Source organism: Amblyomma maculatum, chromosome 10 (genome assembly GCF_055883805.1).
Source record: "Amblyomma maculatum isolate TAMU_Amacu chromosome 10, ASM5588380v1, whole genome shotgun sequence".
Taxonomy (NCBI): Eukaryota; Metazoa; Arthropoda; class Arachnida; order Ixodida; family Ixodidae; genus Amblyomma; species Amblyomma maculatum.
This window is the reverse complement of record NC_139353.1, coordinates 124,069,121-124,141,209: the sequence shown is the minus strand read 5'-3', so window position 1 is coordinate 124,141,209 and position 72,089 is coordinate 124,069,121. Positions and strand designations below refer to the sequence as shown.

Below are 72,089 nucleotides of genomic sequence, written 5' to 3'. Positions count from 1 at the left end.
CGCATATTCAGGCTGCGAAGACTAGCAAGAGCCGCCTACAAGCCGAGCCGACTTTCTGCTCACCACCTTGTCTTAGCCGACGGCCCTCTGCCGACTTCAGCATGCGAAAAAGGAGCAAGGCATTAACATTTTGTCGTCATGCTTACTTTGGACTGTGAAAACGGTAGGAGCGTGGTATTGTTTGGCTACCGAAAAGAAAAAAGCGCTCTGGGCTTCTGCCAAACACATAGGCTCTGCTTGGTTTTTAATGGAGATGTTAGCGTTTATTTACCCTAACAAATCGTACATACTCGCGTTCTACACACACGTTCAAGAGGTAGCGTTGTCAGCTCTCTTCATATTTCGTGTTGTGTCATAGGGGAGAAACGCAAGATAAAGAAGGAAATGCAACCGGACGAGAATGTCAATGAGAAATGGTACTGCACACAGCTACCATTAAATAATTATAAATAGGTAAGAAAGAAAGGAATTAGGCGAAAGTGAGGACATTGTCCAGAGGTGAAAACACGGGAAGACAAATCTCTAATCCGTACGAAGGTGTGCAGTAATAACGGCCATGGATAAAACGCTAATCATTTTTGCTGCGACGGCATGTCGAAGAAAGCTGCGAACTAAAAGCATATTCAACACAGTGCTCAAGCACTCTATTTAGTGACGGCGAACAGGCGCTTCGTCAGGCCGAGAACCACGGTCAGACGGGGAGAGATGCTTTAATTGCTTCCCGTTATAATGTATACATGGCCATACAAGACAAACATCTGTGCACATTTTCAGGGATATGATGGCTAGTCTAAAATGTTTGCTAACAGTACTTGAATAGAACCGACTTCGATGCACTGGGTACCACGCTGAGCCTATCAGTACCTTTGCGAATGATGCGGGGTTTATACCCGGTTTTCGCAACCAACATGTTAAGCAGCGCGCTGCAGCATGAGCTAGCTGGCAGATTTATCGTACCGTGCTGGACTCGTGAAGGTAAATCTTGTAAAATCGGATAAAGAAAAATCACAGAATTGCACTTAGCTTCGTTTATTGTGTTTGTTCTTGTGCCCTCAGAAAATGACGAAAGCCTTTCCTCCTTCTTCTCTTCGACTCAGGTTTGCTTGTTTGAGTACTTTTCCTAATTTTAGTTTTTCTTTTCATTGGTTTCGTTGTTCGCGAAATCAGCATCTGACGACCCGTTTCATTGACGTGCGAGACTGAACTGACTTATGCATGGCCGTACGGGGCTTTTTATAGGGACTAGGCCTAACTAGCCGAACTGTGAAGTTATGTCGACGTCAGAACCTATTGCTATGTCTCGCGGATTTCTCTACTGCGAAGCGAAGTCCTCGCTGACCAACAAAGAGCCGTCTGCCTGGCGGCTGAGGCCGCGAATAACCAATGTATATTCGCCAGTCCTTAGTCACGAAGATTTCAGCCCTCGTTCCTCAGGCCTCCGTGCCAGGAGCGGGGAGTAGGGGCCCTCCTAAATCGGTGGAAAATAAAGTTTAAACATCATCCATGTCTCGCGGACGCGTGATTCCGTTCTCTCAACGGTAGGGTCATCTGAGCAGCGTCATCTGATGACAGATAGCGTGAATGTAAAAATGAATGGAACTTCATTTAAAGGCTACCGTACTTGTTGCTTCGTGGCGCATTCTGTGCAAAAGTCTGCGAAGAATGCGCCAATGAAGCACCGAGTACGGCAGGCGTCTAGATATTGTGGCAGTTCAAGAGACAAAGATAGAGAGCGAGGAGGAGACCGAGAGGGTGCTACAGCACTTTTTTTAGAGACAGTAGCAGGCCCGTGCATCTTCTTTTTTTCTTCCTTCAGTCGCAGCAACAACAACAGTCGTTACCGCCGTGGTCCGGTTCGCTTCCGTCTTTCCGTCTTTCTCTCCCTTGAGGTCACAAATCGACACCCAGCTCAGCGCGGACATCCCGATCATGTTAATATAGGTCGACATGGAGCAGGGCTCCCAGCCTCAATCCGTCCTCTAGCGCCAGCCTCCAAGTAGCTGGATGACAAGGACACGCCACAACGGGTGGCTGCTCCCGGCCATACGGGGGTGGGACTGGTATACGTCCCGGGACTGGCTAAGTCGTGCTATACAAATGCCTTAAACAAATCATGCCTTCATTCCGTAAAAGAAAGTTTCAACCGTCAAACCGATCGCCTTGTGAAGGCACGATATCCCAAGCAACTGCTCGTGTCCGTTTCTGAAGCGATGCTTGCGTGTTTAAGCAAAACCAAAAAGAAGGAAACGGCCGAATCCGCCAAAGAAAAACAAAAGACGACAGTCGTTCTCTACATCCACAAATTTTCCCACAGGCTAAAGAAGATAGGCCACCGAGCTAATGTCAGAGTTGTTTTCTCGGCTCCCGAAAAACTTAGGAAATTGTGCAAGCTTGTTAACGCTGAATCTATATGAGAAAGGTGCACTATAAAACATGAGAATCAATTTATTGCTTGTAAAGATGCGGTTATCTACTCCATCCCACTATCTTGCGGCAAACAGTACGTCGGCCAGACGGGCAGATGCCTTAACGAGCGCCCAAGAGAACACAATAATAATGTTTTTAACTCCGTTAAAGGGCATCTCGGCATCCATTGCAGAGATTGTAAAAGTAACGACTGCCAGCCTTATTTCCAGAAAACAAAAGTGTTAAATAGGCATCGGGACAAGATAACCCGTGAAATTATTGAGGCCGCACAAATCGCATGGTCAAATGACACCGGTGTCAGCAGCCCGTCCTTGGCGTTGTCAGCAAAGGAACTTAGATATCTAGCTACAGGAAAGTGACGTAGTGGCAATCACACGTGTTTTCAAGTGTATAATCAAATGTGTATCGCTTCTGTGTTTTCTTTTGTTGTTTGGAGCCTGATATATATATTACCACGTTCCGAGCAATAAACATCAGTTGCAAGTCAGCGCCTGTCCGTGTTTTCTTCCTTCCGTCCTTGTCCAAGTCGCGCTGTTCTTCAGAAAATGGCATACCAACTCGCCCATGCATCAGTTCTAACAACAAACCTCTTATCTTGTTTAACAGCACATTTAGACGCTACAGTTTTATTAGGATTGCGGGACTTATTTTCTAGCACTGAACAAATTTTATTGAGCTTATTAGCGGCCGAAATTAGGGCCTCCTGAGTGACTGTGAGGTTGCATATCTGGATATCACATAGTAACACGTGCGTTCTGGTTTTGGTGTTTTATTGTTTGTTTCCTTATATAGGCGTGTTTCCTGTGATTAAACTTTAGTTGAGAGTCAGCGCTTGTTCCTGTGGTTTCTTGGAGAGAGTTGTGGAGAGCCGAAGCGGGCGGACGCGCTTCTCATGGGCTCCGCGAATTTTGGCTTTTTCGGCAGCCTGTCGATCTTGCTTTCCTGACTTTTGTGCTCAATCGACGGCAGAAGGGAAGAGGACCACGAGGATACCATTTTTTCGGCAAGTGGGACTTTATTTTGCCATTTTTTGACTTTGTTTGTTCGGCGCAGCACGTAGCTGAGTTGAGCTTAACGGCGCAAAGCCTCGACCGGGCCCATGGCGTCCCTACCGGGGGATCGTTTGCCGCTCGTGGTCGTGCGAAAGCTGTGAATCATGGATATTGTGGAAGGAACCACGATTACACCGGATGAATTTTCGGAACCAGGACAATGGTTCACGAGCGAAGGAGGAAGGTACGTGCCGCTAGAGAAGAGCGGGCAGAAAACTGCGAAACAGCGAGCCCAGGAAAAGCAAGCACGCAGGAAAATGGCGGCCAAGTCGATCGAGCGTGAGCAGACGCGCATTCCAGATGGCGCCGAGAAAATTGTTCTCCGACCTCGTGGAGGCCTACTTAAAGGGCTTACCAAATATGGAACAGCACATCTCACTGACATCATCAAAGTGTTGGCGGGGATCAATCCACGCGAAGAGAAGGAAGATATAATAATTCCAAATATGAAGCAGCACTCCGTTCTGGTCATCACTACAAGTGCGGAGAGGAAGCTGAAGTACGTGAGCGTGAAACACCTCATGTTCGACGGTGAAAAAGTGGACGCTTCTACCTACGTAGCCACCCCCGAGCACTGCGGCAAGGGAGTCATCCACGGGGTTCCGCTCGGATATTCTGTCGAAAAAATTCTATACCGCCTAGATCGCAAGGACAACCCCGAGATTTGAGGCGTCCGCAGGCTGGGCAAAAATTCCAAGTCGATCTTCATTCTGTTCAAGAAGAAAGAAGTGCCAAGATGGATTTATCTCAACGGGACGCCGCACAGGTGCCAGCTGTACCGCAAAAAATACGAAGTATGCGTCGCCTGTGGCCGACTCGGTCATCGCGAGGACGTGTGCCCGGATCCAACGAACGTCAAGTGCCGTGGCTGCGGCCTCGAGAACCCGTCAAGAGAACACAAATGTGAACCAACATGCCAGCTCTGCGGCAAAGGCCATGCACTAGGAGACCCCAAGTATCGAGAACTTTTCCGCACTCCCTACGAAGTGAAAAAGCGACATTGGGAGAAGATGGAACATGCAGCGACGACTGGTGGGGGACATCAGAGTCGGAAAAGCGAACCGAAAGTAAAAGAAGACTTCGAATTCCGCGAGGGCTCTTTCCCGATTCTGGAAACGAAACAAGGCAGACCACCGCCGCCGCCCAGAGACCGCTCCGATTCTTGTGCCAGGAGCCAGTCCAGGGGACGCTCAAGCTCAAGGGATAGGTAGGAGCAAGGAACGTAAGGGTGTGAGTTTTGCGGGCAAGGTCTCCCAGGAAAATAATCACAGGGGTAAACGAGACGGGGAAATTGAGAAATTAAAGCAAATGATCGAAAACTTAACGGGGATAGTCGAATCGCAGCGGTCCGAGATCCAAAACTTAAAGAAATCACAGAGGCAGGCAACACCTCCTCCGCAACAACCCATTAGACAAACGACCTCCCAAGCGGTACGTCAACAGCCGCAGGGAGAGGATAAGATGGTCACAGAGCCGTCCCTCCCACCACCGGTGAAACGCAAAATTCAAGCCACCGACCCTATTCAGGCTATGGAGAAAAGGATGGAAAATTTGGAAAGGTTAGATGCCAAGATGAGTGAATTTATGAATCATATCAACATCCAAATTCAAGCTGTCCTCGGGGCAGTTCAGAAACAGGCCGAGGAATGCCAAAGGTTAAGGAATGAGATGGCCGCCATAAACGGGTGGCAACAAAATATAGAACAGGTCGTCTCGCAACTGCAAAATGGCCAGGCGCGCAAATGAAAATCAAATCTGGCAGTGGAACTGTCGCGGCTTCCGGCGCAATAGCGGCCGATTCTGCAACAGTACCTTTTGCTATTAGATGAGACTCCATTGGCAATTGCTCTCCAAGAAACCGGGGGGCCCGCAAAATTGTCAGGATATCAGGCATTTCATAGTGGCAGGGGAGAGAAATCCTCGGTCACAACACTCGTGAAAAGAAACATTGCAGCCATTGAACACGATCTAGAGTCGAGAGAGATCGAGAACGTGTTTGTAGAAGTTTTAACCGGAAAACAGAAAGACCCTAGTCTATTCATTCTAAATTTATACAGCTCACCCAGGAAAAGGAAGGTGAGGTTCAGAGCTCTGCTTCGCAAGGCCCTCAAATTTTCAAACAACCAGCCACTGTTGATAGTGGGGGACTTTAATGCACATCACCAGGAATGGGGGTACCCGCACCAGTGCCCAAAAGGTAGACAGCTGTGGGAGGATACGCATGACCTATGGCTCACTTTGCACACGGACCCCGAGAGCCCAACGAGGGTGGGCAATAGCGTCAGTAAGGATACATCCCCAGACCTAACATTCTCGAAAAACGTAAAAGTTCTAGAATGGCATAATTCGGATCAAAATTTTGGCAGCGACCACTACATAACTGTCTCCACACTGAGGAAAGGCGTTAAAACACGCCGGGCTCGCGCGCCGGCCGTCGTTGAGTGGGATGAATTTAGAGATGGCTGTGGCTAAAGGTACGTCCGACGGACCCGGTGCGTTTTTCTTCGGGATACGACGGACGGATCCGGGAAATATTTTTCAGAGGTACGGCGGACGGACCCGATCGGTAGGGTTCTTCCGACGGACCCAACGCATTTTTCTCCGATATGGGCCTTGGGATCCGTCGGGAAAGCCGGACGGATCCGAGATCCCCAGATGTGGTTGTAACAACAACATGGTAGCCATATGTAGCCAAATCGAAGTTGGTATGAGGTGTACATACGTGCGAGGTGCAGGAAGTATGCACTACTGCATGCGTGAAATGTGAAATTACAAAGAATAGTACAGTGGCAAGAATAGTGCCTAGAATGGGTGATATACTACGTGATGGCATGATGATAGGTTTACGTGAGTTGGACCGCGGCAGGGTCGCAAGCGCATGTAATCGCGGTGTTGACGGCCAGCCCGCGGCCCGCACGCCCGCTCATTTGGTCCTCGTTATCATGTGCATTAACGTCTACGACGGTCGTTATGTAGTTATGTAGTTTTGATTCTTCAAAGTTTCGTCACTTCCATCTGTGATGAGATGCGTCACGTAACGCATCGCTTTCTGCTCGCATTGAGGTTTGGTGCTGCAAGTTCTACGTAGTCGCTGAAAAAGCTGGGTGCCGCCGGCGTGTCTCTAGCCCAAGCATCGCGTCATTCGTGTTTGTTGGAGGTGTGGTTTGTGCTTACCATGAGATGCTGTGATGTACGGATTACGTCCTACTAGAGTGCTGTGTGAGACTACGAAGAGTGCTGTGATGAGTGCGCCGATGTCCGGACGGACATCAGTGTGTCCGTTTATGATCGGCGATGTTGCACGTGCATATCAGTGTTTATTAGGTGCAGTGGTAATTTATTTACACGCGCTGTGCAACAATCAGACGAAAATAAGTCATCGACAATTTGTTAGCCTGCACTACAGAGCTCAAAACTCGGAAAATGGGAATACACATGATGCAGTTTTCGCATGTTGGAGCTAGTGGACCGAAAAATAAGTGCCCAGCCCACACCGCCGGGATGCGCATTACTACAGGTGAAATGGGTCAGGTTTCTGTAAAATAGCTGCCTGGCACAGCACCTTCCTAAATGTTCAGGCTTTGTACTATTGTTGAAGGCCACTTTATCATTAATAAAGGAACGAATATGCTTTATGTGTTAATGACTATAGTGCTTTTTCAACATATGTTCATTTTTTTTTTCGTTTTTCCTTAGTTTTCTTTGTTTTTCATGCTAGAAAAACACAAATAGTACACTTAAACTTGTCAGTCCAAAGCTGAACATGAATATCTGCCATGCATGTGACAGCTTTAATGCTGGAAAGGTTGACGTGTATAGCATGTACGTAGACGCTGCGACATCTTAGTGGCACGTTCGGCTACTTGCCCTAAGGTGGCGATGTTTAATGCCAGTGATGGCAGTCGCACTTTGGTGCAGGTGAAATGCAAATGCTTCTGTTTCCTGCAAGATGTCAACGCAAAGTACAAAGCCCGGGCAGTCAAATTAGTCTGGGGCTCTCCACTACGGTATTTTTCATAGCTACATATGTTACTTTAGGATGTGAAACCCTACATGCCACAGGTAGGCTGCATTGTTTTTTAGATTTTGTAACCTCTCATCTATGTTTTGCAACATTTGGCTAATTTTAGTTCTCAAACAGTTGTTAAAGATAAAACCAAAGCAGTTCTTGGCATGGTTTCCTGCTTGGATTAATTTGCTAATTGCAGTTCTTTGAAACTTGCATCAATGCTGGACAGTTCAAATAGCAGGCAGTTGAATTACAGAAATGATATAGATCGTGCATATCAGTTCGGACAAATGGAAAGTAACGGTCCCCTCCTTGCATGCATAGGTGCCCTTAGACAAATACATACTCGGGTGTGTGATTGTGACGCATATCAAGGGTCAACAGAAGGCCATGTGGAGCCAGTGTGATATTCTTCATGAAGGCTAAAGTAGTATTGTACAACAGCTGCTGTACCATGCAGAAAAAAATTGATCGTTTAGTGTATGATTAACTGACCATGAATAGCATCTTACTCAGAGTATGATGTGATATATATCTGGTTTAGCATCCCAAAATAACTACAGCTATGAGGAACACGATAGTTGAGGGCTCCGGTATAATTTCGACCACCTGGGGTTCTTTTACATGCACTGACACCGCACGGTGCATGACGGCCTATTGTTTTGCCTCTATTGAAATGCTCCTGCTCTGGCTGGAACCAAATCTGCATCTTTGGGTTCAGCAGCCAAGCACTAACTACTGAGCCAGCACAATGGGGCCAAGTATCAAAATGCATGCCATTACATTTCCTTCTAGCCTGTGGTTTTCTTCACAGAACTAATGTATACAAGGAAAAGTAAATAGCAAAAAAACACTAGTTTTATTGCACATTATATTCACATTTCAGCACATTCTCTAGGAAAAAAATTCTCATAATGTTTGCATGGAAACCATGAACATCTTACAAAAAAACAATGCACTTACTCCACTCCAATTATTAATGGGCAAGGTTGCATCTATGCTACTACACTGCACTTATCACAAAACCACAAGCCCCATCTGCTTTGGCCAATCACTTGATTCACTTGATGAAACTAACGGAGACAGATGTCGCACACCACAGACTGGTCGTCTCGCAACATATCTCTGCATATGTTGCATTTCAATTTCATGCCTTTCCATTTAGCTTCAACTGTTGCCAGCATTACTAGTCACCCATTTTTTCTGAAATTCCTTTATACGCTGTTGGGATCAGCATGCTTGTTAACGATGGTCTCTGGAATTTTCGATGCTATCATTTTCACATCTTCCTCATCTGGAAGAATGAAGGAAATGACAAGCTTTGAGCAGAAAAAAAAATTAGGGAGACTCCTAATCTCCACCTGTAAGGGTATGGTGTGCCAGCGTTAATGGTTCTTGTCTGCAGATCCCACTGTGGATTCCCGTTAATTTACATGCCCTTTGCTACAAACATAATTACTAATTCCTTAATTCATGTCTCTGTTATCTCAGATATACTCATTAGCATACGGTCGTTGGCTGCCCTGTTAGGTGATAGACAACCTGGCATAGACCTCTGTAAGCCTCAACCTTTCTTAATTGGAGCTGAAACGTCCCAGAACATATTTCAAATATAACTTTGTAAGCTTGACTTAACACCTCCTGCCATGTCGTGTGGCCTCGTGACATTTGGCTCGTGGCACTTTTGGCTTGTGCACAGGGGTCATCTGTTAAATACTGGTTAACATGCATGAAAAATTCATTTTCACACAAACTGGTGGCAAATGGTCAAGTGGTGCACTGCAGATTCTGAAATGTATACCTATATGCATGCAAGGATTGCATCATCACATAACATGATCAAGAGTTATATCAGTACCTGTAGTTACATAGCATTTCAATGCCCATTAAAGGACCACCTCAGACAATGGTTGTTGTTACCACAAGACCTGTTCTAACAGCGTACTGACACCATTCCACTGAGCGATGGACATGTATATGCATACCCTAGACAGCTCATGATTGTGGATCTCATTTATTTCTATGACTTCCAAGGAATTCCTGTCGTCAGAAACCCTACACTTTATGAAATCGGGACAGTTGTCTTGAAAGGTGATGAAAAGAAATAACCAGGTTACCTTGACGCAATGCTAAATTACAGAGGGTGAATATGCTGCATGAAGATACCAAGAAGCTTGTACAAAGAAATGTGAGTGAAATGGCAGGATTTTTGAAACATTGAAATAAACTACAAACTATACTTGTCAAACCTGTCATTAAGGAATGGAAATCATGCAGTAATCAAAAACACAACATGGAGGCCATTTTAGGTCATCTTCACAAAACACATACCCACACCTCACACGCAGCTTCATACTTATGAAAGAGGAAAAACCAATATGCAAGGAGTGTGGAGATGAACTAACAATAAACCATATTTTACACGTGCGCCAGAGTCGAGAAAATAAGAGGAAACATTTTGTACAATTTTGCAACAGATCCCTTTCCATCCCAGCATGATCCTAGGAAATAAATAAGAGAATAAGTGTCCTGTTTAAGTTGTTGCGCATTTCTCATATACTATGCAGAACCAACTAGCCCGACAACACGCTCTTCTCGACTGTAATCCTAGGAGAGACGTGCAAATTTCCTGCACTTTTGGTTTCTTAAAATGTTCCTAAACAAGCTACATCCTAAAGAACATTTTAGTCTTTACACACAAATAAATACATTAAACCTTGTTCTTGGTGCATGGCAGCATTAGTCGCTTATGCACTTATGCTGCACTTAGTCGCTTAAGCTGTAAGGTATACCTTGGTTAGCTGTGTTATATGAGACAAGCTTTCGGTCTGGTGTGGTCCTTATTCACCTGAAAGCGCTGTCATGAGGGTCTATGTCCCAGCGATCGGAAAGTGACCTATTCGAATAATTTTACAAACTGAAGGCGATTCTACAGATTTCTAAAGACTGGAGTGCTCAACTGTTTTATCAACGTCCGCCTGCTTTGACAGCCTGCTTTGACAGCCTGGAGTGAAACTGTTGAAGAGAATACATTTTTGAACATTTAACGCGTTTCTGAAGGCGTTGCTTTCAATTACGGGGCCCACAAAAAGCAGCTGAATGTCAAACGCCACCTAGGTAGGCTTTCTAGCAAGACAGCGGTGTAGCGTGGAAAATAGCTCCGCCGGTCCATCGCTGGCGCCGCTGACTTGACAGGCGAACTGTTCAAACTTACAGCTACTGACCACACCTGAAACACTGAATTGCGCATGATCAAGGCAGAATTTATCTAACACTGAGCACTGGTAGCTATCGATTTCGCGCCCAATATTGTGAAAATCTGTCCTCTCTTCGATCATTGATACGTCCACGGTTGAACATTTATGCGCCTCGGGGTAGGCCAGCCGTTGGAACATGGATGTGTGGTTGTAGCAACGATCACTTGCATGGCGCACTCTGCAAAATTCCAAGAGTCAGCTTCTGCAACGAAATGTGCAGCGCACATTTTCTACCGCGTACCCAAGTCCGGCGATGCATGCATATCAATCCCGATCGTTTCAAAGCTGCGCGGCCGTTCAGTCGGGTCATGCTAACCTCGAGCATGCGGGGGTTTAAACTACATGTACGCAAAATTCGACAAGAAAAAGATGCAAGCTAAGCACTTTAGTCTAGTCTTCCCCTAAATACCAAAGAACATTGCTGTTCACAGGGAATTCGGATCATTCGCGCTTCCGGCTTTCCGGTTGTGCACTCTTGCGGTGCGGTGCAGTAGGTCTTCGCCTCGACGAGTCGATGTGCAGTTCGCCGCAGTAGCAGCGCAGGCCTCTAGTAAATTCGGCATGTCTTCTGCCACGGCTCTGAGGTAGAATTTAAACGAAGAATTTAGCTAGAAACATCCTGTTTCTTCGGTCTGCATGTGAGGAACGAGCATAATGCCATTTCACATACATACTTTGGACTGCCGAATGTTCTGCACGGCGAGGTGTGTGTGTGTTGTGCCGGCGCTAGATCTTCGGAGGTCGATGCAGGACCTAAGACAGCGTAAATGCTAGGAGTAGCTCGCTTACATTACGGGCAGATCGAGGTAATAGTTTAGTGCGAAGCGAAAGCTGCTCGTGAATGTGCGTATCTCGATGCCAGCTGGTGGAGCGGGTGCAGTACGTAGCATCGCCTGCAGCTATGTGCGTGACAGCGATGCTTGCCGTACACAACCCTAAGTGAAGACCGTGATCTATGTTAGAACGGATGCACTCTTCGTAGCACCTCATCGAGAGTCGCGGCTAGCTGATATCATAGAGGATAAGATTCATTCACGCGTAGCAAGCGGAATGTGGCCGCGTTCGACGTGCGTATAGCCGGGCCTGTATATCGACGTCCGCCGTATCTTTACGAGAATCGAATCGATACGTCGGACGTACCTTTAGACACTTCGTTTTTTATGGTGCATAAGCGACTAATGCTGCCATGCACCAAGAACAAGGTTTAATGTATTTATTTTGTGTGTAATGACTAAAATGTTCTTTAGGATGTAGCTTGTTCAGGAACATTTTAGGAAACCAAAAATGCAGGAAATTTGTACGTCTCTCCTAGGATCATGCTGGGATGGAAAGGGATCTGTTGCAAAAGTGTACAAAATGTTTCCTCTTATTTTCTCGACTCTGGCGCAAGTGTAAGATATGGTTCATTGTTAGTTCATCTCCACACTCCTTGCATATTGGTTTGTCCTATTTCATGAGTATGAAGCTGTGTATGAGGTGTGGGTATGTGTTTTGTGAAGATGACCTAAAATGGCCTCCATGTTGTGTTTTTGATTACTGCATGGTTTCCATTCCTTAATGACAGGTTTGACAAGAATAGTTTGTAGTTTATTTTAATGTTTCAAAAATCCTGCCATTTCACTCTCACTTTTCTTTGTACAAGCTTCTTGGTATCTTCATGCAGCATATTCACCCTCTGTAATTTAGCATTGCGTCAAGGTAACCTGGTTATTTCTTTTCATCACCTTTCAAGACAACTGTCCCGATTTCATAAAGTGTAGGGTTTCTGACGACAGGAACTCCTTGGAAGTCATAGAAATAAATGAGATCCACAATCATGAGCTATCTAGGGTATGCATATACATGTCCATCACTCAGTGGAATGGTGTCAGTACGCTGTTAGAACAGGTCTTGTGGTAACAACAACCATTGTCTGAGGTGGTCCTTTAATGGGCATTGAAATGCTATGTAACTACAGGTACTGATAGAACTCTTGATCATGTTATGTGATGATGCAATCCTTGCATGCATATAGGTATACATTTCAGAATCTGCAGTGCACCACTTGACCATTTACCACCAGTTTCTGTGAAAATGTATTTTTCATGCATGTTAACCAGTATTTAACAGATGACCCCTGTGCACAAGCCAAAAGTGCCACGAGCCAAATGTCACGAGGCCACACGACATGGCAGGAGCTGTTAAGTCAAGCTTACAAAGTTGTATTTGAAATATGTTCTGGGACGTTTCAGCTCCAATTAAGAAAGGTTGAGGCTTACAGAGGTCTATGCCAGGTTGTCTATCACCTAACAGGGCAGCCTACGACCGTATGCTAATGAGTATATCTGAGATAACAGAGACATGAATTAAGGAATTAGTAATTATGTTTGTAGCAAAGGGCATGTAAATTAACAGGAATCCACAGTGGGATCTGCAGACAAGAACCATTAACGCTGGCACACCATACCCTTTACAGGTGGAGATTAGGAGTCTCCCTAATTTTTTTTTCTGCTCAAAGCTTGTCTTTCCTTCATTCTTCCAGATGAGGAAGATGTGAAAATGATAGCATCGAAAATTCCAGAGACCATCGCTAACAAGGATGCTGATCCCAACAGCGTAAAAAGGAATTTCAGAAAAGATGGGTGACTAGTAATGCTGGCAACAGTTGAAGCTAAGTGGAAAGGCATGAAATTGAAATGCAACATATGCAGAGATATGTTGCGAGACGACCAGTCTGTGGTGTGCGACATCTGTCTCCGTTAGTTTCATCAAGTGATTGGCCAAAGCAGATGGGGCTTGTGGTTTTGTGATAAGTGCAGTGTAGTAGCATAGATGCAACCTTGCCCATTAATAATTGGAGTGGAGTAAGTGCATTGTTTTGTTTTTGTAAGATGTTCATGGTTTTCATGCAAACATTATGAGAATTTTTTTCCTCCAGAGTGTTTGCTGAAATGTGAATATAATGTGCAATAAAACTAGTGTTTTCTTGCTATTTACTTTTCCTTGTATACATTAGTTCTGTGAAGAAAACCACAGGCTAGAAGGAAATGTAATGGCATGCATTTTGATACTTGGCCCCGTTGTGCTGGCTCAGTAGTTAGTGCTTGGCTGCTGAACCCAAAGATGCAGATTTGGTTCCAGCCAGAGCAGGAGCATTTCAATAGAGGCGAAACAATAGGCCGTCATGCACCGTGCGGTGTCACTGCATGTAAATGAACCCCAGGTGGTCGAAATTATACCGGAGCCCTCAACTATCGTGTTCCTCATAGCCGTAGTTATTTTGGGATGCTAAACCAGATATATATCACATCATACTCTGAGTAAGATGCTATTCATGGTCAGTTAATCATACACTAAACGATCAATTTTTTTCTGCATGGTACAGCAGCTGTTGTACAATTCTACTTTAGCCTTCATGAAGAATATCACACTGGCTCCACATGGCCTTCTGTTGACCCTTGATATGCGTCACAATCACACACCCGAGTATGTATTTGTCTAAGGGCACCTATGCATGCAAGGAGGGGACCATTACTTTCCATTTGTCCGAACTGATATGCACGATCCACATCATTTCTGTAATTCAACTGCCTGCTATTTGAACTGTCCAGCATTGATGCAAGTTTCAAAGAACTGCAATTAGCAAATTAATCCAAGCAGGGAACCATGCCAAGAACTGCTTTGGTTTCATCTTTAACAACTGTTTGAGAACTAAAATTAGCCAAATGTTGCAAAACATAGATGAGAGGTTACAAAATCTAAAAAACAATGCAGCCTACCTGTGGCATGTAGGGTTTCACATTATAAAGTGACCTATGTAGCTATGAAAAATACAGTAGTGGAGAGCTCCAGACTAATTTGACTGCCCGGGCTTTGTACTTTGCGTTGACATCTTGCAGAAAACAGAAGCATTTGCATTTCGCCTGCACCAAAGTGCGACATCCATCACTGGCATTAAACATCACGACCTTGGGGCAAGTAGCCGAACGTGCCACTGAGATGTCGCAGCGTCTACGTACATGCTATACACGTCAACCTTTCTAGCATTAAAGCTGTCACATGCATGGCAGATATTCATGTTCAGCTTTGGACTGACAAGTTCAAAAGTGTACTATTTGTGTTTTTCTAGCATGAAAAACAAAGGAAACTAAGAAAAAACGAAAAAAAAATGAACATATGTTGAAAAAGCACTAGCTATTAACACATAAAGCATATTCGTTCTTTTATTAATGGTAAAGTGGCCTTCAACAATAGTACAAAGCCTGAACATTTAGGAAGGTGCTGTGCCAGGCAGCTATTTTACAGAAACCTGAACCATTTCACCTGTAGTAATGCGCATCCCGGCGGTATGGGCTGGGCACTTATTTTTGGGTCCACTCCAAAATGCGAAAACTGCATCATGTGCATTCCTATTTTCCGAGTTTTGAGCTCTGTAGTGCAGGCTAACAAACTGTCGATGACTTATTTTCGTCTGATTGTTGCACAGCGCGTGTAAATAAATTACCACTGCACCTAACAAACACTGACATGCACGTGCAACATCGCCTATCATAAACGGACACACTGATGTCCGTCCGGACATCGGCGCACTCATCACAGCACTCTTCGTAGTCTCACACAGCACTCTAGTAGGACGCAATCCGTACATCACAGCATCTCACGGTAAGCACAAACCACACCTCCAACAAACACGAATGACGCGACGCTTGGGCTAGAGACACGCCGGCGGCATCCAGCTTTTTTAGCGACTACGTAGAACTTGCAGCACCAAACCTCAATGCGAGCAGAAAGCGATGCGTTACGTGACGCATCTCATCACAGACAGAAGTGAGGAAACTTTGAAGAATCAAAACTACATAACTACATAACGACCGTCGTAGACGTTAATCCACATGATAACGAGGACCAAATGAGCGGACGTGCGGGCCGCGGGCTGGCTGTCAACACCGCGATTACATGCGCTTGCGCTGGTCGTGCTTGCGACCCTGCCGCGGTCCAACTCACGTAAACCTATCATCATGCCATCAAGTAGTATATCACCCATTCTAGGCACTATTCTTTCCACTGTACTATTCTTTGTAATTTCACATTTCTCGCATGCAGTAGTACATACTTCCTGCACCTCGCACGTACACCTCATACCAACTTCGATTTGGCTACATATGGCTACCGTGTTGTTGCTACAACCACATCTGGGGATCTCGGATCCGTCCGGCTTTCCCGACGGATCCCAAGGCCCATATCGGAGAAAAATCCGTTGGGTCCGTCGGAAGAACCCTACCGATCGGGTCCGTCCGCCGTACCTCTGAAAAATATTTCCCGGATCCGTCCGTCGTATCCCGAAGTAAAACGCACCGGGTCCGTCGGACGTACCTTTAAGACCATTGATCGGGTCCGTCGGACGTACCTTTAGCCACAGCCTTGTTTATATACAATCCGAAGCACTTAAGGTGCAAGGCACCGTCGGAGATCAAAATTAAAGTGGCGGGTAACGAGGTACCAATAGTCGAGCAAATCAGAATCTTGGGCTTGATTCTCCAGTCACACGGACATAATGCCGAGACCATCAGGAGGCTGGAGAATCAGGCGATGCAGACCCTGAGCCTAATTAGGCGGGTGGCCAACAGAGGCCGAGGGTTAAAGGAAAAAATTTTGATGAAACTGATACAGGCCTACATCTTCAGCCGAGTGAGCTACTCAACGCCGTATCTAGATTTGAAAGCGGTGGAAAAAGAAAAAATTGAGTCACTGATGAGAAAATGCGTAAAAAGAGCGCTGGGACTGCCCATATGCACATTCACAGAGAGAGTGATGGCTCTAGGGGTACACAACACATGGGCAGAACTTGCGGAAGCGGTGCGAACCTCTCAAATTGAGAGACTTAGCACCACGAAGACAGGAAGAGTCATTTTGACGAAAGTTGGAATAAATGATAGGGGTCCCACGGTCAAGGTGGAGGTAGCTAAAGAAGTCAGACAAAATTTGGTGATTCCCCCGCTGCCAAAAAACATGCACCCGGAATATAACAAAGACAGAAGGAAAAAACGAGCCGAAGCATTAGAAATTAGATTCGGCGAAATTTCGGAACATGAAGTGGCCTATGTAGACGCGGCGGGAGGTGGTGGCAATTTCACGGTAGCAACTGTCGTCAGCGGCCGGAGCAATCCCGTGACAGCTGCCACTTTGCGCGGGAGGAGCATAGAAATAGCCTAGGAAACTGCGATCGCGTTAGCTTGCGTCGGAACGGAAGCGAAGTTTGTCATGACAGCAAAACTGCCACACAAAATTTTAGCCAGGGCAGCATCTCGCCCTAAGCAGCCAGAATCCTAGGCCAGAAAAAGTCGGATAGGAAAATTCAAATAATTTGGACTCCTGCACACGAAACCCTCCCCGGCAACGAGGCGGCCCACAAGCTGACTCGATATCTCTACCGCCGAGCCGCTACAGGGCCACTTAATGACCGAGGAAGCGGAGAGCGCTTGCTAAAATATGGGGAGATCACGCGGCACTACAGATTGGATCGTAGACTGGTACCCCCACCAGACCCGAAATTAAACAGCAGACAAGCAGTGGCGTACCAAGATACTTTGTTGGGCGAGTTGGTACTTATTCATTATTGATATAAACAGCGCGAACACGAAAACAAGGGACAAGAAACAAGAAAGCGCATGTTCTGTGGCTTTCTTGTTTCTTGTCCCTTGTTTTCGTGTTCGCGCTGTTTATATCAATAATGAAGCAGTGGCGTGGAGGCGACTGCAAACTTATACATATCCGCACCCGGTTATGGCAAACCACATGTTCCCTGAGGCTAGGAGTGACAAGTGCAATCTTTGTGGGGCGAGAGGGACCCTCGACCACATAATATGGGAATGCCCATATTCTCCCGGGAGGACGAACAATATAGGTTGTAGAGACACCTGGAAGACCCTGCTGCGCAGCTCGGACCCTGAGCTCCAGCTCCTACTCGTCCAACTGGCTGAAGAGGCTGCTGGGACCCAAGACCTCCCGGCCTGCCTCTGAGGCGGCGGCACCCGCCCCTTGACCTGCGTGTCGGGGGCTGGGTAGATCACCTTATCTGTTGGACATTAAAGTTTAGTCCATCCATCCATCCTGTGGTTTGTTCCTTTCGTCCCCGTTTGTTTGCGCTGTTTTTTTTTTTTTTGATAATGTATCACCAACTCGCCCGCTTAACTATCCTGCTAATTTCGACCACCTGGGGATCTATTTAACCTACGCGCTGACATCGCGCAGCACACGGACGCCTCTTTGTTTCACCTCCATCAAAACGCAACCACCGGCGGTCGTGAAGGTGCAGTTACTGTCACTTTTCGGTCGACACCTACATTTAATTAGATCAAGAAAAAGTGGTAAATTGCTAAACTTTCCATTTCCCTAGATTTCATTAGGTTGGTAATACATTTATGTAGTCCTGCAGAGCTTTCGCCGACGGGGCCTTAGGTCTCCCTCTTGGGGACGTCGAGTTGTTGCCTCGTCGTCACCTCAGGGGCCTGCTGGACGGCCCAGAGTTGGTCACCGGGGCTGGGGCTGCGCAAGGAAGCGGCCAACCGTGGCGGGAGGGTTCCGGAGTTAGCACCGTGCGGGTTTTTGTTACAGTCCCAGAGAATGTGACTTAAACTGGCTATATATCAGCGTGGCAGACCTTGAATATATTTTTCAGGTATGTTCCGAGGTAGAGCCTGTGGTATTGTTCCGGGCTGGGGTGCGTGAGCATCTGCAGTTGTCTAAGGGCCACCGCGTGCGCCCTGTCCAGCTTGTCGCTGGGCAGGAGAGAAGGTTCGGCGGGCCAGGCAGAGGCTTGGTAATTTCGTTGTAGCTGGTCAAGTAGTTTTTGGTTTCGTTTGGTTTGGTTTGCGGTTTTTACGTCCCAAAACGACTCAGGCTTTGAGAGACGCCATATAGTGGAGGACTGCTGGACCATAAAAGACGGTCGTCGGCGCGGTTTGCGAGCTCGCGCGCCTTGGCGTATGCCGTCTCGTTTCGGTTGCGATGAGTCTTCGATACTTCTCCCATGTGCACCGGGAACCACTTAATTCTGGTTTAAAATTCTACCTATCGCTGGATTGTTCGATTGCTCAGGACTCGGGCCGCTCTCTGTGAGATCCATCCTTTTGGCGAAGTTTCTGACCGTTTGACGCGAGTCGGAGAGAACCGTGGTGCACGTCAGATCCGTGAGGGAGAGTGCCACTGCCATTTCCTTCGCCTCTTCTGCGCGTTCGCACGCTACACTTGCCGCTATGCGCGTTTTGCCTCACGAATTGACGACCGCAGCCGCGAATCGCGAGCGTTCCGCGGCGTCAACGAACCTTCCTCATGTCGTCTGTGTATGTGAGCTCTGGTCCTGGCCACTCTTCTTCCCTGGTTGTGTTCCGGGTGGACGTTCTATGGAATAGGGTCGTTTGTCTGATCGCGTCCGGAATGGCGACTTTCTGGCCTTGTTGTGCGTGGTAACGGATGCCGAGACTTTTCATGATCTGGCGGCCTGCTGAGGTTTTTTGTACCTTGAGGAAATCACTGTTTCATATGCCGCAAACCGGAAACTATCGAACATGTTTTCTTAGACCGTTGGGAAGCCTTTTTCTTCTGGGACATTCTACAGCGAACAATTAAAGAAGACCTACCCGTGGATGCATTCGGAATTCGACTTTTACCAATTGAAGATGATGATGGGCTACCGCTGGACATGATCATGTTATTGGGCCTGCACAGTATCTGACGATCCAGAATGGCTTTCAGGCAGGCGAGGAAAATACGGCAGTATATTTTCGCGAAGCCGTTACGAGTGTTATTGAAGTTCTCAAGACAAAGACGAAGTGCCTGAGTGGCTTCCGAGAATGGAAGTGTTGCTATGGTGTTGCTGCAAATGACTCACGCAGCCCAAATCCCGTGGTTTTAGCCCATGTTGTGTATTTGTCGCGTAATATTCTGTCTGTCTCTGTGTGTGTGTGTGTGCATGCGTGCGTGCGTGCGCGCGTGTGTGTGTGTGTGTGTGTGTGTGTGTGTGTGTGTGTGTGTGTGTGTGTGTGTGTGTGTGTGTGTGTGTGTGTGTGTGTGTGTGTGTGTGTGTGTGTGTGTGTGTGTGTGTGTGTGTGTGTGTGTGTGTGTGTGTGTGTGTGTGTGTGTGTGTGTGTGTGTGTGTGTGTGTGTGTGTGTGTGTGGAGTAATGTTCTTTATGTGTAAAATCTGATAATAGATTAGGCAATAAAGAAAAAAAAAGTGGTGGCCTTGTGGTAGAACATCCGCCTCGCATTCGGGAGGTACTGGGTTCGATCCTGGTGCCACCGAGTACCTACCGGTTTTTCAGTGGGAGCAAACTTTCCCCCAGCCTGGTGCTGGGAAAGGTCATTGCTAGGTCCCAAATAGTTGCGCTAATGGGACCGGGATCCGTTCCGCCATCGGAACAATAGAGAGATTTAGCTTACCGCGTGATCCGCCACTGTGACTCTACCGCGCGTGGGCGGCCGCCAACATCCAGTATGTGGCACCATCTATCGGCGCCAAGGGGGATCTGAGCATGCGCAGTGGAATGCGCGGTGGCGGATCACGGTAGCAGATCGCGGATCACGGTCTCTCTAATAAGGATCTGCCTCGCTCGGCAAAAGCCCATTATGTGGCCCTTTTATTTTCTCAACATTTTTAGTCCATGGCCCCTTTTCCCAAGCATTTCACCCCAAAGAACCGAGCCCCAGACCGGAGGAAAGCTTGCAAACATTGAAAACCAGTGGGTATACCGGCAGCACCGGAGATCGAACCTGGTACCTCCCGAATGCGATGCGGATATGCTCTTTCACAAGGCCACCGCTTCGGTTCAATTTTTTTAACCAACACTTTTGGTCCATCGTCTCTTTTTCCAAGCATTTCCAGACACACTTTACTCCCTTTTTAATTCATTTTGCCAAATGCTTAACATGACTGATCAATATGCACTCTAAATTTTCTTAATTCTGACCTGTTTGACACCTTTGAACACTACTTTTCCAAGTTTTCATTTTTTATCTCAATTATTTTATCAATTAGAAGCTACATATTTTCTTAATTAGCATCAATATTGGATTTTCATTCTTAGCCTTTTGGAACCTTTGATCCCCCCTTTTTGCAATTTTCTGATTTCTTTAATTTACCAAAGAGTCAATTACAATAATTTCACTAACTCACCTATAAAACATTAATCAATCATCCATCACCATAACCATAAATTACTATAAGATTTTTCTTACGCAGCTGCCGATTATTTCAGACACGCGGTGCCAATAGTACTACTATTGGCTTTTCCACCAAACAAGCTGCATCCTTAATACATAAAACCAGTTATTTGCAGTCATTTGTCCCTTGTGCTGTTGTTATAGCAAACCAGGAACATAGAGGTGAATTTTCCCAATGCACTCAGCATACACACAGGCTAAAAATCTTTAGAAAATGCGGTGCGCAGTGCACGGACAGTCCACACAGCAAGCACCACGGCAGCGGAGGCTTCGTGAAACCGGCCGGTGGGATCGGTCTATTGGCACAGGTATGGGGTCACTCTTTAATGCAATCAATGGTACCATAGCAATGATCTTAATTCTGCAGCATCATATTATACATCGTGGTCATGTAACACATATCAGTCAACACATCTAGCTATTAGCCCTTGTGATAAGGACAAGGAACTTCCTTAAATCCTTCAAAGGGACACTGAGGTCAACTCCAGTCAATTATTGCCCTCGCTTAATATTAACTGCCCTCTTCTGGAAACATTGGTACTTCTCCGGCAGCATAAGACGCATTAATGGGAGCGGAAATGGATGTTTGAATATTCCCATCATTACTTCAAAGTCCCTTACCGAAACGGACATATTGCCACCATTTTCAAGTGAGCGGCAGTGCAGCTTAGCCATTGAGATTTGTGCCGAAAGTATTTGTGCTTATGCAAGTTTTTTGGTGAAATTGGCTTGTCGTGACAACACTTTTACTTCATTTCACAGTCTTTTCAAGCTTCAGAAGACTACCTTTCCAGTGAGTGTAGACTTTTTTTGATTAGAATGCAGTATCCTACTGTCGGAGAGCTTAAAATTTTCATGTTAGAAAGCAGAGCGGAAAAAGACAAGAAGTGTGAAGGAGGCATGCATAACTAGTCTCATCTTTTCTGCACTGTCATCATGAACCAATACTAATGTATCTATCATTTCACCCAGCTTGAATTTTCCTCCACTGCCATCAAGGGAGCTTATATTTCTGCACCTGTGGTCTCAGGCTGCAGCAGTGTCCCCAGCAGTTTTCCACAAGCTTGAGTCTGTAAGAAAAGCTTTGTATGAAGTTCTTACGCTCTCCTTTCTTGGGTAGGACGTGGCAGTTAGAGGTTCAGCCTTGCTGTCAAGGCTGCTGAATGAAGAGGCGTAAAGTGTCACATTTTCGGCAAAGTCCAAACATGCTGTCATGCTATGCAAGTGCGTTCTGATTACCTGTTCCCAGCAATCACTGCCACTAAAAACAGTTGGCTGTGCTTTAGGGTAAAGCGCAGTAATACACACTCAACAAAGAGGCTGATACAACACCTAAAATAGGCAATACCTAGCCCAAAGGCACTGCTGACAACTGTCACGAATCTCAAAGGTTTGCTTATGTGGGCTTTTCTCCTGGGCATTACTATACTAGAGAGGTAGTAACAGACACCTTATATTTTACCTTCATCAACACATAGCTACCGCAGCCGGGATAAGCCTGGATCTCTGTAGTCTAGCGCCTTAACCACTCAGCCACCACGGCGAACTTACGTGGCAGTTTTGTCACTGGCACGACAAACCCGGTGCTTGCACCAAATTTGTGTCACCAACCAAACAAGCACTTAATATAAATGTATGCCTGTATGGAAAAGCAAGCTTCTCACATCGTTTAAACAGCAAAGCATTGTGTCGCGTCATAATGATGTGGCCAGATTTTGCGGCACAAAAGGATACATATGAAAAATAAGAATACATGTAAAGTAGATGCTTTTTGTTTTATAGTAACTGTGCGCAATATACAAGTTGAAATTTAGTTGCATAATTGGTCGATCTTTAGGTGGACTTCCTTTTTCGCTCTCTAATGCCTATTACAATGATAAATGCAGTAATACTGAAACAGAATCATCTGCTGGCAATAGTTATTTGCCTGAATGAAATCGATCTACACATAAATTCCTTGCACACCTTAGCTGAAGACATATATTATCATCAGCCTGACCATACCCACTGCAGGGCGAAGGCCTCTCCCATATTTTTCCAATTAACCTCTGCAAACTTCTTAACCTCATCCGTCCACCTAATATATATATATATATATATATATACATATATCCGCGCAGTATCCGTCAACACTTTTTCTGTGAACACCTGAACCACACCACAAGGGAAGGGAGGAAGGTGGGAATGAAAGCGGAGAGAGAGAAGGGGGTGCCGTTGTGGAGGGTGATTCCAGAGTAATTTCGACCACCTGAGTGCAAACTTTGAATTCCCAATATCAGCACTGCAAACTGCATTCTGTCTCATCAAGAATATTTTCTATACGTAAATGCCATGGAAATTTCCAGGCATCTTTGTAAGCAGCCGCACAGGATAGAATACAAACTGATGCGTTTTTTTTTTTTTAAATACGGCACTGATGCATGAATAGATCAACTGCAACATGCTTAGCACGCCACATGTGAAAGTCCAAAGAAACAAACAGAAGGCAGAACCCCTAGCGTAATGAACACATTTAATTTTAGAGCGCAGCTCTTCGACGCCCGTCCCTACGTTTCGCGTCATCGCCATCGGCCTCGTAACCAGCTCCACCCCCTCTCAGCACCCCAGCTCAGTCCCCCTCTTCCTCCATGGCAGCGGCCGCAAGTGTTCTCAGATTGTTACGCACGCTCCTGCCACAGCCGTTCGCCACTGAGTGTACCCCCCCACCCCTCTTCCTGCGTGGCAGCGACAATGGTCTACGGTCGCCGAAGCATCAGCTCTTTATCAGCGGATCACGATGCGTGCATTCCAAGCCGAAACGCAGAGCCAAGTCTTGACTCGGTAGCAGTGTCAGCGCATCAGTCAGTCGCTGCTATCTCTTCGCCGCGCAGCTTTCCTATAGGCCCACGCGCTGCCTCCCGCAACCTCCCGATAACTTGATTGCTCTTTTGGTTTCTCCGACCACAAAACTTCCTTCATGACATAAAGAACTGTTAGTCAAGTGTTTCTTGAAGGAATACGAGCGAAAAAATAAAAAAGTTGTCTGTAATTGTACATACATGTCCTGCTCGAAATCTTTGACTCAATCTATCGAAAAGGTGAAACAGCTGATAAGCTGTGCTCGAATTTTGCATTAGGAAGCAACGTAATCGTCGGCAAATTTTTTTTATACAGATCCAAGTATGTACTATATGACATTTATGTTGAGCACTCATCTGAGGACGTATATGTCATCAAAGAATTGTCTTGGGCTAGCACGAATTTTAGCTGTTTTAGAAAACTGATTTTCACGTCTGGCACAACTTCAGTAAAACCCACTGCACCAAACATCGTTTCAGCTGGGCCGCAGCCACTTTCCTGCTTTCTCATCAAGACAGTCCATAGTTTGCCTCAGGTCGGTATCTCTTTCAACAGTCCTATCAATCTGTCCAGATGCACTATCGGGGAAATAAGTCTGTGGACCGCACAAGCTGCAACTGAAGGGCATAACTTCCGTATCGGCCAGCAGTCTCGGATCACACTAATTGATGTGAAAGTTGGACTTTAGTTCTTTTATGTATGCTAGTGAAATAAGGTGACAATTCATTTACATTGTGCTTCCAGTCCAAAATTGCCAGACGAGCAGTCAGAGACTTTTGCTCCTGATAGCATGGAGCTTCTGAACAAATGGCACAGCAAGGAACTGTATTCTTCAAAAGTGGTGCGGAGACATCTAAAAGAAGAGGCACGGGAGCAGAGGCTGCATATTTAATAACTTTAGCACAGAGATAGAGAATGTCCATTCCTTCTCCCTGCCACCTTGACGCCACTGGAAATGGTCTCAGTGGCGCACATTCCGCTATCACTTTATTCCACTGTTAGGCCACGAAAACGACAAAGATGATGAAGAACACGATCAGCACTGCAAACACCTTAATCATGAGCCACCGGTTGGAAGTCACCGACTGGAAGTACCGCAGAATCTCCGAGTGTGCTGCCTCCACGTTCACCGACGTGTCCTCCACATTTGCGTCGATCCTGAAAATGCCACCAGTTCTCAGCGCCTCTCACAACTTCATTGCGTGGATGCTCACAATGCCTCAAGATGCAACATTTGTTCTATGCACGCAAGCAAAGGCCGTCCACATGGTGAAGCGCACCACCAATGACTGCATCGATGCCTGCAGCGTCCTAGCATCTACACATAAAGGAAAGGTTAACAGCGCAAAAAGAGACTCTCAACTAGGCACAAATAGACACACAGGACCGGCGCTGACTCCAACTTCTTTCTGAGAACATCACATACAAACTTCTTCTTCAACGTCCAAATGCTCCCGCAAAGTCAGCAACAAAGTCATCATAGCATTTTAGGCCAACCCTACCTACCAACATTTAACAGTCGACCTTCACTACAATACAGCGAGAGAGGTGGTTCACTAATACATTTTGAACCAAGTCTTTTTATATACGAGGCTTCTAGCAGCCCACGGGCAAGATTATCCCTGCTGCTGCCTACAGTCTTAATTTATTTGAACTTCGGTTCACATTTTGTCTTGAAATCGCACGATTTGCAATGAACAAGTAGATGTAAAGACCATTCTGACACAGTATTTGTTGGCTACCTTCTTCATATTATGTGCCACCTTATATATATAAGGGGTAACAATAGGTCTGGATCCAATCTTCCCATCATAATGTTCTTTTTTTGCAAACGTTTGTGTCCCTTCATATTCTGCAACAGGGACTCCGCAACAGCTACCGCTAGGTTTTCAGGATATGCCGCTGACAGAAGCCTTGTTATCTGGTTATCGAAGCTGTTTCATCAAGTGATAACAAGAACTTTGTAAAGCACACTTTAATGCCTTCATCGTGATCACTCACTTAATAATCTTGGAGTGCACAGAATCATAAGGCAATCAATCCTTACAAGTTCTTGGCCAATAGCACCAGCATACACCTGCTTGTGTTAACTTAAGATTAAGGTCTAAAAACTGCAAACAGTCATGCACAGATATTTCCGACGTGAATTTTAAGCCCTCACCGTAATCTTGAAAAACATTAGTATTTGTGCCACGGTTTCCTTATAATAATATAGAAAAAAAAAAAAAAAAATGAAATTGTTATAACCGATTATCTCTATATCTGGACAAGCAAAAAAAAAGGAAACCAAAAAAGAAAAAATAACACCCCACGTATTGTAAAGAGTACTGAACACTTTATTACAGGCTATACTAGTAGCCATAAAATAACTTACGCATACTAAAAAAGAATCAAAAATTAATGCTTGCTTATGCGGCAGCTGAAGCTTGACAATCACTGTGAGCATCACTTCCAGTAGCACGTATGCTTGCGGCAGTCCTTTCTGCATGCACGAAACCGATCAGTAACTAGACTGGATGAACTGCAGGACATCCCTAGCCTTGATGATCGTTAAAATCTTGGTGAGAATGCCCCTATTTTTTTTGCGAGACTTTCAACCTTGAAACCCTGCCACAAATCCTGATGAATTTTGCTGTTTCATCTCGACAGCTATCGCGCCGATGTTGTGGTCAGCGCTATCTTCCATGGACGGATGGATGGATGGTGGCCTTACCCTTTGTATCAGGCGGCAGCTTTCGCCGCCTAGCCTATAATCCCCCTTTCCCCCTCCCTTAAGAATTAGCAAGTGGTTTTGCAATTGCCCCTCTCCCATGCACTACTCTACCAATCTCCCAGCTGCCCTTTCGTTATACTAACTTATTTCTTATGTATTTTTGCATCTTCCGCACTAAATCCCAGCACTCTCTCCAGATATGTCTCTTTTCCGTCTGGAATGGCCGGCTTGAGTTTCCTGCACCTCAGCACTATATGTTCTATAGTCTCTATTTCAACTCCACAAACTGCATATAATATATCTACTTCCTCAAACTTTGCCATGTACGTTTTCGTTCACAGGACACCTGTTCTAGCTTCTAATAGCAATGAGCTGCCTCGCGACTTGTCATATAAATTTTCCCTCCTTATGTCCTGCTTTCGATTTCTATACCCACTTAGTGCCAATTTTTCTTTCATTCTTGCCTCACACAACTGTCTTTTTATCTCTTTTACCTATCTGTCCATGTTAGCGTTTTTCTGTGTCCCTTCAGTCATCTATATATACTTAAACCTTGGCTTTCGGGTTCTGTCTGTCCACTTTGTATTTATGCTTTTCATATATAAGTACTTGTATGCCTTTCTTGCCCACCTGGTTTCTTCCATTCCAGACAGTCTCTGTTCATATTTTAGCTTGCCAATTGCCTCTCTCACCTCAAAAAACGACCAGCCGACAGACGATGCCCAATCGGCGATGGTGATGACGATACGGCCGCACCCTTTGCGCGGCTACAGAAAGTGATTGCAATGTTGATAGTGCTCGTTTCCTAACCGCATGCAATGGTCCTCGCGGATTTCTCCACGCCATTCTGTTCTTACCACTTATGTAGAATTTTCATGTCATTCTCTTCTTAGTATTTTATTTTTTATCAAACATTCAGACAAATTTTCAGGGTAAAGTTCTACTAGGCAGAGCTAAAGCTATCATTGTATCCGATATACTGCCGATTACCAATCATTATATCTGGTTTATTTTTACACAAGAGCAATGGGAAAACTGATAATGCCCAATAATTTGATCGTTATAAGCAATATATCATTATACCTGGTATCGTTATAAGTGGACTACACTCTACTACGTTCTCCTGCCTCTTTTTACCAGACGTGGAGTACAATGTCTTCCTGTGTTGCTCGATAACGTAATTTGAGGCAGCCTCATAAATGAATAACACGTGCTACCGGAGAGTGCTGCCTATACGCACCTTTGTACCATCTCCTCTTGCTCCTTGACCATGTGCGCCAGCTGCTGGAAGATGGAGCCCAGCTCCACGATGGTACTCTCAATGTTCGCCATGGTGTCCGCCCTGTTCTGGATGTACGCATCCTGCACCAAACCACCACCCCCCACTTCCTGTTATCACATGCAGCGGGCCCCAAGTGCGCCAGTCATGCGACTCCAGCAAATGTGACCAACACCTTCTACGACGGCAACTTTTGAGAAGCTGCTAAGCAGATAACAGTTACAGATTTTGGCACCACTGACTTGACAATCGGAAGACCTGCAAATTCTGAATGAATTGGTATGTGGGATTCTGACATGTTTAGTTTGGTTTGATTTATGGGGTTTAACGTCCCAAAGCGACTCAGGCTATGAGAGACAGCGCAGTGAAGGGCTCCGCAAATTTCAACCACCTGGGGTCCTTCAACGGGCACTGGCATCGCACAGCACACGGTCACTTTGCTTTTCGCCTCCATCAAAAAGTGGCCACAGAGGCCGGGATTCGATCCCGCATCCTAGGGGACAGTAGTCAACGCCCTAACCACTGCACCACCACGGCGGGGCACTTTCCTGGAAGCGTTCCTTAAAGAGTAGAAAAGAAGTATTATGGTCTGGCAGACAGCTGCCAAGTGGCCATTTGCAACCAACACATCAAGTAGACATCTTCCGACAGTTCTTCGCTTTTTCTCCATTACTGAGAAAGACTTCAAGAATGGAAAATGCAGCCCTATGCAGTGGACTGGCTACATGAAGTTGCCCAGCAAGCAGTGCAGTTCAGTGGGCTACCTTATTCAGCCGAGATTCGTAGAGGTAACAGCTGTTAGCCGACAAGTCACATGACCGAGATGTTCACGACCCAGCTTAGTGACTGTAAAGAGATTGCACGAACACATTACCTGCCCATTTCCTTCCTTGTGAGCTAGTCAGAGTTTAGTCCTCTTTAATTGGAATTTTAGCCCATTTCCCCATTCAAATTCAGCTTTTTTATTTTCATACATGTGGAGATACTAAACTTGACAAAACAAGCAAAACAAAAAATCAATCATTTTCGTAAAAACCCGTGTTTTTCGGCCCACATCTCCCCTTAACTGTTTGGTGTGGAGAGCTCTCTTATGATAAGATGCCCAGGAGCTATCAATTGTCAATCAATTTGTCTTCTATGCTCCAGTATTCAGACAGCTAATTTAAAGCATGAAAATTTATGGATGCATGTCATGATTACACCCTTGAAGAGGAAAGTAAAAAGGGCATCACAACAATGCATCAAGGAATGTTTGCGAAGTAGAACAAGAAGCAAAGCACTGCAGAATGCTATCTGTTGACAGCGAACTTACGCTTTTTCGACCCTGACCTTAATGACCTTCTTAAATATTGGGTCTTGAGGAGTCAGTACAGTTTCTCAGTGCTTGGCCAAACCGCTGGTCTGCAATTAGCGAGGCGACCCTTAGAAAACAGCTCCAAGATGCATTTCGATGCATGGGAAAGAAAGCCAAGCTGCATTTTAGTTCCTGGAGTGCAGTCGTACCCAAGATTACCTTCTACCAGCCGATGCAAGTGTCGACAGCGCTGCAGCATTGCCTAACGTCTAGCCTACAACTAAACTCTGAACCCGAACAAAAAAAAACAGAGGACAGGGCCCCACACCAGCTACAGGTTGCACTGTTTCAAGGAAGAGCCACTAACAGAATGCATAATCTGTGACACTAGTGTAGATGTCCAAATAGCAAACGAGTACAAGATGGTTAGAAGAGCAAGAAAGAAGGAGGCTGGGGGACAAAGGGTGGACAAAGGGTTAGGATGGTTTGGTTTGGCTTGTTTTAAAGGGATTCAACGTCCCAATGCGACTCAGGCTGTGAGAGACTACGTAGTGGAGGGCTCCGGAAATTTCAACCACCTTGGGTTCTTCAACGTGCATTGACATCGCACAGCAAGTAGACGCCTTCCTTTTCGCCTCCATCGAAAAGCAGTCACCACAGCTGTGATCAAACCCATATCCTTGGGATCAGACATCGACAGCTACTGCTCTGCTGTGGGGCCAAAAGGTTACAAGAAGGAAAAACGGCTGTTACACTTTGCCACGCGTTTTCCTTTGCTGACATTGCTTTCATTATACGCGTAACACAACGCGACAGCTACCACATACTTTCTCCTTTACACAGCATAGTCTGATGTTTTATTTTCGCTTTCGTTAGAGCAGCGTTTTTAAAGGCGTACTGTCCTTTGCTAGCCCGAAAACAAAACAAGAGTCGAAGACTGGTGGAACATGACATTGATCAATGCTGTGTCCATGCAATGTGCTGATGTCGACTGCCTTCCATCTCACCTGTTCGTCGAGGAGGACCATCTGCTGCTGCTGCTGTAGCTGCCGGTGTCGAGGCCCCACGTCCATGTTGATGGCCAGGAAGTCGCCCTGGGCACCCCCTTGCTGCTGCTGAGAGGCCGCGTACTCATCCGCCAGCAGCACCGACCCACCCCCAATGGCCGAAGGGGGTAGAGCAGTGCTCACGCCAGGACCCTGTCCACTGAACTGCTCCCGCCGGCTCTTCTGGTGCTTCAGGTTCTGCACACACACATACAAACTGCGCGGTTAAGGTGGGCCACTTCGTCTGCGTCCCTCTGGCTGGAGACTGTGCTCATCCGACTGTGCTCATCCTTCTGTGAAGTGTGTTGTTTCCCATGTGTATCTTCTTGCGCTGTGTTAATTCTTTTTTGTGTGTGATTACATTTGTATGCCCCTCTTGCTCAGGCCAAAACATCAGCCTGCAGTAAGTACAAAAAAATTATTAAATTTAGCACAGAAAGAGACGCTAGCCCATGAGCAAGGCCATAGGATGTTACCTGTAACCCTACAGTGCAGAGCAACGAGAGGAGGAACAAAGTACAACACCGTGCAACTTTGCTGTGAACACCCCTGCTCAAGAATGGTGCTCCGGCTATTCTCTTCCATTCCTCTCAAATGAAAAATTGGCAGAGGCTTAGCTTGGTTAAGCCCGGTAGATTGCGAAAGCAATACCCATGGCTACGCCCAGGTTCAGCTAATGTTCGGCTGGTGGTGGTGCTTATGGATATGCTTGTTATGGTTAGACTGTGGTGGTTATACAATGATTCACTCTGGATACGACATGGATATGCTGTTCCTCCGTCTCTGTAGCTTGCTGCTGTCTCTTACGCTCATTGTGACGAGCTTCCCTATCAGTAGGTGGCATCATCGAAGCAGATGTTAAACCGCCGGCGGAGGTACCGCCACTACTCGCAGACGACGCGAGATGGTCGCCCACCTCTTTAGCGTGACGTCACACAAAGGTCACGCGAAAGGTAATGGTGGCACCGCCACGGTACGGCAAAGGCTTGAAAGTGCAAGTAATATTGCTTTCGCAATAAAAAATTTACCTCTTCTTGCTCACTCACACTCGCTCCATCCAACCCATTCACACACTCACTCACGCTCGACCATTCTCACACTCACTTTAATTGAATCATTAACTAATGGCAATAGATTTCGGGCCTAGCAAGCCAATGGGTCCGTTGTCATGCTGTACTAGTATATTAATGCACATTTTTGCTTTTGCTTAATAAAATGCCTTTTTGCAATCTATAAAAGCCATAGATTTCTTTTTGTATTCAGAACATATTTATATACTACATCTTAAATAATGGCACTAACTAAGCTATTGCCAAGTGCTCATTTCAGAACGGATCCAGAGGTAACCAAGACGATGAAATGAGTAAATACCTAAAACAAAGCTGGGAGTAAGCTAACAAGTCAAAATTTGAACATTTGCTTTTTTGTGCGCTGGTATGTCATAGTCGTTCCTTCCACTGGCACACAACATCACATAACACTGCAGACAGCCCTCAACTTTCGGGTTTGCGAACACACAAACTATCAGTTGCTCGACAGATCTACATCTGCTACAGCTTCACTTACAGCACATAGCTGGTTGTCTGGTTTGTTTGGCTGTGGTACCTCCTACTTTACAAAGCTCCCCACTGTAAATATTTCATGCAAATAGCCATCTCCCCCAGACAGCTTTACTGCTTTCTTCGATGTCACCTAACCTTGTCCACATGTGACAAGCCCAGAGTGCAGTCGTTAAGCTATCATTCATGATATTAATCTCATGGAGTTGAAAAACAAATTCATATCATCCAAAACAAACTGAACAAGGAGGAGTATGAGAAATATAAATTTTTCAGATCTTCAGATATGTTTACAGCTGATGGGCCTTATCCAAAGCTATGCGACCATGAGTCAGTAGAACCCCTTTATAATGAAGTCATTCAGACCGGCAAAAACCCTCACTATATCAGGGTCTTTACTATATCAGTTTTTGGTGATGGCACGGCCCTGCAGATGCTGCCTGGTTATTAAATGGCTACTTACTGAACACGTCTTGCTGCTTAAGAAAAAAAATCCCTCTAACCTTCCATCTCTCTCTTGACATCTTTTGTACAATTTTCTTTTTTTTTTCCAGTTATAACATTCTTTTGTTTACATCTAGTGGAAGTACCTCTTCAGCATGCATGCAATGTGGCCACAAATACAACTGGGTTTGATTTCATGTAAAAACCAAAACTTCACATGAACACGGCTTCACCTTCCACCATTCCTGTCATTTAAGAAGCAATAGGTGAGAAATGCACATGACAGTCGAGCGCAGCGATGCTGCACACGCTGCGCCTCCACTTCTTGCCACTACTGCCTCATGCTTCGCGCTGCACAGTGCTGTGAATGTTCGGCCATTTCTTCCCTTCCCAATTCATCACTGTGCTTTTACTCTTTTTCACTTTCTTAACAGACTGCGTTGCCTTCTCCCACATTCGTAGCCAGCTTTACTTTTTCTTCCTACGCGTCACATGCTTTCCCTCATGGCTTGTGCCTATGTAAAGTTGGCTTTGCCTCGGTGGTAAAACAATTTAAAAAAACAACAGAAAAGCACTAGGATTTATAGTTTTTCTTTTTAAAGAAACTTTTCCTCGTGATTTTAGGTAGCGTGCATGAGGAGATGTCATTTCATGAAAAGTAGGTATGTCAACGTAGTCAGACGCACTTCATTATAACCAATATTTACCAAAACTGCCTTTATTATAAAAAGGGAGAAATGTACAGTCTGTGGAAGACGATCTGGGACTTCAGTTTCACTTTACTATAGCAGAGTTTTCTATAGCGAGGTTCTAATATATGTACTATAGCATACGAAATTCCAGATGTTATGCACAATACACTCCAGCCAAAGAATTTTATGAATTCATATCACCGTGAAATTCCTACCTACTGTGTTTGTATCGTGTCTGCGTTTCTCCCATATCTGTAGCATCATGGAAGAGGGCAAAGGCCTCTCTGATATTCCTCCGACTAACCAGGTCTTCAGCCAGCTGCATTCATTGGATCCTCGTAAACTTCCTTATCTTATCCACTTTCTTCAGCCCACTGCTATTCTTTTCATCTCCTGGAATCCGGTCAGTCGCACTTAATGACCATCTTGTGTTCGCATTACATGTTCAACCCATGCCCATTTCTTCCTTTTTGGTTTCACTAGGACGTCATTAACTCGAATTTGTTCCCTAACCCACTCATAATTCGGACACAGCAGCTAGTGAAAAACGATGAGGCACATAGAAGGTAGGAGGACTAAACACACTCTAGACTTGCAAAGAAACATGCACTTATACGCCCATTTTTTTACCCCTTTTCTTTTTTCCAATCTCCCCTTTATGTATGCCACTGGTAATTAAATCAATATCCCCCTATCCCCTATGTAAAATAAACCATGCATAATGATACAATTATCACCTACATATCACTTTTCTTTGGCTACCTCAACACGGCGGAACACTGCAAGCCGGTGCAAGCCTTAGCTTAAACCTTCTTTACACGGGCAGAGTTAACCATGGTTAGCGTAACTGCAGTTACGCGGAACCGTGGTTAGCCCATTTACACGGCAAACCGGTTATCGCAAACCGAGCTTGGCGACCTCAGTTTGCGTTGTTAACCGAGGTTATGGCGGCGTCTGTTGACGGAGGCTGCTCATCGACAGCTGAGTGCGCGAAGCGTACGAGCGTGTCTGCTTCAACAGTGTGTACTCCTTTGACCGTATTGAATAGGCGGTGTCTACTGTGCCACCCGGAGCATTCGGTTATGGCCTACAGCCAAGCGTCTGCGTACTGAAGCCTCGTTCTGTGTCTGCAGTATCGTTTGCGCGGCTTGGTGCTGAGCGCGGAACGTCAAAAAATGCGCAGTGTTAGCTTTATCATGAAAGTGCACAAGTTCGCAACGCTTTGCAGCGCGGGATGCTGCGAGCAGGCTGAGGTACGTTACACTTACCGTGGCGGTGAAGCGTGCAAGTGAGGTGAACGACGGCGGAGTGAGTAACCCCCTAGTCATCGATCGGCCTAAATTATTTCTCTTCGAAGCCGCGGCGGTCGGCGCTTTGTAACTGATCAACGCTGTCGAAATGGTGTACTCATGAAACTTCCTTATTATGAATCCTATTCTGTCACCCTAAAATAACGAAAGTAACAATATTAACTTTGGCGACGCATTAAACAAAGAGCTAGTATAAACAGAGCGGTGAGCCGCAATGCACCGGCGGCAGCTGACTTTAGCAGAAACTTGATAGTGTCGCGGTTATCGGTCTTGCCAGCAATTTGCAGCTGGTCAGTGATCCTTAAGAGTGATTCATTCCTGATATTCAGTTCAGTATTCCAGATGCCAATAAATTTAGCACGCTTTAGTTCTGACGCCGGCGCTAGCGAGCCGCCGCGTCGTTCGCGTACGATCTGCGGGAGGAGCCAACGCGGCGGTGTTTACGGTGGTCAATGAGGTGCTGCAATCGTGCGGGGCTTGACCGCACTGTTGACGTCTTGTCGGACGGCACTCCAGAAACTACGTTATAAATAAGATATTTGTAAATGCTACTTTGTTCCACAGATCACCGCATCACTTCGGATGTATTTTATTGGCAATGGCCGCCGTAACCGAGAACGGCGGCGAGATGTGTAAGCACAGCCAACCACGATTGGTGGTTAACCGTGGTTAAGTTTGGTAACCTTGGTTAAGCGTAACCGTGGTTAAGCCGGCCGTGTAAAGAGGGTATTAGCCAATCGAAGGAAACTGTGAGACTACAGATAAGATCACAGCACGCATGAAAGCACACCTAGTTACACAATATCAGGACAGAAGTAGGGTGATGTACATCTAGACAAATATCCTTCTATTCATTTCTGCACAGCACATTTTGCTGCCTTCAGATGATGGCAAATTCGTGCCCCAAGACAGATCGAGACAAGTTCCCTTTGAATGAGCTATTGCAAAAGCGGCAACGAATCAAAAGGAATCCAATGCTGAGTGACCACACCCATTGAAGCAAGAGGCATACGCTCACCTCTGTCCGGACCTCCAGGACGCTCTTGAAATCGTTGGACATGGATGCCAGCTTGGACTGCATGGAAGAAGAGGTTAGTGGGGGGGTCCCAATCTTGACCGTTGAACCATCAAATGCACTCCTACACGACAATGTCATAACACCGGTAGAAAAAAACAATTCAAACAAAGAGAGAGTGGACAAATACCTGCACCTACCTGCACAAGTTCAGATTTTTTACTGCAACACACAGAGCTGAGCTCACCCAGCTAAGGTATTGGTGTACTTTACTGCATCAACAGTACAGTCTTCTTTCCTCAAAAAGATCCGTAGTGTGCGCAAGTGTGTGATGCCTCCATCTTTCAGAGTATAAATGAACTGGTATAAATGCGACAATATTGATGCATTTCCCAGCTGTGAGCCTGCGCCGACTACCTGCCCAACTAACCTCTATCCACTACCCTCCCTCCACCCTTCACAATGACCACTGCACACCAACAGTCAGCCTCAAAAGTTTTCAGATAAGCCAAAAGCCCACACAGAACAGCAATGAAAACACCAATAAATGAACTCATGCAGTGAAATGAACTATTCTTGTTTATCGTTCAAACGAGGAACAAACTGATGCATGAAAGCTGCAACTGCAAGTGGCCTTTGACTTCTTAATGTCGGTGACCATCCTAATGAGTCTTTTAATCTGATTTAGCTGCCCCTCCATTCCACTGCTGAGGGCCTCTGGTGGCCAGAGGTGTCATAAGTAGTGGGCTCCTTTCGTGGGTGTCTGGTACGGGAAGGCTTGGAATGAAAGATGGAGCTCGGGCAGAGGCTTCATTCCTTCGCTCTTGCATGCCAGCGCCAGCATTGCGTGGAATAGCCCTTACTACTGCTAAACCATACAAACTATGCGGGCTGGTCTAGGGATGCTCAGATTCTGGATCCAAGGGTCCCAGAAGGTCCCATCTCAAAGGGGAAGCCTCAAGTTGGCCGCACCTACCACACAAGCCGATGCATGTGACGCAACCAGTTCACGCCTGGCCACATCAACTGTCAGCCACCAGCTGTCAGAGGCATGCTTTTATTTTTCACTCACTACTCCACAACAAAATATTTTTTAGAGAACGGTCAACACTACCGCATTATACGCTGCCAGCAGTAAGTCATGCACTTGTCATATACTGTTTGCACTCTGTGCTGCGGAGCCTCCCAATCTAAATGGCAAAGCACTGCACTGCGAAGATGGCAGGCACTTTCAAAAGTGTTAGTGTGACAAAGCATTTGAAGGAAGGGTGAGGAGGTCACCTCTGCTGTGAAGTTTCGCCCTCAAACACAAACTGCCATCTTCCAAGTTTTTGATAAATAAGCTTACATGTAAGCAGCTTTCTGGCATTTTTCAGAAATGCACTGACCGTTTACAAATTCCGGACGTTTTTTATGGCCCCTCGGAGTCGGAAACAACAAGCTTTCACTGCATGGTACTGGGCCAGACTTCTTCAAACAGCACTCCCAGCTCTGTGTCCGACGTGCCCTATTGGTTCAGAGTAGGGATGCGCGAATATTCGAAATTTTCAATATGGATTGAATATTTTTTTTTTTATTCGATTCGCATTAAAAATACTGATACTTGGAATTTTCATAATATTCGACAATAACCGAATATACTGAAAATGTTTGCATTCACCAGTTTCACTGTACTGTGAAACTGTACTGTGTACTGTGTACTGTGCGTTTTATTGTCAAAATAAACAATGTTTGCAAGTTTCTACTTTTCAGTTTTTATTTCAGTGATAAAATATTCAATAATTGATCTGATATTCAAAGGAAACTTTTTCTCATACTCAATTTGTCTTTGAACGTTTCAATACTCGCACACCCCTAGTTCAGAGGCAGCCTCACCTGGAGGGAAACGACGACAGAGTTGGAATGTGACAGCATGTGCTTCCCGCCATGCTGTTTTCTGGACCGGGCCACCTGCACACGTAACACAAACACCGACAAGCCTGTAATGCTGTTTCCATGTGGCACCTCAGCTGCGACATTCACCCTCCCTGAAAATGGGAGGCATGGACCTCTTTAGTAGAGAACCATTTAGCGCACACCAATGCTGCGCGACTCCAATTCAGGCTCTGGCTCCTTAGGACTTAACCCTAGTTTATTCGAAAATGAAACTCACAAAGCTACTTTCCTCCTGTTGCGATGAGTTGGACACTTCAAGAGAAAGAGCTAGAACTGAGGGAACAGCATTTAAGGGCAGTTAAGCAATCGCAACCAATCATGGCCACCTGCACTAATTAGCTAAGCTTTTCGGTGCCACGCAGTCACACAGTGCAGACACCGCCCCGACTGCACTTTTGTGCTAATCTGACTTGCAAAAACTACACGGGTTGCATGATTTCTCGTATAATTCTATCCACACATACCATATTTTTACGGTTTTAGGCATACCCTTTAATTTCACAAAACAAATTTGGGAAAAAAATTTCCGTTCGAATCTAAGCATTCCCCCTTTTTTTTGCGAGGAATAGAGCATAGACAAGGCCTTCAGCCCACTTGCTAACCCAGTCAGGCTGGAGCCATTGGAGACCCGAGGTGGTGCGGTGTCCGCGGAGCGATCTTCACTTCTTGTGTCGTTGCGGTGTGAAATTACACATCTGGCGGCGCAGGATGGCGAAATTCGGCCAAAAGCAACCCCAATTACTCTGTCAGCATGTGGCCTAGTGAACCAAGAATTGGCGGCCATTTAGCAAATCTTGGCAGGTTTCACAGATGTAACGGGCCTGCGTTGCTTTGTTTGGTATCAGCTAAATGGCATCCGTAAAGATGTCGAAATGAGTTTGAAGAGGGCTGTCACAGCTCGAACTTCAATCGCACTGCGATCACACTTGTGAAAAATGGCTGGTAAATCTGATCGCCAAACGAATTGTTAGTTCTTGTGCTCGTCTCGTCAAGGTATCGACAGCAATCCCCCCCCCCCCCCCCCCCCCTTCACTTAGGGTATCGCGATCATGAAAAAAAATTGGGGCAGATTACACTCTCGTGTAAGACTGATGACACAGCAGACTGATGACTCCTGCCTACGGCCTACAATTAAGGCTGGCAGTACTTTAAATAAATAAATAAATAGAATAAAATGCTGTTTGCACTTGGTTCAACTGAAGTATCTGATTATACTTCGAGATTCGTCATTTCTATCTGTTGTCATCAGCGGAAAGTGCGACAGATACCGTGCCCTTTCTTTCCTGCAAACCAATTTGAAACACTTCTGATTCCTGCTTTACTGCGTCTGCTTGTGTATGCTGAGCAGTGCAGCGCTCATGGAAGCCCCAAATGAAAGGCACCGCACAGACGCCTGGCGGGGTTAGCTTCGTATATGTGTGTGCCTGAAGTCATCGGTCATGACCAGATGTGACATCATGATGACGTCACATCCGGTCATGGTGACATCATTACTGTTATGGTGACGTCATGTAGAACCGGACGCAACATCATGACATCACATCCGGTACTGCACTCGCGTCCGGTCACGGTGATGTCATTACTGCGAACACATGCAGCTGCGCACGATACACAGAAAAACCTCCAGCTTAAACAGCATTGCTGTTAAAATGGGATGCTTATAATAAAGTAAATATGGTACATAAGGCACATAAGGTAGGTAAGAAACAGACTTAGCCAACCTCCTTGGATCAGCATTCTCCTAGCGTACCCCCTTAATTTGCCATGAGCCAGCGGGGTTTGAGTGACCCACCTCTTGCAGTTGAGCGATGGCCTTGTTAAGGCTTCCAATGTCCTGCTTGATGATGTACGTCAGCTCCTGGATCTCCTCGGGCCGGTCATCAAAAATGGTCTTGCGCCGAGCCACTGCACGTGCATGTGTCACTCGTGAGAGATGCCCAAACGTTTAGCCATGGCAACCAGGCTGAATCAAGGGGTCCCTTCATGACTAGGCAATGTGACACACTCCGCTATGTACACCCTTGCGCAAAAGTGGAAAGGCCACGTGTTTTGACAAAACTGAGCACTAGCTTTTTCTGACGGTGAAGCGGTTACTTCTAAATTATGCATTGGGTAGTCTCACTAATATGCTTGCCATGTTGACCAAACAAAATGTTCAGGTGGATTTTTCATACACAAAAATAATAATTGCAGTGGTTGGCGTGGTCTCTCCACTTTTACGTAAGGGTGTACATGGTCGACTGTCGACAATTCAGGCTCAAAAGGGGCTAGAGATTCATTCAAATGACCTGGAGGAGTACATCTGACACTGACGAGATTAGAACAGTAGTTAAGGGGGGACACGGCTCTTTGTGGCCGAAAATCGGTCTAAAATTCGATTTTTTTATTTCTTCCTTTTTGCGGTCCTGAGACGTTTCCGCAACTATCTGCAAATTTAGGTTGAAAAATACTGCATATTTCGCACGTCACAGCGCTCCAAAGTTGGGAATCTGAACGTTTGCCCCTTTAAATTGAGGTCATATCGCGCCAAGTTTTGATCGGCCGCAGAACGAGAAATGCGCGCTCCACTGGCATCATTTTGGTCTTGTTCGAAAGATCGCGATTCAGGCTATTCCCATGCCACGATCGGCGTCCGCGAGCGAACACCCGAAGCGGAAAACAAAGAGACAAACTTATGCAAAAGGCGCGCTGCTATTGGGCTCTGAAAGCACGTGACCCACACGACCCCTTTTGGTTGGCTGCCGGCGTCGGCTGCTTGCGGCTTGGCGCCATTTTGAAAAGGTCGCATAGTTAGGCCTAGCTGGTTTAGCATGTTCCGTCGTCACGACCACGGTGTAAAACAGGTAAAATTTAGGTTCGAGCATCATACTAGCCTAAAAACCGAAGAAAGGTAGAGAAAAGAGGCGCGCCGGTGATGCGGCATCCTGTTATCAGCAACGAAGTGCCGACGCTCCGCGATGGGCCGATAAGGGCGAAGCTGATGATGCTGGGCACGACAGATAGGACAGATAGGAGAGCGCACGATTTCCTGGAGGAGATTCCTGCTGCGTGCGAACATTGTAATCACGACGATGTAGATAAAAAGTGATACCTAAGCAGTTTTCATGGGCGCGAAAGATCGAACAGTCGGAAAAGTTAGTGGCGCGGTGGCAGCGGCAATGGTGAAACGGCATCATGCCCGGCATGCGGAATAGCAAACTTTGTCGAAATAAATTTGCGTCTGAGTTGCTGGGGTAATTATCTCGATGGAAACTGGTGCATTCACACCAAAACCAGTCATAACTCATTTTATAAAGTTGCTGTTAGCTTTAGTAATTCAAAAATATGCCCAAAACGTTTTTCACAGATTTCTCAAAATTGAATTTTGGACACAGTCAGCAGATCATTATTTCCGGTCCTGCTCTTGCTACAGTTATTTTCTTTTGATAGAAAGCTCACCTCATGTATCTTTTGACACCAAGATAAGGGAAAAAATTTACTGAAAAGACTGTCTTGGCATCAAAATGGACCGCCTTTATTTTTTTTTATGGTGAACTTTGACTCAAATTGGGATAGAACATTTATTTTTGCTTTAATTTACTTTCCAACCATTTCTGATCATACACTGATATGTCAGACCTTGCCATAATTTAAATCTACATGTTCTGAAATGTTTTTCCTTGTTTTCTCAAAAACAGCATTTTTGAGGTTGCTGCAATTTTGGAGATCAATATCTCTGGTTCTGTTCTTGCTATTGCTATAATTTTTTTTCTTAGAAAGGGAGTCCTGCCACTCTCATGAAACCAAGGTAAATGCAGTGACCACAAAGGAAAATTTACTGAGAAGGTTATCTTATCTTGGGCACCCAAATGGACCTTTCCTTTCAAATGTTTTCTATTGCACAACTTTGGCTCAAATTGGCGTAGGCCATTAATTTTTGTTTTAGATCACTTTCCACTTGTTTCTGATCTTGTTGTCATATCAATCATTGACATAATTTACACCTACATACTATGAAATGTTTTTCCTCATTTTCTCAAAACTGCAATTTTGAGGGTGCTGCAATTTTGGAGGAGAGATGTCTCTTAAACTATTTGTGCTGCAGCTCTCATTCTTGTCTGGTTAGAAAGAAAAATGCTTGGACAGTGCAATAGGACTAAAATATGTACAGTTATTATGTGGCAACGTTTACAGAATTAATTATCAATTTTAGGTGCCAACTTGGGCTTTTAGTCATAAAAGTTTAACTTTGTGTAACTTTGGTTCAAATTCTTCTAGCACGTTAATTCATGGCTAGCGGCACTCTATGATCCTTCTAGACCACTCTGGCAGGTCTATTTTCATCATGCCATAAAGTGTTTAGTAATTAACTCACCTCCAAATGAAGAACATGAATTAGATAATATTTTGAAAACTATTTCATCTACAAGAAAACTAATCAGATATTTGAAATCAGCGTGCAAAAATATATTAACCGTGCAAGTTTCAGTCAGATCCACCCATAAATAAGGAAAAAAGTTTTAAGAAGGGTGTCCCCCTTAAAGGAAACCAAGACCTAAGCAAGTTCAAATTGAGATCACACACACGTCGAAAACTATCAAAAGCACCTAAATGGTCAGCTGACGCTAATGCTAGAATAGTGCCTCCTTTCGCTGGATGCATCATGCTGACAGCACTGACTAATAACGATGCCAGAACTGCGAATTTGAGCTCAAGTTTGTTCGGATTCACATATAATGTGAGGCTAAAATCTAACAAGGTAAAATTGGAAAAAAAGGACCTCGTATTATATGCGTTTTTTACAGTAACTTTAGGATCACACTATTACAGTTATACAGACCAGCACTGCAAAAACAAAATGTCATAGCACCAGTTTGAAACTTTCAACAGCCTTGAAGCAAAAGGTCCTTAGGATTGACTAGCACCTAATAGAATGCCAACAAAGTGTGCAATGAGTACTTATGCTCTGGACTCTCACTCTTGAATAATTATGGTCTTCAAACTTATTCACACATTAAACAACACCATACCCAAGAAGCGATGCAAGGGGCTTAATGAAAACACAGCTCTAGAATAAGTAAAAGACATTAACTAACTTCTCCACTATGACTTTTTGCGCCAGCAAGCTATACTTCTTAAGTGGTAAAAAGAGAATAGCGCAAACACAGGACAAAGTGAGGAACAAACAAAAAAGATGCTGTGTTGTTCCTCGCTTTGTCCTGTTCTTACCCTGTTCTGTTTTTAGCAATGCTAAACCAACTAGCCCAGAAAAAACAACCTTGTATACTTTTTAAACAAGGCATAGAAAATGGTATTAACAAAGCTTTAAAGGAATCTGCTTAAGGCAGAAAAATGGGGTAAACTCTGGTTTTAGCCAAAAGCCAAAGACCACTACACGTGCCATGCCAAATATGGCTTTGCTACAACATACAAATATGCAACAAATGAATACGCCTGACTCGCAACAAGATGCTTGACAGAAATCACTCACATAGTGTCAGCTTCTCGAGCTTGGCAAATGTGTTGGCGATGTCCTTACCAATCTGCCTGCAAAGGAAAAGGGGGAGCCATGTTACAAGACAATCAGACAAGTGGCTAACGCTACTGGCTAGGACAGCAAGTGCAGACTGACTGAGAAAGCTCCTCAGTGCAATAGAAAGCCTGCACTAAGCCGCCTGTTAAAGAGCCCTACATGCCATGCTTTGATACCATGCTGGAAATCTGAAGCCACTATTGGAAGAAACATCAAAATGCAGAAAGTTTTTCAGTACACAAAGTGAGATCGTATCTTTCAGGCCCCTCAACCAGCTCCCAGCTCAATGCTATTCCCTACCCCCTGTTTCTAAATCGCCGCTATGACATCTTGTACTTTCGGCAAAGGAAGGAGGTTCCATCAAAGGCAGCCCGTTTTTGTTCCTGATAACGAAGCTCTAGCCAGAGAAGCTGGTTCACGCTTTCACAATGTCAGCGCTGCAGAACGCAAAAGGCCGCACAACTGATGAATATTTCTTTCTAAAAAAAATAGAGGGCCAATCACAATGCTGATAGCACGCACCCCCTGCAAAAATATTTGACGGAAGATTAAGGGAGGACAGGGCTCTGGCAACATTTTTCCCTACTTTTTGACAAAATGCAACAAACATGCACAGCCTTAATCAGTTATTTACATTGATTTCAAATATGTAATCACTTTTTATTCAACATTTCCACTCCTTTGTTACAAAAACAATAGAGAAAAAACCACTAATCAAGAAACTTATTAATGTGTGGCTAGATGGCATTCAGTACATGGAATAAAACGTAGGAACTAAATTTTTGATTAAGGCAACAGTTTGTTGAATTTTGATGAAGGGAATGTGATTACCAAGAACGAAATGTGAAATTTGTGCCCAACATTGTATAGCCTAATCATTCAGGAGTGTGCTGCAATAAATATTATTCCTTTATCTGCTCTATATGCAAAGATAATCTTCTTGCAAACTAGAAAATTGTCAAAAATTTGTGTTTTGAGAAAGTTAAAAAAAATGAACAGGGAGGATGTTCATCTAGTTCGTTTGCACCTTACAAAGTTTAATTAAAAGCCTAAGAGAGGGGGAATAAATTAGTTGGTATGTCGGAGATGGGCTGTAGGTTTTCAACATGTCAGTTTAAAAAAGTTGAATTTTTTTTTAGCGTTTTTGGCCCATCAAGAGCCCTGTCCCCCCTTAAGGTCCGCCACCTTTCAGAGTACGATGCAACAGCATTTCCCCCCTCTGATGGCTTCCATTGTGGATCCTCATTTGTGTACAGCTGTCCATATTTTTAACTGACGTGCGAGACGGTTGCCTACTCTGTTATCCTGCTTCTCATTATGAATAAATCTTGCTGTAAGGTTAAGATTAAGCAAAAAATTGGTGAGTCCTTGCTTATACATGGACTTTTCGTAAGTTAGCTCCTCCGCAAGAATGACAGAAAATGCAACTGTAGATGTACTTCGCTACCACCTTGATCCCTAATCCCGTAATTTGCACCTCTGCAAGACGGCTGAGGCCCATTCCTGGAATATGTGTCAAGGTCATCAATGACATAGTCAGCGTAACATGCCACCTGCCAGCAGAAGGAAGAAATGAAAATCCACTTCCCACATTCAGGTGAGGAGGACATAGAGGGTGAGGGGCAGCAGGTGGCTTTCTGTGGCTTAGGCCCTAAAGCCCAGTTTTAGTTAAGCCGTATGAACATGCCTACATGGCCAAGGAGTAGCGTGCCTATTCCTATCCTATTCTTCCACCTCATATAATCTGCCTGGCATGGCAGCTCCTCCCAACCCTGTCACATCATGGGTAGAGGTGTGTGAGAGTTCGAAATTTCAAATACAAGTAGAATATGTTTGCTATTCAACTCGTATTCATAAAACTGATATTCGGAATTTCCGAAAATTATAAAGTTATCAAATGCAGCAATAATTTTCGTATTCAACGCACTTTTCCATGCACTGCATGCTTTATTGCAATGCTCGAGCGCATGGAATGTGCGGTGAAGCATCCTCAAAACGCGATGGAGCCCTGTTGTGAAGGCCTTCCCGACAGTGTGTGCAAAACGAAGACTTAACGAAACAGAGAAAAAACATCCGTCTAACTGGGGTTTCATATAAAATGCAAATGTCCATCGTACAGGTGCTCATCAGATAAAATTACTACGATGCGAGCTGCTCTCGACAATTTTTTCCGGCCCTTTCGATAATTTTGAGCTTTCATTTCACATTGGACATCTTTTCTGGTCACTTGAAGGCCGAATTAATGTGACTTTACTATAATCAGCAGCGATACGACAGCTGCACCTGGTTTCATGTAGATCCTTGTAGCACAAAAAACTGGTACATGGAAACCCGCATAAAATTCATACTGGATTCTTCAGTAGGGTACACACCACGGAGCATTTCTGGTTTAAATTTTATTTGAAAATATCAATTGAATTCTGAAATAAACAAGATGAGCAGTGCTTGCCATTTTAATTTCTCCGGTTTTTTTTCGCTCATTAAATATTCGACATTTGATTCGATATTCAAAGGCGTTTTTGTTCCATAGTCGCATCCGACTCATATTCAAAAATTTCTATAGTATTCGTACACCCCTAATCATGTAGTCTTGTTGCATCACAAAACCCCCATCGCTAGATCATCAGGCGGCCATCAGGCAGATCATCATGTCACCTGCCAGCCGCAACCCACCAGTCATGTCCATGACTTTTTGCTCACAATGCTGACAATGCTAGATTTCCTGGAAAATGGGGCAATTAACATGGTCACACTAAAATGTTTTCTGTCTTACTCAGATGACTGGACACGAAACCATTCGACCCCTGCTGAACTGATGAGCAGTATGCAATAACAGTACCCTTGCAAACTTGTGCTTCGGAAGTCCTTTCCCAAGTTGACTTCCCACACACTAAGCATGCAGAATTCAAACATTTCTCATTTTTGAAATCCCTATTTCTCTAGATCACTGATCGCACTCCTTCTACCCTATTTCGAAGGCACCATGTCACTGAACAACAGTGACGTCAATGACTGCTGAACATATCAAGGTCAGTAAAGAATGAACGCAACCTGGGCCTATATTCCAAGTTTGTGTCGTTATTGAAGTGTCGCTATCTCACGTGACCTCGAGTCATCTGAATGGTTGAACACCGAAACATGATGTTGCCACCGCTTCCGGTTCCGTAGTGGAAACACCCGGTGTTTCGACCATTCAGATGGCTCGAGGTCACGTGAGATAGAGACACTTAAATAACGACGCAAACTCTGAATACGAGCCCTGGAGAAATCAGCAGAGCTATCACATGCGATATAGAGATTAAAATGGTGACAAATCTTCGTTCTTGCTTGCAGATCTACATGCATTGCTAATATACTTGCAAAATATGCTTCCTGATAGCGTGCCATATTTATTTGCACAATAGACATGGTAACGTAACAAATGCATCCATCGCTTCGGCTGTCAGAAAGTAACATAGTTTTTCCCCTCTCATATACTAAATGTACCCTTTACAGTGAGTGCTAGAAAGTGCCCTTGTTTTTTAACATCAAAAAAAAAACAAAAAAGGGCGCCCTTTGAACAACTCTATGAACCACAATATTGTTGTGTGCGTGAGTTTCAAAGTAAATGTTTGCTATTCATGTTCCACTATGCTCTCATGCGCATCAACTGAACTCAACAGTGTGTTCTGAATTCACTTATTAGGAGAGTCATACCAGATGAAGCATTTGTTACATTAGCACTTCTTTTGTCCCATTTTTACTGCTATAAATTTTTAAGAATACTTCACCCCATGTAATAATGCACCATCCACATTCTCAAATACCTTTAGAAAAAAGAACTGCATTCATTGAGAGAGCAAGTACTGTGGCAAGCAGGCCGAAGCAGACTCACAGAAGCAGAATTGGCATACTAATGCAACTGGCCCACAAAGATCCAAAAGCGTGCGAGCAACAAACAATCAAACTTCCACTACTCAAATGCATGCATTGCCTTGTCGTTTACTAATGCATGCATCAATGTGATATGTATCAAGGCAGACTGTTAGCGATGCTGAAAGATATTTTCCTGCAAAAGCTGTTCCTAATGGCAATACAGCCCTGTGTCCTTGGAATAAGCTAAATTTAATTTTCTCTAATGACCTTCCGTCTATTAAACCTCCTAGTTCTCAACATATCTGCACCGAAAGGACAAACTGTGATTAGATACTCGACGTTCGCAAGCTCTACCGAATGTTCTCAGCGCCTGGGCCTCAATAGTCGGATGCAATTTTCTGACTTTCCAAACAATAGGCCTGTTCTCCCTAAAATAAAAAATAAAAAGTATACATGTGCCACCTCACAATGCCAGCCTACCAAGCTACCAGCAATCGCCAGAAAGCATAGCAAGGGGACATGTGCGGTGTCTCCAATTACAGTCTCCGAGGGCCACGAAGAAGAGGCGTGCACTAACCTGGCGGCATGCATGAAGCGCCCCCACTCCTCAGCTCCTCTTTCGCCGGGCCTCCGCAGTCGTTGCTGCTGCTGGGCCTGCACATACACACACACACACACATACAACACTCACCAAGGAGTGCACACCCTGCACAAGCAACTGCATACAAAAGGAGCAATAAAAACAAAACCTTCCCCCCTTCCAACAGACTTCTCATCCCAAGACGCTCGCTTCAGGATCGAATATATAATTCCGTTCTCTCAGTGGTAGGGCCTCGCAAGTTCTTTCTCCTCACAGGCTGTCTCTCAGCAAGTTAAGCAGCAATTGTTGTTGAGAGGTATCTCTAAGCGCAACATAATTGAATGGTATAACCTTTGCCATGCCGTCACTTCCTGGCTCTGTTCATGGCTGGTCTCGCGGCTATTAATAATAAAACAACATCACCACAACGCAACCTAAAGGGGAAAACACCCCAGGAAAGATGTTAGTAATTTATTTTATTGTTGTGAATTTAAAAAAAATATTCAGAAAAAATGGCACTCTCAGGATTTGTTTTGACTGCATTTTCTCTATTTGTTGCCAGGTGATGCTGTTTAGACCCTACCATTGAGAGAACAGAATCACGCTTCAGGATCAATGCTTTGTTGCATCAGCACGGCGCTCATGCCATTTCTTTGCCTTTAATCCATTCTCTAGGAAGTTATTTTTGAAGCAGGAAATCGTTCAACACCTGTAAACTGCTCCCTGGTTTAACGCCCCACAAGTAACCCACTTCGTCATTGCCGCTGCTACCAACATATACACTAGACTTCAAAAGCACAATGGGAAAACAAAGAAGGCACACCAGTAGCGCTATCAGGGCGCTATCAGGGTGGTAAGCACACCCTCCGCCACCTGCAGCTAAGTTATCCAAAGCATAGCAGCTGCATTTTGATGAAAGGGGAAGAGGGGCGGAGTACTAACACACCCGTTTACATAAGTGTACATTACCTAGTTGATCAAAATAAAAATGAATATATATATATATATATATATATATATGCTTGAAAGAAAATAGACGAGGTGAAGAACACTCTACTTCTCTTGACGTTTCGGCCGGGGACCGACCTTCGTCTGAGGTTTTAGCATATCCAACCTAGCCCTAGGAAATTCTTCTATCCTATATATATATATATATATATATATACAGGAAGTTTCACAACTTGTAAGATTAAACAGCTCAAATACGAATTCACTCCACTACCAATCAAGCCAAGTCAAGCCGAGCCAACCAGACGTGCGCATACTCACCATGGTGCCCTGCATCAGCTTGGCGGCCGACTTGAACTCTGCTGTGCGGTCGCGGCTTGTCATGTCGGCCACTGATCCGTTGGACAGGGATGACGATGTGGTGACAAAGCCAGTGGCAGGGATGCGCCTGGGACCGGGTGGGTCTTCGTGCTCCGAGCCTGAGACAGTGCGTCTACGGCGTGCGCTCATTGGGCTCAGCTCGGGGCATTCTCACACGCCCTGCACGAGCAAAATGAAGGGCAAACCTGCAGGGAGCTGCTGACAAAGGTGTTCCCAGCTGTGTTCTCACCATTGGGATGCGAGGAAAACTATTTTAAAGAAGTCTCAATCCTGGAAAGGACCAATTACAAGTATTATGAACACAAAAATAAAATTAACCCCCTTTTCCAACAGTGCCAACCAATGAGTCATTTAAGCCAAAAGACAATTACTTGAGGCATGAAACAAGCCAAGCAGCCCAGGGTGGCTACAGGGTTGAGAAAACGAAAACATGACAAAGACTTCAATTCTGTTTGTTTTTACGGTATGATAACAGCAGCAGCCTGCCTAATAGTTTGTCATTATGTACTGCCCAATAAGGGTAAGTCAAAGGAGCCTGCGCCAATTGCAACATTCAGAGAACTGTACAGAACAAGCGGCTCACATCGCACACTCCAGGTGCACAATAAATATTCAACCCTATTCATATTGTGTGGCAAACAATTCCCATGAAAATTAGTTGCAAGGAAACTGATTGCAGCAGCCAGTAAGAAACACGGCTGCATTTCTAACTTCATCACTGCAAGCGGCCAGCCTTTCGGCTTGCCGTGCAAGTTGTGCATCACAATGCATTGAGCACAGTCCACCCCTTTAAGCAAGACCAACTGATCTACAGACGTGCACAGATAGCGGGTCCTTGTGAAGCTGTGTGTGCTAGCCTTTGTAAGCTTTTGGGCCACTTATGGTGCTGAACTGCCCCGTTCGTCTGCCATGATCATCACCACTGTTCACCATTTTCTCTATGCAGTTTAAGCACATTTGCTTTCACTTCCTCTGCTCCCTGAAGATTATTTCGTGTTAGAATTGCCGGAATGATAACTTCCCTTTTCTAAGACAGAAAAAAAAATGCAACACCTCTTTTGCCTTTTTTGTTCGTCAGCACTTCAGTGCCTAAATGACCTCCCTAAAATAAATTGGTGGCGAAGTCCAGTTTTCCCAAAAGGTATACATTAGCGCCATGCACTGATAGTGTCTTTATACCAGAGGTGAAAAAAAGCACAAACAAGGACACGTGCACTGGAACAGTGCTGTGTCTGCAAGTCTATACTTCAGCATGTCTTATCATATTGCAGTACTTAGGGCTGCGCACAGAAAAGCGTAACTGCATCTGTGCATGTATAGAAGGAAGTAGCAGCCCATCTGGCAATAAATGATATGGCATACGATATGTGAAGTCTCAGAGGGAAAAAAATATTATATATGCTTAAAATCTTCTTTTTTTATTAATGCCCGTGAAGGAACTGCTGAACATTAGGCAGCAAAGGTTTACTGCTCTAATGTCTCAATGTTTACCCACGAATACCAACACTAGGTTTACATACAAAGGACAAAGTGCTTTTGACAGAAAAAGCTGTGCAAAGATTTCACTTCATCTGCTGCCTTCCAGCACACTGCTTCGATGTTCCAGAAAAACCTGCTCAAGTCTGTAAGCAGCCAGTGTACAGATGTGAGCAGTATTAGCTCGCAGAGTCGAAGCTTGTCGGCCTACAAACCGGCGTGAAATGGGGCTAAGAATAGTCAAGTGGTGCAACATACAATAGCAAAACAAGTAGAACGAATCATCCTGTGAAAACCAACCACACATCCAGAGGGAGTAATCAGTAAATACATTTGCACTGGTTGACAGCGAGTGGTTGAGCAAATACTGTACGTTAAGGAACGTCAGTTAGGTGCAGCAATGATAGGCCCGGAAAACTCGACACAATATTTAGGCTGCGCCTGATGCAGAAGAGGCAACCGAAAATCATTAGAAGAATTAAGTCTCGGCCATTGGTAGCCTGTTGCCACTAGGTTGCCACAGTCCATCTCTTTTGATCCACGACCTCTGAAGATCGTTAAAAGTTTCCTGTTGCAAGAACAGGTGTTTCTTACGTAATGCTAAAGTAACAAAAGTGAGAGGTCTGTCAAGTCAACGCCGCCTATACATTCCATCAGCCTAGCCATCGGCAGTGCCCAGTGCCACGTCCCGTCAGCTTGCACTCAGCTTAGTAAGCGGACAACAGTTGAGGAACGACCCGTGGCACCAACAAGAGTCACGATCACCGCCCCTGGAACCATCGCGTGATTTCGTTCGCTGGCTCCGCCAAACAAGAGCCCCTAACAGCGCTTCGGGACGGGAACCGGGCGGCCGGCGCTTACGTATGCAACGTGGACTTCAGAGGCAGCGTCAATCCATGGGCTCGGATGTCGGCGCTGCCGCTTTCTCGAAGTACGACTGCGCTGTCCTCGCCGAAACCAGAGGGGCTGGCTGCCCCGCACAAAAAACGCAAAAGACCAACAGCATGGACAACACACGAACCCTCCACAACACTACACACAACCAGCTGTAGCCGCAGTAGCTGTAGCAGGAAGCGGGATAACTTTCAGGTTCCGGACGGTCAACCTGTACAGGCGCTCGGGTCTATTCTTGAGGTAACCGAACATGAGAACACAGCAGAAACGCTCAGCGCTGGCGACTCAATTCATTTAGATTATACTGACCCAGCTGCACAGGTGATAACTTGCCACTTTGCTCATCAGTGGCTATGCGAAAGTATGCGAAAACCAAGTGAGGAAGGTGACGCCTTTACAGTTCCGTATGTTTTCGTATTTCTCATGTATGTTGCTCGTTTACCTGAAGCATGGCGCTACAGTCGTTTACGCCTCTATCAAGTTTGTGGAGGAATGAGGGAAGAAAAATTAGAGAGAGGCGCTCGTCTGTGTTCTTGCTTGTTCCTTGTCCTGTCTCTGCGCTATTTTTGTTGACATGTGTAACCAACAAGACCAATCTCTTTCTCTATGGTACCACCTTAATGGAAAAAAAAAAGAAGAGGGAGAGTTTTCTTTTGTTTGTTTTGCTTCGACCCACCCTACAGCTCGCCTTGTCCCTAGAGTTCCCTGTCCCTAGCGGTATTTAGTAGTTTATGGTCACGTGACGTGGCCGCTTTTTGAATGAGTGTGTGAGTGGCTTGTCGTTGACGGTGTTCCCACTGTTGCTCTGTTTTCGCTAATTGCTCTGGAAGGAAGAACGGAAGGAGCAAGTTACTAGTCACCTGCACTAAATAAGTATCTGTCCCGCGTTTGTAAAGCCGAATTAGATTTTGTTGTACCCCCCTCTTGCTAGAGCGTACATTGTTAGTGAGTAGGTCGTGGTTCCTTTCTGACCATTGGTCTCCACGTTTTGCGGCGTCTCGCGTTCTTTGTTTATTTAGCCAGTTTTGTTAGCCGTGTGTGTCAGTTGCCCTAGTGCTCTCATAAGAATGGAAGGAGCAAGTTCCGAGTCACCTGCTCGAGATAAACATCTGTGCCCTGTGTGTAAAGCGGAATTTGCTTTTGAGAGTTCCCAACGGAAGCATGTACGAAAGCAGCATCCCGAAGCTGAAAGCTCTCTTGCTGGCAGGAAAGTCTCCTACGATTGTGATCTGTGTTTTGATGTGTTTGCCCATCGCGGCGAATTATTGCAGCACCACGAGCAGAGTCACGGGTTTGTCTCGAGGCGCAGCACGGTTGAGTTCACTTGTTATGCAGGTTAGGAAGGTGTTCTAGGAGTCTTTCTTCATTGTTTTTTTTTTTTTTTTTTTGCTAGCACGAACATAAATGCTACCTAGACGCGTGCAGGCTTGTTTAGAGCGCTCGTGCGGTGTTCGAGCAAAAGGAAGAGAAATTTTAAAGCAGGCGGTTATTTTACAGCAACAAATTAAAGCACTACCAAGTACTCAACCTATATGAACGACAGAGGCATCGAGTCCCCGGCTTTGCAGATGTGCCATGATTTCACCTTTCCTCCACGTAGCAGAGCGCTCTTGTGAGGGAGCACCCAAGTGCCATGCAGGGGGCTTCGCCCCCACTGTTTGTTCAATGGCAATAAAATGTTTCTACCACCACCTCTTGAGTGGTCAGCTGACGTTCATGCGCATTAGTGCATTGCAAAGTATATAATTGGGATAGGGGAACGCGTACGTAAAATGACAGCCTCTGGGAGTCGCAAGTGTGAAGGGCTTTTACTTGACCCAATTGGTGCCTACATGGAACTCGCTTCTAGCGACCAAGTATAGTAACGGAATCTAGCGTCACGACTTGCACCTAATATGCAAGCTTCCAGTTTTTGTTTAGACTACCTGGGATATTTTAATATGTGCTGACATTGCGCAGCACAGGGGCGCCTTTTACATGTCTCCACAGTTGCAATGTGGCCTCCGCAGACAGGATAGAGCCCATGTCCTCCACTGGAGTAGCCAAATGCCCTAACCACTTTTGGTTTAAAGTCTGGTAGTTATAAGGTTGGGGACCGAAATAATACTGGGCTAATAGTGGCCTGGACTCGATGTTGTCTATTTTGATGACTTCACTTTTCAAAGAAGCACCTGCATAGATCCACTATATACACAAGGTGGCATGCTAACACAGTGTTAATTTTGGTTGGGGGTCTCGTGGCCTTACCCAGTGTACATTTTGGTGCCATATGGTGGTTTCGAAGAGAGAAAAGTATGACAGCATCATATCACACTTAAGCTTTGCCTTTAAGTTTATGACATGGCAGTGTTAGTGGCACTCATCTGTGGCTCTCCTTGCAGATTTTCATTCACATACATTCACTTTGCTACTCAATCGCTATTCCCTTAATTTGTGCCTCTATTATCTAGCGCACATTTGTTGGCATATAGTTTTAAAGTACCGCATTGTGTTAAGACCAGCTCATGTAGATATAAAGCCCGGCTTCGAAGGAATAGACACACCATATTTTTGTTGTATGTTCTTTCTTTGGATTGATGCGGTGGACATTACAAAGCATGAACCACATGGTTTGCAGAAACAGTGATAAGTGTATAACTGAATTTTTGCTCTTGTGCAGTTTTGTTTTCAGCTCCAACCACTGGGCAGCAGCTGTGGCATTAATTAATGTGGTTACGTGAAGCACACAGGAACTATAGTATGGTTACTCCTTTGCTCCTAGCAATTCGCAACAACCCTTACACAAGTCTTCCCAAGAGCTGGAATCACATTACAATATGCAGTGACTACCTATATGGCAGTTTTTTTTTTTTAGGAGTCTCGCGACTGAACATGTCTTTTATGTTGCAGCCGTCGTTCAGTGGTTGGAACTGAAACCAAGACTGCCCGAGAAGAAATACAATTTTAAATTATTTAACTGGCTTAAGTGAACTGCCCATTGTGCCCCATCTACACTGTTTTCATGTTGCTGAAGAAGAAAAGTGCTTTCAAAATTTTGGTGTCAGTACCTTTCAACTAAGCCGGTTGTGCAAACAGGCCGTGTGTGACCTTGGAATAATGTGTGTGACTCGGGATCGACTGAACCCTGTGGGTCCAATTTCTGTCGCAAAGGATTAGCAGAGTTGGCTGGTACCCAATTTGTGTGGTGTGACGTCATGCAACCTGCCAACCAATCAGTGCACGACTATGTAACCTGCCAAGGCCTTTTGCTCACAAGTTTTTGCTCACAATGCCGGATTTTCTGGAAAACGAGGTGGTTAACACAATTGCCTTAATACTGTGGCCTGTGTCAGCATCGCCCTTCATGCTGCACAGGGAGCATGTTGCAGGGTAGGGGAGTTATGTCATGTGCTCGGTGGATGTGAAGGGTGAAGCAGCACAAGGTTTTAGTGAAGTGACTCATTTGCAGTGTTAAGTTTATGAAGATCGCAGTACCTCTCGGAGCTTGTCCAATACGCATGTAACCCCCAACACCACAAGTCTGATCATAGAGGTGTTTTGTAGAAGACAAAGGCTGCACAATATGCCTTGCAAATAAGCACAGTACCTTGTTGCGTTCGACAGCAGTGAGATATATAGGTAGGATATTGTTATAGGGTTGTAACGGCGAAGCTTCAAGAACGGCTAAGCAGGTCACCGCTGTGCCTTGAGTAGGGCGTGGAAAGAGGTTCCCAGGAAGCGGACCGTGCACATCACTTGCTGAAGATAGACTGGCTCTCCTGGTGTGATGATTTCTCTAAGCATTGTCCCAGGTGTTTCCGGCGAGCATATTCTCGACAGCATCCAAACTCATCTGTGTGGGGGAAACTCTTGCCGGCAACATCTGGGACACTGCTTTGAGGAATCACCATAGGTAAACTGCAGACATTTCGGCTTAAGGTAAATGCCTGTACGAGGTGGTGCACTTCATCAATTTGATAGTTTATGATACTTGGGTGGTTAGTTGCGGCAAGACTTTTGAGCTCGACAATTGCTCTGAATTAGCCTGGGTAGTCCTTACCTCCTTGATTTTAAAAGTGAAAGCTTTTACTACTGCCCTCCATAGCTTCTTTGCCATGTGTGCAATGTTGAACCGAGGAGAAACCATGTGACAGTTATGACATCACTCGGCTGCCGCCAAAACTGAACGTCAACTCTGGCTAATCACTGGACAGAGTTGCTCAACCGCAGCTATGCTAGAGCCGTATGCTCGGTCTGTTTAGATAGCCTCTGCTGCCTCTTAGCCAGCGCCAACGCATGAGCTCTCAATAATTTAACGGCAGCAGTCGTCATGGATCATCCCGGCTAGACTCCTCGTGAAGTGTCTGCAAAGTAGAAATGGCGAACACGACATGCCGAATCCGGTCATCCAGTGAACGTAGCACCGAGAGGCTGCCACACTGAGACGAAGAGAGGAGGCGGGGTCCAGTGAAACATGTCACTTTCACTTTCGTTGCTTAGCTTTAGCCATGTTGAACCTTTGCCTAAATTTTTTGAACTGCCTTGCATTGACAACATCCCCCTTTTGTTGGGGTTGCTGCGGAGTAGTAGTAGTTATTTTTGGAGTGAGCATTCCTGTTCGACCCCTGAGCCTTGGAGCTCGATTACATCTACCACTAGTTTCAGTTTCTAGTATCTTCGCATCATTGCCAGCGGGTACCCACAGGGCAATATCATCTGCATGGAATTAATGATGAAGACTGGCAATTTCTGCACTTGTGTGGTTAAGGTCACGTTGAAGAGGAAAGGGGAGTGTAGTGAGCCTTGGATGCCCCTCAGCGGCCAATAGGAACTGGGTCAAATTCGCTATTGCCAAATATCAGGAGTGTGCGTTGCACGGAGAAAAAACTCATTTAATAACAGATGGTTCATTCGCCTAGGTTTAGAAGGGAGTGGTTTACGAGAATTTCCTTGTGAGAGGCATCAGAAGCGCATTCGTGAAGCTCACTCCTAATATAGCTCTCTAGTCCCAGCTTGATAGGCTAAGTTGAAGAAGTCATTAAAAATTTGAAGTGTTATGAGTGTTATGTCCTAGGTAGATTGGATCTCTTTTTAGAAGGCTGTGATGGTGAGCAGAAGGGGATCATTGTCCTCTATGTAATGCTCGAGGCAGTGATGTATTATGTGCTCCATCAGGTTCCCAGTGCACAAGGTGGGGAAAATAGGATGGATGCTCTTAACGGCAGAAGCTTGCCTGGTTTGAGGATGAGCGCGACTCCCTGGAGTGTTTCAAAGGCAGAGTCTAGGTTTCATAAAGCTTCATTATAGGTGCCAGCCAAGCCCAGTGCTTAAAGGGACACTGGAGAGAAAAATCAAGTCTGCTTGTAGCAATAGAATACCAGCTCCTAGTCACAAAAACACCACTCTTACTGAAAACAAAGCTCTTATAGGGTAGAAAACAGCGAAACAGAAATGCAGTTATCACTACCACAGCCCATTCTTTTAAGTACAAGTCACGTAATGCTTGAGGGATCCCGGACTTGTAACGTGCATTACGGTTGCATGTGTGAATTCCTCACTTAGCTTGGTTTCGAAACTGCATGGGCATGCATCTTAATGTTTAAAGGCAAAGAAAACCTGCGCTTGGCGGCCAGTTTTGTTTCGATATGTTCCTGTTTTGGCTCTTTGAAATCGCAGCTATGCAGTGTTTCGTTCTTGACGTGCTTCGACTGAAAAGCGCGGAGCAGTAGGGAAAGTCGAAGTCCTCTTCTTACGAAGTTCATGCCTTGGCAAGCATTTCCGTCTAAATTAGTTATATGTATTGTGTATATCGGTTTATTTTGCAAGATAAACCTGCACAAAATTCGGTGGAGCTGTCGTACAGGCTGGTTCTGTGTTACTTACCTGCCCTGGTTGCTTGGAGAGAAAATGAAGGCTGCTTCCAACCCATATCACAGTGCCCTAACTATTGTGCCTTGCCGTATGTTTGGACACTCAGCTTTATTATTTCTTGTGCAGCTTAGTGGAGCTGCTTTACAGATATTTTTGTTAAGCGTTGAAAGTGTTACTGCCATTATACGATTACCCCCTAAGCGTGCTGAATCTTCTGGCTGGCTGTTAGGTTAGGTGTGTCAACAATGTCTTGCATCTATAATAAGCATCGGAAGTTGGCAGTATATCTCAGAGGGTTGTAATTTCTCAGTGTTCGATGCCCTTTCATCGTCTTAGTACAAACACACAGAGCTACCTGGTGCATTTGTTCGTGACATAACGAGCACTTCTTCAGCTTCACATGCGCCCTGTGGAGCAGCGACTCTGACAACTTTTGTTTGTTAACACACAAGGAAACATTGAACGAAAGGCAGCTCATTTGCTTGATAATAAGAAATACAACGGAAACATAAGAATTTGCACAAAACAGGCCCTGTGCGCCACTTTTTATTTTCGACCTCAATGCAGGGTTCACCCCTTGCTACTATTTAAAAACACCCGTAGCAATCTTACTCGTCAGTACTTACGGTGGCTCGGTGATGTCAGCTTCGCTTGGTGCCAACACAGCCGCCTCAGCTTTTCATTAAAAAGCATTGCGCGCTATGGGCCGAGGCCACAGAATTGTAGGCCAGCGTTCGCTGCGAAAACGGTGGTGCAAATGAAGCGATGGCTTCTGCTTGCGGTAACTTTGAATTTTGGCTGCTGCTAGCGTACAGTGCTCGCTGCATGCCAGTAATCACGGAATTAGTGTTAATGTCATCTTTAGTGTCCCTTTAATTGGGACAAAGCTGGCAGGGCACAAAGTGGATCTGTGCATGAGTGATGTCAGCTACAGCTCTGCATGGGCCTGAACTTTATGCCCGAGCTCAGCCCACGCCCATGTCTGAAACCCCAAACCTGTCCCAGGCCCGGGCTTGAAGCCCAGGCCTGGCTTGCAAAGGTGAGAGTGGGCCCTGCCCGAGCCCGGCCCAGGCATGTTCTCACAATAAGGTGCATGGTAAATTGCTCACTTTGAGCTCAAATTGCATTAACACTAGTTTTTTGAACACGAAGAGAAGTGATAATTAGGTGCATTCGCCTGGCCGACTTCTTGAACAGTTATCTCATAGATGCACAGAGATAACAAAGTAACTCGGAAGTTCCAAGAGCCAAATCCAGATGAAAAGGGTTGCACACACTTGTAATAAACTATTTTGGGTTCCCTTAAGAGTTGATCTGTCATATTTTACTGCCCACAATGTCTAAATTATAAAGCATACTCGCAGCCAACTTTTCAACGAACGCAATTTCACGGTCTGAATTCATGGCCGAACCGACCGCCTTTCCAAGACAAAAAGAAAAGCGCATTGCGTATTTCATGGTGTGTGTTTAAGACCTATAAGTGTCCTGTGATGTGTTCTTCCCCAGTGCATTTGAATAGCTTACAAATCTGTTTGGGAAGGCAAAAAATCAAGACCGGTGCAATTTTACTCTATTTGGTGTAACAGAAGTTGAGCGCATGAACTATGTGATAAATTACTGGGAAAACATACAGCACATGAACTGTGGTAAAGAAGCGTAGAGGGATAGAAGCCAATATTGTCCTTTTCTCTGCATTAGTAAAAAAATAGGTCACATGTCATGAAGGCACCATTAAAAATCCACATCAATACTTACTCATTGTGAGTGGTAGCTCCGTTTCAATCGAACGCAGGTGGAGGGTTGTGTTATGAATGCAGTAAAGCAGTGCCTAAATCAGATCAGTTGTTTTCGAACGCTTTTAATAAATTGCGTATATGCATACTCAAACCAAATCAGTTCACAATGCTTATTTGTTATTGCAAATTCTTCAAAAAAAGACTTTATACAGTATAACACCAGTTGAACGAATGCCATTTAAACGAAGTATTCAGTCGTACAAACAAAGTTCCCCTACCGAAGCTCTACTGACCGCTATGCAAATGCCATTCATTTTAACGAAATGCAGGTATTGCTGAATTCAGTTCTACGAGCAATTTCTGCAGCGTCATCCTGTGTCTCCCATGTCATACCATAGCCTCCTTTATGCTTTCTGTGCCTGTCAACGCGCCGCGCGAACAATAGAGCGGCGCCATCAAGTAAAGTTACGTGGCACTGCCGCTGAGGGCGCCACTGACATAGGGGTCGAGGCGCACAGGTACGAACGCCGGCGTGGGTGCGGGAGTGCTGTTATTCGCTTGCGGGATAACTGCTACTAAACATGAATCGGACATATTCAGTATATTTACTTGTAAGGCCGACATTTTTAAAGCATAGCAAGTGATCACGGTACTTGCTTGACAATGACGCTAATGCTATGATATTTTTTATGAGGCACTTTCAAGAAATGTGCACATGGCTCGAAAACCTGGATAACTGCTCCGATAGCATCAATGGTAACAGAAAAATTGCAATGCTAGTCTATGCTACGGTGAAACAAAATTTAGGAAAGGCACCAACATTTATTAACACATTTCGAAACAGCAGCTGTGCTACAAGAGTAACCACTTTTACAACTTCATCACTTTTCGTGAAAGTGGCTTCTGCTGAAACAGCAGCTTATACTGATCATTTTTGTCAGTTATCGAAGAGGCGTAGTTCACCAGCAGTGGTCTGATAAATCTTGTTGCCACAAGTCGAGAAAACTGGTGACGGTGACTGCTGTCGCTGACGGGGCACTTTAGCAAGTTTGATTTGCAGATGGCTGGAACGGCTGCGTCGGTCAGGTATCTAAGTGGATTTTGCAGTCTTGGTTTTTCTTTTAAGGTTCTCTCCACAAACAGCCGCAGAGTGTCTAAGACATAGAGTAATGCATCAGATGGATAAAGCAGCCCACCTCGGTCCTGATGTCGCGTGAACAGCTCGAGTGGGTTACTAGTAGGTGGCTTCGTTGTGAGTAAACAGCACTGCTCACATTCCATATGCTCACTTATTACACGATCAATGTAGCCACCTACCTAGAACATAGCCGACAGCTGTAAGGAAGGTAGAGAAGCAGGGACATGCTGCACATCTAAGTATCCCAAGGCTTCCAAAGCAGCCTCTGGAAGCTCATCGCTGCTCCCAAGTGCACATAGCCCTGTAGTCCTAAGTCCAGTGCTGTGGTGACTCTCATGACAGGGCACGTTGCTGTGTTCAGATGTCGCGGCAATTCCCGTCTTCAAGACCTTTTCTAGTCCTGAGAGTACTGACCGCACATCAAGTTGGTCGTTGCATCCCAGTGACCGCCTCAGAGTTCCAAACAGCGCTTCAATTGGGTCACTGCTGAATTTCTGCATTAGTACAAAACAGAACTTCTCCTCAGCTAGCAGATAGCGGATGCAGCAAGCAGTCGAGTAAGCTTTGAGCAGAAGGGCCTCGTACGTTTCAGCTGTGAAAAAGCCACGAGGATAAGTTGCATCTTTCTTTAGTTGGTCGATATATAACGGAAAGGTAACTTCTAGCCATTCCAGCCTAGAATCATTTTTGTCGTCAAAGTGCCTGACGTCAGGGAACCTTTTCTCGGTATGCTGTTGTTTGTTGCTGGTGTCGTGCAGTAGGAACCACCGATGGACGTTCTTCATAAACAGTATTGTTGGACCCACATAGGCAAATAACATATGGCAGCTTTGTCCTGCGTGCTCTTTTAAACACTCCAGAGCAGATGTAACATCTGGAGAAAAAACTTCGACAGCTCTTTTGACGTTCATTTTTTCAATATTGTTTGGAAAAACATGTTTACTGGTTAGACTCCTCACAGGTTTTACAATCCAATCTTTCTGCATCTCGTAGAGTTTCTTCAAGTGAGATGATGTAACTTCTCCTTTCTTTCCAAGTTCGCGTGCAAGAAACTGAGAGTGGATGTTTTTCAAAACGTGGCAATAATTGAAGCTTAAGAACAGCAGCCGATCATGATTACATGGATGCGGTATCCAGTACGTGAAGAATCCACTGCAGAGGTCCTTCATGGCACTCACGTTTACTTTATGGTTGTCACTTACAAGGCACACCACCTTGAAGCCAGCCTCTTCGACCTTAGTGAGGACATGTCTCATCAATTTGGACAGCTGTGCGCCATTCAGTCTTTTAGAGAAAAAGTAAGATGCTGGTATTCTGTATGAAGTAGACAGACCGTTAATTACAAAACAAAGCAAGGAATTTGCCAGAACCGGCATACTGTCAAGATCAGTGGCCACACCCATGTCCACATGGCCCACGAAACTATCTTGCTGCTTGTTATACTGTAGCTTTGGCTTGATTCGCATCTCATCGACAATGAGAGAACATACTCTGGAATGCAGCGATTCCAGCTTGTCAAGCTCCGATTTCAGCCGGGCTTGTAACGAGCCACTGAAGCCTGTTTCTCCAGCAGTACTTTCAATGAAGTTTTGCAGCGTGTTTCTGCTCGGAAGCTTCAACAATCTTTCCTTTCGGGCATGCTCATAGGCTTTTGTAGAAAGATGTCTAAGCATGATGCAGTGTCGCATTACATCTTCCGACCATATTGGCATTTTTCGCTTGAAATTGACAACTTGGTTCAGCAGGAAAACGGCAGCAATGTTTTTTTCTTCCGCTTGTCCCCGGATATATGCCATATTCTCAAAATTACTGTCTTCTTTAAGCCTTTTCAGCTCCATTTTATATTTATCTACTGTGGTGCAAAGCCTGTCTATTTGCTTTTTTAGGTCTCTCTCCTTCCTCTTCCCCTTAATTCTTTCCACTGCCAGCAGGTTGAAAGATCTAATGTCAGCTTGCGTTGTTTTATCGGTGCGGACGAGTTCTTTTTCTTTGTTTCTACAAATAGCTCTTGGTTGATGTTGCTGCACTTCAATAAAGGAGAGGCTTCAGAGACCTCACTGTCAGCATCAGAAGTTGGCGTTTCAACGTTCATGCTTTCGTCGTGCTTCACCAGTTTTTTCGCTGGCTCATCTTGGCTCTGGTGGGTTTCAAAAGCTGCTCTTTTTCTTACGCTTGCACTGTTCCTCTCCTTCAATATTCGAGGTTGCAAGTATGACGGGTAGGCAGTGAACACTGAAGGTACAACTCCCTTTTTCAAATGGCGCCTTTTTCCTTCTGCGAAGTCCGAGTTTTTGAAATGTTTGCTGCATACCCTTGAATAGTTGGAAGTGCAATTCGGTACCCAGTCTTCTCTTCGTATTGCTGTCAGCCATTGCTTACGCAGCGCAGCTTCGACGGGGATCTCATGAAAAGAAACACCAGGCTCCTTTTTACTGTCCGACCGGCACAGTGGCACACAGCAGTATGCCATTGGGATCTGCAAGGAGAACAACTTCGGTATCAGCTGTTACTGTCAATGATTCAGCACGTCGTGCAAAACAATTTTTTTTTAACCTAATGAACAAGGAAAACAAATATACGCGTTGTGTCTTTCTGTTTCGCTCACTCCAAAGTAATCATCACAAGAGGTAAAGCTTATGTTTTTATTTTATCACAGAATTATGCAATTAGCCTATACACAGCAAAAAAAAAAATACTGCACTGGAGCATATGCATCATACCACACAGACGAGCTAACAGGGGAGGAAATTAGCATCGCAGTCCAGAAAATACATGTGCACATTTAATATTATTATTGCTTTACTGACACGTGATAATCACAGTTTTAGGTGCTGTCATTATTTTTCACAGACCTCAATGCGGTTGAATATGAGTTTTGCGGTTTCCGATGCTAAAGAGGGACACAGCGATCGGGTGGACAAGGGAGACTAATATAGACTTTGCATCATTCGGTTCAACTCAAGTTAGGGTAGCCATCATCACAATGAGTAAAGCTTGTGTTTCAATTTTGTCACAATTAGCGTATACTGCAAAAAAAAACTGCGCAGGAGTACGCCCAACATACTAGACGAGCTAGGCAGAGAAGCAATTAGCATTGCAGTCCACAAAACACACGTGCACATCTAATATTGCTACTGCAGTACTGACGCGTTATAAACACAGTTCTTTGTTCCGTCACTATTTTTCACAAGCCTCAATGCAGCTGAATACTATGCAGCGATCGCCGGAAGGATAAAACAAAGTTGGCATTTACCAGTTGGTACAATGCTGTATTCCTGTAGCATTCGAAGGCAGAGAAAAAAGCAAGACCTTGCACAATGCGAAATAGCCCACGAAAGATCGACAGCATGTGGCTGCCCGGACTGCTGTGCAACGCAGCGCACCTGGCACTCGCCTGGCGAGGGTAACCCTACGTCGCTGTCGCCATCTCTTGGCAGCCAGCGGCGTAACTTCCCAACGGAGGAGGAGCAGCAACGACGGCCGCGGAGCACGGAGTCACGGAGTTGCCAGGCACAGAAAGTATAAAGGAGGCTATGGTCATACTTAGCATTTCAGCAAGCATAATCCGCACTTTATGTTGAATATTTGTACGTTGAGAACCACGTTTCATTACCGTGTGACGAAAACTGGCCGCCATTTAGCTTAAAACTGAATTGGCTATCTAAATAAGCTTGTAGCCTGCGGAATTCATGGCTAGCTTTACACGCTTGACTCCATAGTTATAGCCAGCCATAGCCAGAGCTTCAGCCCTACTAAGCCTTTCAGCTCCAACTGGTATTTTTTAGTTCTTCCTGTCCCTTCTCTATACAGTTTGCTCGGAACTCGGACGAAAGGCTGCCAAGGCGAAACATTTTCGGTTGGGGCTTGAAATTCAGACTGCTCGTCTTCGCCCATTTGAAAGAGCTGCAACTGGAACACCTTTGAGCGACACACACGCACACCACTGCTGTTAATCTTTTATCCTCTGTTAATCATCTCATTTTCATTGATATTTTCTTGTTAGCTCGAACAACAGAGGAAAGAAAAGGTTTTGCTACCCGTGGCACCTTTTAGCAGCTAAACTGCGGCCGGCGGAAATGAAACTGTTGTGTCTTCATCAAGTAGCACACACAAGAGAGCACAATTTTATTCAGGCGCTGTCTGGCACTCGAAGCAGCACAACCAAGATTAGTGCAGCTGCTTTTATAGCTGCTATAACCTGAACCGTGACGTCACACAAGCATGCTGTAAGAGCAATGACACAATAGAAACGATAAGGGAAAAGAAGGAAAGAAAGGGGAGAAAACAAGAGAGAACAGTAATGGGTCTGTAAAAAGAATAGAAAATATATAAAAAAAGTTTAAAGATAGCACATCAGCTAACCAGATTAGACATTTTTCGGCTATTCAAGACACTTCATGTGCAAACACTGCGCAATGCGTGCGCTTTCTCCGTAAAATGCCCTTGCGCCCCCGCTGCTATCACCGTGTCCCCGCATGCCGAGAGGAGGAACGGTGCTGCGTGCTCCAGTTCGAGGCTTTTTTTTCCTCCTTGCCGTGAAAACTGTCTATAAGATCCTGCAAAAGGATGGACACGGCCTAAAGGTTCGGTTACCCCCTCCCCCCTTTTTTGCTTGCTGGCACGAATAAAAGAAATCTCAATTTTCAATCTCACCAGGTATGCTTTATCCAAAGCCTCCATCTGGCCCATACTAATCTGATGGCTGCTTTAATTTTGTATAACTTCAGTTAAATGTCTTCAGACATAGCTAATCAAGTGTGCTCATTGTGTGATATCCCTGTAATTAATATGTGCATTTTTTTACAGACTTTGCAGCCTGGAAAGAAGTGGAAGAAAAGAAGGAGCAAGTACAGTTCATAGCAGCTAGTGGGCCAAAGCGTTTGTCCTCAGGAGCAGTGAAGAAGTACCTGGTGTGCCACCGGTCAGGAGTGCCCGTGAAAACCGGACAAGGTAAGCGGCAGACAAAGCTAGTGGGAAGTGTGAAGCGCAGCAAGCATTGCCTTGCAACTATGGCTGTCACACAAGAAGGTGAGAAGATAACTGTAGATTACCAGGCTGAGCACTATGGGCATGAGAAACGTGCGACTCACCAGCGCTTGACAGCCACTGAAGTGAGTGCCCAGCAGCTCGTTCCGAAAGTGAAGTCCAAGGCAGGCCACCGCATAACAGACTGCTTCAAGAGTAACCAAGCAGGTGTTGCTCTTTCAGAATCTGGTGTGAGTAAAGAGCCTGGTGGTTGCTGGCTTGTGGAGTCGCAGTCCTTACAAGACTATCGGTACACTGTAGTAAAGGGAAGCACAGTATGCAAAGGTTGTAGGCACAGCTGCCAAGATTGCAATGTTTGTATCCACAGTTTGCAGTGTATGTGCTTGGATTACAAGTTGCATTTGAATTTGTGCAAGCATATTCATGCTGTTGTGCATTGGGAACAGAGACGAAATTTAAGCGTTCAGGATCCAGTTGATGATCAGGGACCTGTTCCTTCGACTTCTGCAGAAAATTGTTCATTTCCATTGGCTGAGCCTCAGGCACTTCTTTGCAGCATTCAGGCTGATCAGATCATTGAACCACAAAATTCTGATATGGAAGATGTTCGCACTCAGGTTGCAGCTCTTCTGCAAGATGCCATGAACAAGGACGACTCAGCTGATCCGACACTGGTAGAGTTGTTGAAAAAGACAGTTAATAAAGCCAGGCAGGTTGTTAAGCAATTCCCAGACAGGCAGCCATCAGTACTGCAGCCCAGTGCTCCTAATAAATGACTAGAAAAGCAGTCTGATTATTACCCTGTAAAGCGCCGCTGATGAGAAGAGAGGAGTCGTTGGAGTAAGATTTGATGTTGGGAAAGGTTGAGGGTCACCGGAGAAGGGGTAGGTAGCGAACGCGATGGTTAGATGGCATCCTCGAAGCGCTGCAGATGAAATTATGTGATGTTAGGAAGATAGAGACCGGAAAGCGTGGCGTGATATGATCCATAGGGTCACGAAGAGTCGGACAAGACTGAACGACTGAACTGAACTGAAAGCGCCGCTCCTCTGATTCTACTTCGTCTGCGCGCATTCCAGCTCCTACACTTTTACATCAAAACTGTTTAAAACAACTGCTGCTGAATAACGATATGGGGGTTCCTCTCATTCATACCGACAGTGACCATGAATTTTAGTATTGTTACAACAAGAACACTGGTGTAATTATTGGAGTGTGCAAAAAATGCACTTTTGGCTTTCATCATGTCTATTTTATTTGGAATCTTATATCAGAACATGTTTTTCTGTGCATTTTGAATTATGCATGTCAAATACTAGCAAGTATACTACTAATGTGCTCATTATGAGCTAGACCATAAGAGTGCCTAGGGAAGCACTACTGAGTGTGATAGTACAAATCAAATCTGTAAGCTTATGTCAAAACACAGGGTTTATGTGTGTGTAAAACAGTGTGTTTTATTATCTAGGTAACCATTTGCCTGTTGAATTTGACAATGAATGCAGCTCTCTGTGCTACCTTGTTATGCTGATGTTCAACTGCACTTCTGAGTCAAAGTTGAACTATTTCTGTTGCTGCTATGAAGTCAGTATGTAAAATCATAATATCAGTGATGCTTGCATTTTTTTACAGTTAAATTTGTGCTGTGCCCCCATTGTATAGCATGTATTCTGTTTCAGTGAGCCACCTTCATATTTTCTTTGTGCAGTGTAAATAATTAGGGTGCTCTAGTACAGTAGTACTATGAATGGTAGTGAGTCAGAGGCACCTCCACTGCTTCTCATATGGCTTCCTGGTCAATCAAGTGTTGTGCAGCGTGAAGAGCATTATTGTATCCTTCGGGCTGTGTATTCTTCCACTAACAGTCTTCGGGTCTTCAAATGAGTGCTGCTTGGAAGCAGATTCAGTGTTAGCATTGATGGTGCATGAGTGACAGGTGCCTCGATTGCTTTCTGTATGGCTGTCTGGGTGATCAGGTGTTGTGCACCATAAGATGTGTTGTTGCTATAGGTTTTAAATACTGGTGGTCTGCTCTGGGCGATGATAACGTGCGTGTTCTTTCACTAGGCATGTTCACTTAAGTTGTACTTGGAGTTTGGTTGTAGCTTGCTGTGTGCTCCCAATACGGCAGTAGCATGGACGGTGTGTGATAGAGAGGTGCCTCTATTGCTTCCCGGATGGGTTGCATAGGTAATCAAGTGTTGTGTAACAAAATGTACTACTATTGCTGCAGATTTTACATAGCTGTGCTGTGCTCTGGACGATATCCTGCATATTTTTTCGTTAGTCATCTTCACTTAAGTTCTGCTTAGAGTTGGGTTGTAGCTTGCTGTGTACTCCCAGTATGACAGTAGCATGAATGGTGCGTGTTTCCTGAATGGGCAATCAAATGTTGTGCAGTATAAAATGTACTGTGGCTGCAGATTTTACATAATGTCGCCATATTAGTATATGTAGGGTGATGGGCTCAGTGCTGCAGAGTTCTTTAATGCTTATTGGTCACAAAACTTCTCCGTAACGCTATGAGAGAGCTTCGTATACCGCCTGCGCATGCTGCGTCGCGCCACCACTGTGCACTGAAGGGCGCCGTTCGAGGAGCTGGGAGCTGTTGCAACCGATAAGGAAGCCTTCAGGTGTTCATTTGACGGTGATATTTGACGTCTATGGTACTGCGGCCACACACCTTGCGCATATTTCCATGCAGCCTCTGCCTGGTTATCATCCGCCTCTGCGTAACACGGCCATGCGCTGGACTGCAGTACCGATAAAGCACAGCGCCACCGCTGCGTCACCCGAGGCATGCGTCACCAACTGTGGCTACAAAAACTGGCTGCCCGGCTGGAACGTTGGGCTTTTTCCTTCCGCTACAGAAACGAGGGTGGCTTTGGTATGCTCGTCCATTGCCACCGCTATTCGAATAAACAAATGTTACGTTTTCATGTTGGGATTCATACTTCGGCAGAAAGACATCCCCCACAGTACTTTTGTGCATTCGTGTAATGTAATTTGTCTGTGTTGGACCATGTTGAGCACTTTTTATGCTGCTGCAAGCTGTTCTGTCTACAGAGGTGCAACCGAGAAAAGTCTCGCTGATTACTTGCACCAAGTTAAATGGAGCTTGCGAGGAAAATGAAGCAGGCATCAGTGGGCAAGAAACAGGTGGCATTGCCTATGCCTTGGAATATGTGCGCGTTTGTGAAGAAATTTAATGTTTTCAGACTTAAATAGTTGACGCTGGACCCCTTCAGCGACGAGTAAATGAATCGAATCTGTTGGATTCACGAGTGTAATTTCACCGATTGCTGGGAGCAAATTCAGAGGTTTTAGTGAATGAAAATATCTACACAATGTAGTTCAAGCTGTAATGATGCAAAGTCGATTGCGTGAGCCACAAGGACACACATACAACTGGCAGAAACCCCGGTGTGACGAGATCTGCAGAGCAGTGCTGAAAGAGACCGGCAGCTGTAGTTCGAGTCTTTTGTGGAACACATCTTAGGCCATTTTAATTAATGCAAATGCTCGCCGAACATACTGCTAGATAAAACGACTTAATATCAAATGTTGGTCACTGCTTCAAAGTGTATACAATCAACGGGAAGTGCCACTTACTTGCAGTGTCAGTGTGTTTCTCTGAGGTACAATATATTTGCTTTCATCACTTTTTCTGGGAGATTTATCATGCTACGAAAAACAAGTGAAGCTACTATCAGTGCAGCGGATGAAAGATATATAGTATTAAAGGAGCTAAACTCGCACTTTACACCACATAAATAGCAATATATCTGTTTGCACACAGGTAGTAAACGGACGTAGTGCAATGGCATTTTTCACTTGCATGCTGTCAATTTTGTATTCACAGAAAATTGAGTGTAGGCAGGAGACAAGTAAACGGCACTGTGCCTCGTCTAATGGGTGCCCTTCAACAGTATGAATTTCATTCACAGCAGGTTTTATCAAAATACTGCGCAGTTAGTTTCACACCTGACATCTGCTCCGATGAGGCATTCGTGCATCATCAGGGTTGTCCTCGTCTCTCCTGCAATCGCCTAATGGTGAGCACATGATAACGTCACCTAATACGACAATCTAAAGACATTCCAAACCTTAGGTACAAATGCAGCACGAACTGTGATGCTGGCCAGCAGTTCCGGCAGTGGCTCGATGCCCTTCAATGCACGCCTGCGCCTCTGGCGGTCAGCCCTGGCACTAGTATATGAAACTCCAGCAGGAGTTTTGTGACCAGTAAGCATTTAAGAACTCTGGTGCCGCTGTGCAACTCATTCGTGTGACAGCGTTGATAATGCTTATATAATGCCTCTAAGACTGGACAATGTGGCAAGGCTTTGGCAATTTCAGCAACCTTGCCATGATAGCCGATCTCTGAGCCATGGCCCGTAAATGCTATTGCCCACCTTATGTCCTAAGGTCTAGCTTCAGTTATTTTTTTCCGTCTTCAGTAAGAAAAGGTAACTTTTGTGCACATGTAATTTTGCTCTTACACAGTTAACATTGTGAATCAGTTAACATCGTGAATCACGTTGCAACCCCTTTGTGGAGATTAGTGGTGAATCTTCTGACAGCCACAGCTTTAACTCCACAAGTTAGCACTGTGCCGCAGCGTCGCCTGTGGTGCTTCTATGTTTCACACTGTTCTGTACAATTATTGGTGGAAGTAGCAAATATTAGTCCACATATTCGATTCTGTACAAAAGCCATACTATTCATATTCAATTAGATCGGGAAACAGTACTACTATTATTCGCTCACCCCTAGTTCAGTGAGGTCTCTGAAAAGTGCTGTGCTCTGGTGGCATGCTTTTTATTTCAGCAGGCACAAGGGCTGCAGCATATATTGCTGCATCTGGCTGTTGGCTGTGCCAGATTTATTTTTCTCTCGGCAGAACCTGGCTTCTAGAGAGCGCGTCTCCCAGGTGACGGATAGGGAGGCTTCTACCAAACAGTTCAGTTCAGTTCAGTTCAGGCGTTCAGTCGTGTCCGACTCTTCGTGACCCTATGGACCATGTCACGCCACGCTTCTACCAGGCGGTGATCCCCTTCATGGATCACTGCCTTGTCGTGGCGGAGGGGCTTGCGAAACTCGATGAAGTCGTGAGCTCTGCTGTGTAGGGCCACCCAAGATAGACAGGTCACGGCAGAGAGTTCTGACAAAATGTGATTCACTGGAGAAGGTAATGGCAACCCACTCCAGTAATTCCTGCCAAGAAAACCCAATGGCGGACGAATGAACTACAGCGAAGCCCAGCGTCCGTGAAGAAGGGCCAGCCTTCTTTCGAGATAGGATAACGGCTGGCACCTGTGCACACACGTGATGCCGTCAGATGTACGAGCAAACTCTGCGCTGCAGCTCAAATCTTCTTTTCCGGTCAAACAAGCAAATAACTAAAAACCAAACAAGGCGACTTTAAAGTTGGTTCCTAATGATGAGTTGCACACACATGAAAGTCAAACACAGGGAAAAAACGAAGGTGACAGGCACTCTTTCTGTCTTCGTTTTCTTCCCTTGTTTGTCTTTTTCTATGCGCAACTCGACATTAGGAACAGCCATGCACCAACCAGCCCAACAAAAAGGTCTTCTAAACTAACTTTGAAGTCAGTGCATAAGTGATGACATGGGCAGAAAATTTTTATCATTGATTCCAAGCTTAAAGGGACAGTTTACTGACTTTTTCGACAATTGTTGTCTTGCCTTGGTCCAAAGCTTCCTTCTTAAATTACCGAATACCCGGCTGTGGCGCTGAGAAACATGAAAACACAGTGCAGCCATTTAAGACTGAAATTTTTTATATGGTAGTCTCATTTTCTCAATGGTAGATGGTGTCTGCAAACCCTGACTACAAGAACACATTATGGAGTATGGTAACTCTATGCAACTGTATGGACTCGATGACTGCCACGCTGTTTTGGTGACTTGCAGTGGTAATATTGAGGATGGCACTAACCAAGATGCACATATTTTCTTAAAACACTGACTTAGGTGACTGTTAGTTTCAAATAAAGTATATAAAACTGGTAATATCTATCACAGATGTCATGAAATGTATGTTGACTTCACTTGCTGCAGGAAGCTATCCTGTTTGCCGCAGCGAGAGGACACAGCATGGTGCCATTGCCTTCTCAAACCTGGCTTTCGTGATTAAATTAAAATATAAATTCCTGCCTACGCCATGATTTGTGCCCTTATTACTGCTACCAAGGGGTCGGATCTACCATAATATGCAAGTATTTTTACACTCATGTCCAACAGTAGACTGTCTCTTTAAAAGTAGGCTAAAAAAGCCAAACTGATGCTAAATGGCTAAGCTTTTGTTTGGTAGGAGTGGTGCTTGAACCCGCGGACCAACAGGTGCTTCAGGAATACTGATTGACCGCGTTATCACCTCACACATGTACTGTCTGTTGCCAAAGTTTACAGTACACTGCACCATTGAAATGAGTACTACGGGGCACTTTCAACTTTTACAACTGAGTGCCATTTGTGCAGAATGATGTGAGTGCAGGTCAGCACATTCAGAAATGCCCTCATTTAGCCTCACACTCAGACTTGAAAATGGATGTATGAGTGGATATGGGAGGAATGTTCGTGATGTATGTTTGTGACAACTGCATCTGTTTATTTCAAGTAAAGGAGGATTTACTGCCGAGGGTGCTTGAAAGGGATGGGGCATGCTGGAGTACAGTTTGAATGGTGAAAGCGGACGATGCAGGAAAGTAAGCCTTCCACTTTAGTTCACTTCCTGGTTTGACCATTATGCACCATTGCCATTGCTTGAATTTTGCAGTTCTGGAAGGTTTGATGCTCCTTTTCATGTATTACTTTGCATGGCTCAAGGGCCATATACTGTGCAATATTCCCATGTTTTCTAGAGTAAAAGGCCCAATTCTTAAATTTGGAGAATTCAAGTAGGCAGCAGTGTCCCAGACAACACCCATGTAAGTATGTTATCGAATGCTCGCACTGTTATTTCAAAGGCCTTCCCTTTAGGGGGAGGTTGGCGCACCCAGCTACAACTGGCATGGCAAGCAGTTGTGAAAACTGTCAATCCTGAAGGTGCGACGAGAATAGTCCCGTCTCGGAGAATAGTCCGACCACTTCGTTTGGTTTCTCTTTCCTCAAGCTTTGCGGCATTCCGCAGCAACTAATATAAGCCAGCCAGCCATGCACAACTGCACGTCATTTAGGGCGCTTACAGGTGGAGCTGTCTATATCTCTCGCTTCCATACATGTGGTCCTTCCATTGTGTCAAAGCTGCCGGCTTCTCAAGTGCTGTTTGCTCTTTATGTGGGGACATTCTCTCGCAAAGCCGCTTGCAAGGGGCTTACCATGAAGGATACTGCAGAGACCCTTTCAATTTTGGAGCTGTTGCACTTCATTGCTCATTATTGATGGAGATCTAGAAAATTGTTGCGATGTTCACAAAAATAGGCAGCCATTCTGCAGTCTCGAGAAATAAATTTACTCTGATAGAAGCGATTGTAGCCATTTCTTTTTTGGGGGGTAGTTTGATCATTTGAAATTTGTATCATTTTTTTCCTCGGTCCCTTAAAGGGCTGGAGATGCCAGATTTCGAGGCTGAAAAAATATAATAAAGGCTTCCTCTGTATGTGAGGTCACTCACGGCCAAGTACTGGACACAGCAAATG

At 45.1% G+C, this 72,089-nt stretch overlaps 2 protein-coding genes across 4 annotated transcripts; one reads left to right on the top strand and one right to left on the bottom strand.

Annotated features, from left to right (window-relative positions):
* Positions 1-24,654: 24,654 nt before the first annotated feature.
* On the bottom strand, positions 24,655-51,170 carry Syx5 (syntaxin 5). Of its 2 annotated transcripts, none has more exons than XM_084580451.1 (10): positions 51,025-51,170; positions 48,286-48,504; positions 47,014-47,090; positions 42,540-42,595; positions 38,862-38,974; positions 37,010-37,084; positions 35,138-35,194; positions 30,076-30,312; positions 27,736-27,857; positions 24,655-24,940 (listed from the first exon to the last, which is right to left on the bottom strand). In XM_084580451.1, the coding sequence occupies exons 2-10, from the start codon at positions 48,472-48,474 to the stop codon at positions 24,781-24,783; spliced, it is 1,086 nt and encodes a 361-aa protein (XP_084436577.1). In that variant the 5' UTR covers positions 48,475-48,504; positions 51,025-51,170; the 3' UTR covers positions 24,655-24,780. The 2 variants fall into 2 exon arrangements, with proteins under 2 accessions (XP_084436577.1, XP_084436578.1); XM_084580452.1 differs by lacking the exon at positions 51,025-51,170 and adding an exon at positions 50,683-51,018.
* Positions 51,171-51,472: 302 nt separating this feature from the next.
* Positions 51,473-70,862, top strand: LOC146177398 (uncharacterized). 2 transcript variants are annotated; one of them, XM_084580449.1, is made up of 3 exons: positions 51,473-52,050; positions 64,246-64,389; positions 70,510-70,862. In XM_084580449.1, exons 1-3 carry the CDS (start codon positions 51,783-51,785, stop codon positions 70,614-70,616), a joined length of 519 nt encoding a protein of 172 aa, XP_084436575.1. In that variant the 5' UTR covers positions 51,473-51,782; the 3' UTR covers positions 70,617-70,862. The 2 variants fall into 2 exon arrangements, with proteins under 2 accessions (XP_084436575.1, XP_084436576.1); XM_084580450.1 differs by lacking the exon at positions 70,510-70,862 and adding an exon at positions 67,130-68,222.
* Positions 70,863-72,089: the final 1,227 nt, after the last annotated feature.

Bases quoted from the DNA above. Each gene is read 5' to 3' on its own strand.
- Syx5 (XM_084580451.1), bottom strand. From the start codon at position 48,474: ATGAGCGCACGCCGTAGACGCACTGTCTCAGGCTCGGAGCACGAAGAC. The intron at 42,596-47,013 runs GTTAGTGCACGC...TTTCCTTTGCAG, and splicing joins CGCTTCATGCATGCCGCCAG to GCAGATTGGTAAGGACATCG. The intron at 30,313-35,137 runs GTGAGCGTATGC...GTGTGTGTGCAG, and splicing joins TCCTGGAGGTCCGGACAGAG to AACCTGAAGCACCAGAAGAG.
- LOC146177398 (XM_084580449.1), top strand. From the start codon at position 51,783: ATGGAAGGAGCAAGTTCCGAGTCACCTGCTCGAGATAAACATCTGTGC. The intron at 52,051-64,245 runs GTTAGGAAGGTG...ATTTTTTTACAG, and splicing joins TGAGTTCACTTGTTATGCAG to ACTTTGCAGCCTGGAAAGAA. The intron at 64,390-70,509 runs GTAAGCGGCAGA...CACTTGCTGCAG, and splicing joins GCCCGTGAAAACCGGACAAG to GAAGCTATCCTGTTTGCCGC.